Source organism: Pleuronectes platessa, chromosome 19 (assembly GCF_947347685.1).
Source record: "Pleuronectes platessa chromosome 19, fPlePla1.1, whole genome shotgun sequence".
NCBI lineage: Eukaryota > Metazoa > Chordata > Actinopteri > Pleuronectiformes > Pleuronectidae > Pleuronectes > Pleuronectes platessa.
The window spans coordinates 17,262,843-17,332,870 of record NC_070644.1 but is presented as its reverse complement, the minus strand read 5'-3'; the positions used below and the strand labels follow the sequence as shown (position 1 = coordinate 17,332,870).

General features: G+C 41.8%; 6 protein-coding genes across 7 annotated transcripts; 2 read left to right on the top strand and 4 right to left on the bottom strand.

Moving 5' to 3' along the window:
- Positions 1-13,173: 13,173 nt before the first annotated feature.
- On the bottom strand, positions 13,174-33,603 carry galt (galactose-1-phosphate uridylyltransferase). The gene is made up of 11 exons (XM_053411339.1): positions 33,466-33,603; positions 32,518-32,687; positions 32,313-32,388; positions 32,001-32,049; positions 29,926-30,055; positions 29,189-29,245; positions 25,304-25,426; positions 21,629-21,761; positions 20,099-20,182; positions 14,206-14,360; positions 13,174-13,737 (listed from the first exon to the last, which is right to left on the bottom strand). Exons 1-11 carry the CDS (start codon positions 33,500-33,502, stop codon positions 13,642-13,644), a joined length of 1,110 nt encoding a protein of 369 aa, XP_053267314.1. The 5' UTR covers positions 33,503-33,603; the 3' UTR covers positions 13,174-13,641.
- A 321-nt stretch (positions 33,604-33,924) lies between these two features.
- sigmar1 (sigma non-opioid intracellular receptor 1) lies at positions 33,925-37,229 on the top strand. Its single transcript, XM_053411338.1, has 5 exons — positions 33,925-34,191; positions 34,336-34,387; positions 35,060-35,208; positions 35,334-35,426; positions 35,536-37,229. Exons 1-5 carry the CDS (start codon positions 34,047-34,049, stop codon positions 35,763-35,765), a joined length of 669 nt encoding a protein of 222 aa, XP_053267313.1. The 5' UTR covers positions 33,925-34,046; the 3' UTR covers positions 35,766-37,229.
- A 1,234-nt stretch (positions 37,230-38,463) lies between these two features.
- On the top strand, positions 38,464-44,610 carry katnal2 (katanin p60 subunit A-like 2). The gene is made up of 15 exons (XM_053411783.1): positions 38,464-38,568; positions 39,370-39,440; positions 39,814-39,980; positions 40,127-40,163; positions 40,389-40,479; positions 40,587-40,697; positions 41,006-41,083; positions 41,536-41,634; positions 42,567-42,630; positions 42,727-42,845; positions 42,945-43,036; positions 43,228-43,338; positions 43,785-43,947; positions 44,050-44,152; positions 44,238-44,610. Exons 1-15 carry the CDS (start codon positions 38,518-38,520, stop codon positions 44,375-44,377), a joined length of 1,497 nt encoding a protein of 498 aa, XP_053267758.1. The 5' UTR covers positions 38,464-38,517; the 3' UTR covers positions 44,378-44,610.
- Positions 43,473-47,703, bottom strand: hdhd2 (haloacid dehalogenase-like hydrolase domain containing 2). Of its 2 annotated transcripts, XM_053411017.1 has the most exons (10): positions 47,646-47,703; positions 47,444-47,534; positions 46,413-46,520; positions 46,122-46,224; positions 45,870-45,975; positions 45,620-45,704; positions 45,325-45,490; positions 45,156-45,206; positions 44,955-45,018; positions 43,473-44,778 (listed from the first exon to the last, which is right to left on the bottom strand). In XM_053411017.1, the coding sequence occupies exons 3-10, from the start codon at positions 46,511-46,513 to the stop codon at positions 44,675-44,677; spliced, it is 780 nt and encodes a 259-aa protein (XP_053266992.1). In that variant the 5' UTR covers positions 46,514-46,520; positions 47,444-47,534; positions 47,646-47,703; the 3' UTR covers positions 43,473-44,674. The 2 variants fall into 2 exon arrangements, with proteins under 2 accessions (XP_053266992.1, XP_053266991.1); XM_053411016.1 differs by lacking the exon at positions 47,444-47,534 and having other exon boundaries at positions 46,413-46,518; positions 47,646-47,701.
- A 1,514-nt stretch (positions 47,704-49,217) lies between these two features.
- On the bottom strand, positions 49,218-51,374 carry ier3ip1 (immediate early response 3 interacting protein 1). Its single transcript, XM_053411115.1, has 3 exons — positions 51,234-51,374; positions 50,715-50,816; positions 49,218-50,116 (listed from the first exon to the last, which is right to left on the bottom strand). The coding sequence occupies exons 1-3, from the start codon at positions 51,322-51,324 to the stop codon at positions 50,061-50,063; spliced, it is 249 nt and encodes an 82-aa protein (XP_053267090.1). The 5' UTR covers positions 51,325-51,374; the 3' UTR covers positions 49,218-50,060.
- Positions 51,375-53,540: 2,166 nt separating this feature from the next.
- Positions 53,541-60,684, bottom strand: skor2 (SKI family transcriptional corepressor 2). Its single transcript, XM_053411579.1, has 7 exons — positions 58,705-60,684; positions 58,088-58,151; positions 57,307-57,384; positions 54,992-55,057; positions 54,732-54,830; positions 54,495-54,562; positions 53,541-53,597 (listed from the first exon to the last, which is right to left on the bottom strand). The coding sequence occupies exons 1-7, from the start codon at positions 60,673-60,675 to the stop codon at positions 53,541-53,543; spliced, it is 2,403 nt and encodes an 800-aa protein (XP_053267554.1). The 5' UTR covers positions 60,676-60,684.
- Between the last annotated feature and the right edge of the window lie 9,344 nt (positions 60,685-70,028).

Genomic DNA, 70,028 nt, shown 5'->3' with positions numbered 1-70,028 from the left:
GTCGGGGGGGGGGTGTAAGGGACGGTGATGGGAGGGCAATGAAGTGAGAGGACCTAGAAAGGAAAACTTGAACAACAGGATCTCCAGCTTTAATAGTGACTGTCTACAGATGGCCATTTGTTTTTTACTGTTCCTACTCAGCAGCTGCACAATGCATTGAAGTCTTAACACAAAAAAACAGGTTGAAGACTGTAAGAAAGAAAACACAATTTAAGAGTTGTGCATTTTGGAAATCACAAATCCAAGAACTTTGTATGTTGAAGTGGATTTCCTGTAATATTCTGTTTTAACACCTGAACACTGCTAAATGATATACAGCATATACTTTTGAACAGGAAGACACAGATTGAAGGACAGTGCAAGATAATAATGATCTATAATATTGTATTAATAATAATGATCTGAGCTTTGAAACAGAACCTCAGGTGATTTGGGATAAAATGTCGGTCTTGGTCATTTCTTGCAGCAGAAACATGACTCAGTATATTTCCTTTTTTTGGGGTGAAGACTCATTTTATTCACTTTGCATCTCGAGAAGTGAATAAAGATCTGAAATATCGATTCCAGACTTTCCAAGGTCCCAGTGTTGAACATTTTTCAGCTGAGTCATTTTTCTTGTCTGTGGAAAGTTTAACCTTGATTTGTCTTCAAACAGCCTGCAGGTAAATGTCTGCATTAGAGCGAGGGAATGCACATGACAAGCCTAACCACACACAACCACACACACACACACACACACACACACGCACACACACAAAATACTACAGAGACAGTTGGAAAGTCATCGAATTCTGAGAAACTATTTCATAATCTGGTTTAATCAAAAGTGATATTTACTTATCGCTCATGATTTGTATTTTTCATTCAAAACTTTAAAATGAAGGTTCTTTGAAATGACAAGCTTTGACACACACACACACAAAGACACACACACACAAGGTTTCAACTTGTGTAGATCAGTTAACATAAAACGACAATGGAAAGAAGTCTGGAACTGACTGCCGCACAAGCCACTAGAGGTAATTTCAGAATGCACCCGACATACTGAGCATTAATATAGAGTGTGGGTGTGTGCTTTGTGTGTACAACACTGTGTGTGTGTGTGTGTGTAGAGTGAACGGCCTCAGAGCCGCACTCCATTATCCCCAGTCCGCCTCTAACAAGCTTGGAGACCCTGCACAGCCCAGTAGCTGCCATTTACTGTCCTCTCAGCACTCACACACACACACAGTGTTGTACACACAAAGCACACACCCACACACTGTCACTGCAAACACACACTTAATGTTCCGACACACACCCATACATCTTGTTAGGAGCACACACACCGTTTCTGCTGACACTCTGAATACACAGCCCGGCCCACACACACACACACACACACTCACACACACACACACACACACTTTTCTGCAGTCATCTAAGTTGACAGCCTCATCAGTTTTTTAATCTGCTTTGTTCTTAGGACAGCAATTACTGTCCTTCCCTCTTGTCACATTGGCCAATAAGAATTGGTCACGCAGGGTGAAGAGCTTGTTATTGTGGTGATTATGTGCGGCCGTTATGATTCTCTGCTTGCCGCTCGTCTGCGCTCCCCGGCCAATGTTGTTTCTTCTTCTTCTTCTCCTTCTGTCTCCTCACGCCGCCTCGCTCTCTTATTACCTCCACCGAGGAGGTCGTGTGCTGCCCCCCCCCCCCCCCCCACCCCCCCCGTCGGTTTGTTTGTGCTCGTCAGCAGGAGAACGCGGTCGGGTTCTCACAGCGCTTCATGGTGGAAGGACGAGAGAAAGAGGAGGAGAGAAACACATTCGTTATTTTCTGCCATTGTTTTTCAGCTTCTTCTGTCTCTTATTCTGTTGTTATGGAGGATTTGTGATATATGTTGGGACCCCCTTCGAAAGCAACACGGTAGCCTGCGTCTCAAGGGGTTTATCCAAATCGATAAAACTGTTTCCCGGGAATTCATTGATGGATGTTGACGAGAAAGATCATTCGGTATTCAGTGGAATGTCTTTATCTATGATTTCAATGAGTGTATCTATGAGTCTGTGTGATTTTAGTGGGGCTTGATTGACCTTCAGGGGAGTGTTGGCCCTCGGATGAAGTCGGATGTGTCGTGTTTCCTTTGTTTTTTTGCCGTCCTCAGTTTTCCCCGGTCTGCCCATTACAGGCAAGTCTGGGTTTGTTTTCCAGTAAGCCAGCGGACAACGGCTGAGAACAACACAGTGCACCAACACTGCAGGTGTAGTGGCTGGTCAAAACCTTGATGGTGAATATATATAAAGAGGTAAAGCCAGTATGTGAAATCAGAGTTTCTCTTGTGTTTTCTTGTTGTAGCTGCACTGGAAAGGTTAAAAGAAAAAGCATTATCTATTAAAATCCCCTATATCATTCCATTTTCTATACAGCTGAGGTAGTGAGGTACATCAACGTATCCCAGGAATACACTCCACAGAGCAGGCGTACTCTAGATACATCAGTCCCCATAGGAAACCACATTTAAATTCCCCTTTAAATTCGCATTAATATCAGTCCCTTAAATACTTTTTTCATAAAGATCCATGAATTATAATCGTAGAAATCAAGAAAATTTTGAAAATGTTTTACAAACTGGCAAACAAATATAAAAAGTAACCTCCTTTGCCGATATAACAACCGTTCATGCTCAGAGTCGACTAGTTGAACCAGTTAAGCATCTCTGTTGAACCTTTCTGTGTTTGGACTCTGTGAGGAAGCTGGAGCTCATTCACACTGGGAGAGAATGCTAACTCGTCACAGAAAGGTCATGAACCCAGACCCTCCGTGCTGCGAGGCCACTAACCGCCGCTCCACCGCGCCGCCCCCGCTCAGCTCAGGTTTAAAGTGGAAAGCACGTCCGCTCAGATCACTTACAGTTACGGCTCTGTGTAACCAGAGGAGACGTTTTAACACCAGCTTTGACTTTGAGACGCAGGAACTGAATCCAGCTGCTTCTTAAAGACATCACAACTCAATTACCTACTCGTTAAACTCATCTGTCTTCTTGACTTTAACCAGGAGAACAGCTTAACCTCTCCCGTTATTACTGCTCAGACGCTCAGACTAACTGCGGAGGTGAAATGAAATCCAAAACTCTTAAGTGCCCACTTTATCAGAGATGTCACAGACGCTCTGGTCTGCGATTGAATTTTATTGTCAAAAAGAAAAATCTGACGAGGAGAGATTTACAGAGCGGCAGTATATCTGTGCAGCGGGGGGGGGGGGGGGGGGGGTTGTTATTGTAGGAGCTCGATGTCAAACCAGTGTCTCACCACGATGGGGACAAAAAGAAATCCAGCTGTCCAAAACATCCAGAGAAACCATTCTGTGTCTTGCAAAGTTTTTGCATCTCTAATTCATAATTTTGCAAAGTGAGAATATTAGTTTAAAAAAGGTTTAGCTGTAGATATAAGGGGAGATGGATGTTTGTATCAATCCATCAAACGTTAGTTGTATAACCCCTTTTATACAGGTTAATGTTCAATGAGTGACTTATGAGCCAAGAAATTTAAATTCTAACAATGAAACACCAGAGAATAGATTTTAAAAGCCAAAATAACAATAAAACATGTGTTCTAAAGTAACCTAAATAAATATAATGTAGAATTGTTTAAATAAAATGGGACAAAAACGCATGCTAATAACATTAACGGGCAAAAACGAAAACACAGGCGCAACAAAACAAAGCACAATCTAAATATTCTTGAATACGCAAGTACTGGATGAAGATGATGAAGATCCATTCCCTCATCTTCCTCCTGGACAGACACCCCATAACTCAGACCACCTGACCGCTGCAGCGTGCATCACCTCACACTCAGTCGGGTCGTCCTTGTGAAGCGTGGCCCGGCCGGCTCCCTGTGGGGCGGACAGATTGGCGGCGACCCGATAGCGTCTGGCCGGGCGCGCAGGAGGCCGCTGCTAACTGGCTGCTGGCGGCCGGTGTGGCCGGTGACCTGCAGCTGTCAGGCGGCGGGACGTGGACTGGCTGCTGGCACAGTGATCGACTGGTTCCAACCTTGAGGGATTCAAAATGGAGTCAGAGCTTTTGACCCTGAGAAACTTTGCCAGGGGTGTCTTTTCGCCAGAGACCTGGAATAAACATAGAATATGATTTTGTTTAGAATTGTTTGTGTTTTTCAACCTGGACCCTTCTCATTCTCATGTGACATGCCAACTTTGAACTGGTGAGACAACCCACTGGGACAAAGAGCACAAGCGTCCCACAGCTTTACACAGTGGACCTCGGCTCCACGCCACGTATTTCTTTGATTTACTGCTGTGAGTTTCCTTCGTGTGTTTTGTGAAACCGTTGCCTCCATATTTTCCTCTCTCAGATAATCACCCAGACAAACAGAACTCCGGTGGTTGAGCTGGGCCGCTGCCATTGTTGTGCAACTAAATTAACGACACAAAAAACCCCTGAGGAGAAACACATGAATTTATTCTATCATAACAATACAAACCGTGTGTGTCCTCCGATCTGTGTTTGTAGAGAAGATCGACACTGTTTTTCCATTTTCATTGTTTCAGACGCTGTTTTTGAATTTTCGTCAGCAATTTTCACCAAAATCCATCGAATTTACTGGATTCGTTTTCATTGCTGCTGCCAGAAACCACCAAGGGATGAACAGGCTGAATACTTCATGGTGAGAGAGGAAACCAGTGACCAGAATTTGATATTATCCCAGTATGGTTAACCCCTTGTGGACGAATGTCGCGAATTTGCCTCAAATGCCATTCCGGTCTTTATGCCGCAGAGGTGACGATTGTGCCTGATGGTGCAAATACTACACATACCAAGGGGGGTTAAAATGTGCTGAAATTGTTGCACTGATGCAAGAATATTAACAATAAAAATAAGAATATTCAGCATTAACATTGAAGAAGGAAAGGCTTTCAATCCAAATCAATCCAAATCACCACAGTGGTTGAAGACTGAAACGGTGCAACTCACCAGAATCTTTACCAGTAGAACAACAACTCACTAACCAGTACATATAGTCCTGGTGTTGCACAAGCACACACACAAGCTGTCACTGGGAGGCTTAAATCAAACAGAACGATTGTTAATGTTCGTAGAAACACGTGTGACTGTTGTATAAAGACATTTGATTTAAAAACCTTCCACAGTGATCATTCCTCTCGCTGATGTGTTGCTTGTGTGTTGAACATCACTCGGAGCAGAAATGTGCTTTTAAAAAACCACTCAGTGTTTTAACCACATGAAGCTGAATCCACGAGGACGTCTCCTCTCTCTCTCTCTCTGTCCCTGTGTGGCTCATCATTGATTCAGTATTGACTCGATGGCCGTCTCTTGTCAACACGTGTGCCTTTGTGTGTGTAAACTACTGTTATTGGACTTAAGGGAATACAAATAGATTTGTCTGTGCAAGCAACTGCTACAGAACCAGCTGTTAATCCAGGGGTTTGGGAAATGTGTGATCGGGAATAAGACAGCTCAGTGCCACGCGGGACAGTTCTGATTGGTTTGAAAAACAATAAATAGAAATAAACCAGAGCTTTTTTCTTTTCTTTAATAAAGATGTTTGGATCTGTGAAGCAGCACTGGTGGAGTCTCTCTGTTTCCCTCTATGGAGGGATAAGTTTGTCATCATGGGGTCAAACTTTACATTTTTTACATCCTGAAGTTTATAGTCAAACACATGCAGAACTAATGATGTCACCATTTGTCCTATAGATGTAGTTATTGCTAATGTGAGACTTTTATAATATTGAATATTCATATATTCATGATGTTTAACATTGTAAATTGTGAATTAACTTAACCAGCACAAAACCAATAATGACCAGTCACCGTCTTTGTTGCAGCTAGTTCCTCTTCTCTCCCTCCAGGTTTGTGGTTCCTCTTTTTTTGTGTTTTTTCATCCGTGTGTTGCTCTGCTTGTTTTCCTCCACACTCTCTGAAGCACAAAACATAAATGAAGCTTAAGCCTTTGTGTCTTTGTCTCTTTGCTTTTGTTCTGGTGTTGCTTTCCTGACTGTGAGTCTTTGTTGCGTGTAGAGACGAACATGTTGAGTTTGAAAGACGAAATCACAAATCACATTCACGTGGACTTCAGGGAACATTTCATATTTTGTATTTAAGTTAAAACAGATTTAAATGAGTTTTACAGCCCGACAGATATATTTTTATTAGGGACCGATGGGTATACCAGTATTGCGGACTCCTTTAATGTTTTTATCAAATCCTTGTGTCAAAGACATTTGACGCTTGATATTTTATAGATTACTGATCAACATAAGTACATAAAAATGTTCATATCTCACACGAATCTTCACAAAGAAAATTGGGCAAAGTAGAAGTATTCATTTTGGATTTTGCCAAACACAAATGCTGATACTGATATTTCTGTATTTCTAATATTATCATGTACTTGCAAAGCCACCCATCCACTTTATCTACAGCTTATCCTTTGTGGAGGGGATGAGTTTGTTCCATTTACTGTTCATGGCCCAGTTGTCTGCAGATTTGCATCTGCACCTGTGGTGTATATATATAGAGAGAGACGAGGTATAACACTGACAGGTCTTTATATAACTGTTTGTTAGCACAACACCAGGGTTTGACCTTTATCTCGGATCATCCCTCTGCTGTATCTTCATATTTCCCCTTCGCTCTCTCTCCTCTGTCACCTGTGTAGAAATATAAAGAAAATGAAATAACAGTTGAGATAACAACCGTCTGCTACACGATGAATTCCTCTCATGCATTACCGGTGAATATCGGTGCAGAAATTGTCAGCTCGCACAGAAGCTGCTCTTATTTGATTATAAGGGACTGACACTGAAACCTGACATTTACAGCCGCTGCTGCTGGAGGAGGCAGAAATATATCCTGCTGCCGAAAATCAATCGCGGCTAACTGGAGACATAATGTCACACGGTGTGCTCACTTGTTTTCCACGGGGGGAAGAAAATATCACCGATAAACAACAGCGTAAAATCTTTAAGGTGAATCTCCCTCCCCTGTCCACCCCTCCCCCCGGCCCTGCAGAGGATTGAGCTCTGAATCTTTTACATAATTCACGAGGAAATGAGAAATAATACCGAGCAAAGCGGAGATGGCAGCGGGTGAAGGTCACCTGATGCACAGGTGTGTTTGTCGCCACAGAGGAATATGTGTGTGTGTGTGTGTGTGTGTGTGTGTGTGTGTGTGTAACATCACCTCACAGCAGCGGAGTTTTAAAAGAGACTTCCTGGCAGAGGACGGTTTGTTTCTGAAGTCTGGCTCCTTCTTCTTCTTTTCAGCTGCTGCATTAAGATCAATAAACAGTTTTACATCCTCCTCTTCCTCTGCACATTCCTCACTTGGTTAATTACAGCCGAGCCATTGGCATTAATTTGAGGTTTAAAAGGATTTTGGCATGTTTGTGTGAGACAACTCTTCAGCTTCGGCGAGAGGGAACTTTGCTGCGTGTTTGGTTGCATCAAGTGAACATTTGCATGATTTCCTTATTGAGAATTTGTTGAGATTTCAAATTAACATACTGAGGAAAACACCCACCTTCTTGCCTTTAGTTTAATATGCTGTAAAAATGCCAATGTAAAAATTTTTGGCACGGAAAACAATTGCAAGTTTAAAACCTGATAATAACCTGAAATGTGGGCATCAAACAAGCTGTGGCCAAAAATTATTTAGTATCTTAAGTCAACCAAAGTGAGAAGAGCTTTGATGAGTTTAAATCTTAATCTCAAGCCATTTTGGAAGATATTCAACAGTTTGCAAACACTTTCTCTTCGCCGGCTAAGAGTGTTTTTGTTCTTGGTTTGGACAAATTTCAAACTTGCAGCATGTTTCATATCTTTGCCCACAGATGTGAGGTGATTTTCTTGTTAAGGGACTTTGATGGTGTTCCAATACTAGGAGTTCCAAACCGTCCCACGTGCGATAATCATATTTTTTCTAAGCTCAAAGGGAAAGAGAAGTAGCTGGACCTGAATAATGTGGAGGAGATGTTGATGATGTAAACGGGTCCGTGCAGAAAAGGTCCCGCTGTGATGTGCATGTGTGAACGGCAAAGTGCAGGTAGAGTCCAAACCCACAGGTCAGGTCTGAAAACAGCTTCAGTAACAGACACACAACAGCTTTTTTCTTATTGCTTGAAATCGAGGATGGAGTGATGATAATTTAGGTCAAAGGTCAAAGGTCAACATCAATATGACCTCACTAAAAACACATTCAGGACAATTTCCAATAACTCAGAAACAGAACAAACTTCAGACTGTGATCTTGATTCCTGCAACTTGACTGGTTTCAAAGATCCATAGTTTCCTGGAGCTCAGACACCTGGAGGCTGAATCCAGACGTCCCATCACTCAGTCTGTCCCATCTGGAAGGAACCAGAGCTGCAGGTTAGCACTCGCAGCCTCTCAGTGTTTGTGTGTTTGTGTGTTTGTGTTTTATTATCCGGCAATACAGCATTAGTGTCGGAGTTTTGAAAATATCTGATGCTGGAGGAAGACGTATCCTCCTCCTCTCCAGATCTGAGCGTTTCTCTCCCTCACTGAAATGATGTAGCTGCGTGTTTATCATCTCGCAGACACTAATAAATATTATAATCCAACAGCCCTTTCTGCAATTTTATGGAGACGAGTTAAGGGAGTCTGGGTCGGCGCTGAGCTACGGCAGCTAATATCAAGTTTCTGAAATCCATCTGCCAGCGAATTCTCGTGGTGGCTGTGAAACTCCTCCGTGGCCCTGTGGGGCAATCGATTATATCTGTTTCTCTTGTCACTGTTTAAAAAAAAAAAAACACGATAACACCAACAGCTGCTTAGTCAGCTCTTACACGGATAAATTATCTCGGAGGTGGTGGTGGAGGGGGGGGAGGGGGGGGGGGGGGCATTAGAGGAGGAAGAGGGGAATGAGAAAGAGGATGAGGGAGGGAGGGGGAATATGGAGGGGGGGATGTAGAATTGAGATAAGGAATGTAGATAGGAGTAAAGAGAAGGGGGGCGTGGGGTTGAAGACAGGAGGGGAAATGAAGATGGAGGAGTAACGGAACAAAAAGTCAGGAAGAGGAGGTGGGAAGCTTGTGTTTGATTTTTGCAACAACAAACATTATAGTAGGAAACATATAAAACTGAATAATGTATGCATGTGATAGAAAATACTTCTAGAAAAAACACAGGCTATTCCAGAAATTGATGCAAAACATTTTCCTGGTTTTGTAAAACTTGCTTGGGCCCAAACTTCAAATGTTATCACAGACAAAGAAAGATATTATTATTATTATATGAGTCCAGTGTCTGTTCTAGACCTGCATGTTTGGAAATGGCTGTTTTCTTGGCTTGTGGTGATGCTGGTTGCAGTTTTCTTTCTGAAACTGTAAAAGTGACTTCTATTCTAAGTCTACGCTGCACTTCCTCGGGCCGTTAACGAATCACGTTCCAATTGTGAAGACGATAAAATGAACGGTTCTTGAAAAAAAGCCATATTTTTACACTGATGCAATAGTTTCTACCACTTATAAATTCAGAGGTTTATTCGGTACTTGAATACAGCGTCGTTCATTCATGCTTTTTTCCCTTGTCAGCATTTCAGCTGCAGAAGCCTGATAGCTAACGGAGGAATTCATTTCAGACAAGCATGGGTTGTTTTTAAAGTGCATCTCTTTTTGGGGGGGGGGGGGTCACTGGAGAGTCGGCCCGTGCCATGGACACCATCGCTCTTTGTTCCTTCTCATTACACCAAACCCTGCACGACTCCGGGACCCCACTGTGAGAGTTCTCAGCCTCGTTTGAAGTCTGCTGCTCTAGAAGGAGCTCCGAGGCAGTTGACCGAAGAGAGTGAGTGATGCATGATGGGAAGTTTTGATCTCTACAAAGTTAATTTAGATATAGATAGATACCAGTACACACACGCAGGGTTCTTGCTGGGCTACAGAAAGCTTATGCGATGATATAAAGTGCTGTGTTGGTGTTCTAGTCGTTGTTTTGGTTGCATTTTAAATTCTGCTTTTTGTTCACTCCACAGAACAGCCCCCAGTGTGTGGCTACTGGGGCCAACGGGAAGTTTTCAGGTCTGGGAAATTTTAAAAAGATGCTCAAGGAAAAGCTCAATTTAAAGTTTCTGAAAGTTAAATCGTCTTTTCAGTCCGTCAGACGAAACCTTTGTATACGTTCTCATTTAAATAAAAAAATACTTATATTAGAGTTCTTCTCCGAAGCGTAGTAAAAGCATTCTGTTTCTGATGAGCTAACCCTCGCTCAGCCACATTGTTCTTAAAGACGTTCACTCAACCCGAGGTCGCAGCCTGGAGAAGAAAAAAAAAAACACAAACAGAAGGAAAGAGAAAACATGTAGTCGAGTTTTAGAAACGTGAGACCAAACGAATGCTAATATGACTCCGGGTTCAGTAGAGAGCAACAAACACGAGAGCCGTAGCAGCTTCACAGGGCGCTAACATGGTGAGCATCTCATCGAGTGGGAGATCCTCGTAAAAGAGCCACTCGGGCAGTAAACTGGAGCAAACTGCAGGAGCTACAGTATAACACCACCCCTGAGACAAACAACCTTATAGAACATTAACGTTATTGTTGAGTTTGAGCCAGGAAGGCCAGGATCCAACTATGGTAATTTCTGAGGCTGGGCCTTGTGCAGGGTGGATGTTTTAAATCATTGTCTTTCAAAATTCAAATCCAGTCGCTCCGTGGCGTCCTCACACTCCACCACCGCACTCTTCTCTCCTCCATCTTCTGCTTCCTCTTCTCATTTTAGATTCTCCAGTGCCCAGCGAGGCAGATTAGCGGGAGATGGGCTCGCTCACGCCTTCCTCTAATTGGCGTCCACTGAGCCGTTAGCCCGGCCGGCATTTATCACACTGGTCAGTGGGAAGAGAAGAAGAAGGAGAGGAGAAGAAAAGAGATTATTATCTTTAAACTCATCTCATTGAACAGATGGGGCTGATGTTGTTGATGTGCAGGTACGGTTATAAAGGTTCTTCGAGGGCATGAACGGTGTGCGTGTGTGTGTGTGTGTGTGTGTGTGTGTGTGTGTGTGTGTGTGTGTGTGTGTGTGTGTGTGTGTGTGTGTTTGAGTGTGAGTGTGAGTGTGAGTGTGAGTGTGAGTGTGAGTGTGAGTGTGAGTGTGTGTTTGTGGGGCCCTTTTTATGTACTGTGACAGACCTCATGCATCCAGGTCAATATTTATCCATTTCTCTAGACTCACCATGGATCCTCTTCTCATCTATTCTAGCACTCCTTTGAGACTGTGTGTGGGATTGTGTGTGTGTGTGTGTGTGTGTGTGTGTGTGTGTGTGTGTGTGTGTGTGTTTTCCTCTCCACACAGGCAGGGGCATTGGAATGTTTTGTGTGTTTGTATGTAAACCCCTGTTTACTCCTTTGGCACATTCTTGTTGTTGTTGGTCTTTTCCAGGAGAGAAACTTCTTCTGCCAACTCAAATGTTGTTGACGCCAAATTTGCTTCATGAAATATCTCATTAGGAAAAACTTGCATGTTCACATTGTATTATACTGTGAAGTTTACAGAAGTTTAAAGATAATATTGCTTGCAGGGGGAGGGGGGGGGGGTGCTGTCCATCATCCATCTCTTCTATGTGCATGGTGGAAATTCAGCCCCCCCTTATAATAAAAGTTTGCTGTGCTTGCCTGTGGTGGTGGAGATGGAGGTGGTGGTGGAGCTGCTGGAGGGATCTATAGCCGCTGCCATCATATCAATAAAAAAAGGAAACAAAAGGCTCAGAGCAACGTACTGTATTTTTTCTCCCATGAAGAAATGAAACTGCTGGATCTGCCTCCGCTTCTCTCCCCTCTGTAAATACAGCAGTGATGAATCGCTGCCAAAACCTACAGTCTGTTCTCCAGCAGGACGCCGGGAAGCTGATGGATTAAAAAAATAACAGCCACCGCTCAGAACTGCTGCACAGTGTGCGTGAAACGGGAGGTAATTAATTAGAAATAATGATTGTGGGAATTATAAAACAGAATAAGGGCTGGAGTTGGGGGGGGGGGGGCGGCAAAGAAATCCACTTGTGAGAATATTTAGTTTAGTCCTACAGTGGTAGTTTTAGTAGTTTTATTTCTAAGGCCCATGTCATACACTGAGGTGAAGAAAGTAAATTTAAATTCAAAACAGAGGAAAGAGATTAAAGGAGGAAACAACAAGAAACAAAGGTGAAATCTGTATAAAATATTTAGAAAATAAATAGAAAAATACATATAAAATTGATGTGTAAAAATAATAACATTTAATTATAATAAAAGACAATGATGGTGCGAGTTTGTAAAATAGTTTGGTTAGAAGCACTGGTGAATATAAATCCACTGAGTCCCCTGCGATGTGTGCGGCACAATGAGATCGATGGAAAAGGCAGAGAACTGTGAATGACAGTAAAATCCAATATGTTGATGTTGCAGAAATATGAATGAGAGCAAAAATGCTTGATAAATACTCAAGGATGCAAATCACTTGTGAAATCTTCGAGTGATAGATTCCTACACTCACATTAACACAGAACACACAGCGCTGTGGGTTTTTCTGAGAGGTGTCGTTTGACCTTGAAGGGAGAAGAAGAAGAAGAAGGTGAGATCAGGTCTGATTATATTTGTGATAGAAGTGGAAGGTGGAGGCGGGATCGAGTAAAAGGTTCCTCTCCATCAGAGTTTAGCCTCGGGGGGGAGGGGGGAGGGGGGGGGGGGGTGAGGTCAGATGAAATGATGCAACTCTAAGAAACACGAAGCCACAATCACTTTAGCACACAATGCTGATCGTCGAGAGTTCACATGTCGTCTGAGCTGAGTTAGACACATCGACAATGGATAGAAAGAAAAATATGTTTTATTTGAGGGTTTTAATGTAGATTGAAGTTTGGTCAGATTCTAAATCCAGGTCATCTTCCTCACTTTATTAAGCAACACCGCCATCTGCTGTTGGGGGAGTGAGAGCACACCTCATTAAACATGTTTTCATTTCATTCTCTTAAGTTGCAAAACAACAAGTGTTCATCTCTACTCTTCCTTCATTCTGTCTTGATTATCCACCTTTATCCAACTGGCAGCACATGATTCATCATCATTTGCGTTACTATCAACAGGTGCAGTGTGGTGTTGTGTACAAGTTTTGGGTTTTGTGTCTATTGCAATTTAAAAAGCAATAATACAACCAGAAAATTCTCAACATGATAGAAATTTATTACAAATATGTTTTAAGCATTTCAAACCTCATCATGGCTTCTTTCAATGTTCAGAAAACCTGGGAGTGCATGAAATAGAACGTTCATTCAGGAAAACGCTCGATCCAACGTCTGTTTATTCATGTGGATTCTCAACAAAGCTAAGAATCACAAAGCTGTCACAGTTAAAAACAAAGACGCTCATTTGAATCACAGATTGCTTTGTTTACAATCAACAGATTGAAAAAGAAAAAAGGAAAAACGTTCACTCATTATCATCCCAAAAGATGGACGAAGGAATCCACGACATACTGAGTTTGAAATGTGCAGAGAGTGAGACAACTTTCCCACTAACCAGAGAGGGAAAGTTGTATGTGTGATTATGTTTAAGGCACTTTCAAATATCTCTGTTTACAGTTCTTTGATAACAAAAACAATACAAGAACGACAAGTTTCCCTTCGTCTTCTATTTCCCTCCGTCTTTTTCTTTTCCTCCTCCTTGTTCCTGGTTCTCTCTGGTTTTGTAGTGCTCCTCTGGAAGGTTCCTCAGCTTCTCAGCAGCCTGAAAACACAAGACAACATGGAACACTGAGTTTTTTAAACAGTTTTAAAGACAAATGCAGGGACATTTTCTGTAATCCTGGATTTCCATTAGAATTTACGTGCTGGAACGTCAACAGTTGGCCTCTCACCGAGTTATATGTTTCACCTGTTTGTCTGTTTATGTAAGTTATGTCTGTGTCAGTGAGCCGAACATCAAATCCTGTTAATTCGCTTTCTGATCATTTTAACTCCGACTCTTAAAGTTAACGGCGCCGTTGAACGTGTACAACTAACAACCATCTGTGTTGAGCAGCGTGTCTCTCAGCGCGTAACGAGCTTCTCGTGGTCGCTGCATCAATCTTTAGTGAGACTGTTGTTTATTTGTATTTTACTCTCATTTGATTGTATCCATCAGTGTCTTAAACATCTTTTATAAGCTGGTTTTTACTGCCCCTTTGTTAAAATGTCGAACGTGCACATTACTCACCTGTTCAGGGGTGAGGTCTCTCTGCTCCTGGGCGAGCATCTCATACCCGACCATGAACTTCTTCACAGAGGCCGAGCGCAGCAGGGGGGGGTAGTAGTGAGCGTGCAGCTGCCAGTGGGAGTTATCTTCCTTTAAGTGGGGGCCAGTCGGGGCTCCTGGATAAAGAGAGTGGGGAGGGAGAAGGGACTGGTTTTACTCTCAGTTCAATCTAAACTGTTAATGTGTGTGATACCCTGCCCTTCCTTAATCAGACAGTTTGAGGATATTTAAAAGAGTAAAAATTCAAAATCCTTTATTATCAGATTCGTTTTCTTTAAATGTTTCTAAAGTTTTGCTCAGGAATCTGTATTGGTTTAATATCTTGCTCAAGGACACCGGGATTGTGTCAGGGAACAGATCTGAGGAAGACAAATCTCAGCTCATCCGCCATCATCTGACAATGAATTAGCCTCCGGGGGCCACAGACAGAATCCTGGAGCTTCTGGTGTAGACATCAGAAATCAGAGACTAGTGTCTTTCATCACTCGAGTTAAGTTTCTCCAAACAAAACACAAACAGAGATACTTCTTGTAGATGTTTAAGGCCCAGACGACACTTTAAAAACTCTATTATCTGTGTCTGCAGGCAACCAACGACTGCTCAAACGTGATTGGTCAAACCAGAACTCAAAACCATGAGTGTCGAACTGGTTTGAGATCTGGCGGCTGTGAAGGCCTCAGTATCCATCCAGAAAGTCCTTGTCCCCTCAATGGAAGCATCTGCTGTCAACCGCCTTCCCTCTGCCACTATCTGCATGTGTAGCTTCACAAAACACTGCATGAAAAATTGCATTATTGTCTCAAGAGGGTCATTAACTGAAGATCCCTCTTCTGACTGGTAACTTTATTTATCATTTAAATCTCCTCTTTAAAGCCTGTTTTGTTTCCTGGTCTCCGTGGGAGGTAAAGAGGTAATGAGGCGACCAGGGAACAACAAACATATCCTCAAAAGATTAAATAAATAACTACATTCAAAAAATAGATTCCTGGATAAACTGTGTTCACCGTTTCTCTTAGGGCTGGTTTCCAAATGAAGAGGTCTGATCAGACACAGAGAGAGACGACAGGAGGGCGACACATCGGAAAGAGAAACAGCCATGAAGACCAATGAGTCCAGATAAGGACCGAACAGAGACGGATGCTCCTATTACCAGACAATTATGTCTTTTTAAAACTACACGGTGAGTTTGTTCTGCAAGTGTGTGGCCTCGCGAGCGTGTGCATGATTTACCATTTCGCATTATAGTTACAGATATCTTCGTAGATAGGAGTCGACCTATCGTAACAGTTGCTGGTTCCGAGAGACAAATCGTAATATGTATTAAGCAGCTAGCTTTATCTAATCCATGATTTCCCCGGCGACTCGAACGCCATCCGTCCACTTCTCCCTCTCCGCTCCGCCGCTAATAAGCCTGGTGCAAAACAAAAAAAGAGTCAGGCTGCATCTAAATGTGCCAAAATAAAGCAGAGCCACAGATGGCAAGATAAAGCAGCTCATTATGCCAGCCAGGTCTGCCTGTGTGTGTGTGTGGATGGGAATGCATGTTCCAAATTAGGTGGTCAGCTTGTGCAGTTTGCCTGTGTGTGTTTGTGGTTTGTGTGTGTGTGTGTGTGTGTGTGTGTGTGTGTGTGTCGGTGCTCAGCGGCACAGTTCCTTTCCCCTTAATCCCCACTGATAAGGTTCAAATAACACCATTATTTTGGGAGTTGAATGTTCTCCTAGCAAGTGGTAGAACACTGAGAAAAGAATCCATTGTCAGATGCAACAAGAGAAAGGGATTTTACTTATTTAGTTCCACGTTGCCAGAGGATCATGAAACAGCTTTAGGTGGTAAATATTTGGTCTATTTGTTGCCACAGTGGGACATAATTTCATTTTAATGAGAACTTCTAACTCTTATTAACACAGCAGATGGCATATTACAGTAATTGATCCGTCGGAGCTGTAGTGGTGCAGTTTATTCCGAAAAATCTCTTTCCTGCTCTCATGGCTGACTCAACACAGCATCGTGTCACCAACACATTGGATGCACTCAGACGGATGGGTGGTTAGCTGGTTAACTAAGGCTCTTATGTTTTGATGACCATTTTCAGTCCTAACGATAATCATTGCCGTTCAATTATTCAGTCCTAAAATGGCACCAAATATTTGTCACCAAATATCAACTCTGCTGCTCTTCACCTTCTTTCTTGGTATGTGTCTCGCTTAAAAATAGCTAATAAAATAAACTGAATATTTGTAATAACAATATGTTTCTTGTTTGTGTTTGTTAACTACAATGCTCCACTACTACTCCTCCAACAGCTCTATGTAAAGAATGAGGGGAATCAGCTGAATACCGACATATGACCTTGAAAACATTGCTGAACACAACCTACGAGTTCAATGTCTCAGAAATAAAAACGGACCAGAAGATTAAAGCAGAAAACGTAGCAGGAGATCTGCACGAGACTTCACTAGAGGCAACTTCAGACTGAGATTTGAGTTCAAAGATTTGATATGTGAAAAAAATTAAAGTGTGTCCTCTCGTGCCCTCTGTTCTTTTCTCCACACGACGGTTCAGGATGGGAATGTTTCATCTCTCCTTTTATAAACTGTTCTTCATGCTGCAAGGCTCTGAGCTTGAGGAAGGAAGCAGCAGACTGACAGCGGCAGGTCAGCGACCCTAGTAAAAAAAAAAAAACTAAAAAAAGATTTGGATTCTCAGAATAGATGAGGGAAGAAAATCATGGCTTGAAAACTGTCTCTTCAACATCTTATATTTCCACGAGTACCTTCTTGATTGTGGAGCTGTGGACAAAATGAATTCAGTTCAACCTCATGGTTAGTTCCTATTGGTCAGAGTGTGTGTGCAAGTCACTGGCCTGAGTAAACCTATCGAAAGTTAAACGGATTAGAAGAAGTCAATAGTTTTTTATTAATTTGGAGAAGGAGAAAACCTGTTAAAGATTACCAAATATCTCAAAGTGATAAATGTTTTGTGGAAAATACGTATTTTACTACAAAATGAGCAGGTCTACACTGGTTTGTTAAACATGGATTTTTCCGAAGTCGATGAAAACCACTTTCTACTGCAGAATCATTTGACTCGGTATTGATGCCAATTGTCTCCATTCCCATTGAAGACAAAATACAGATGTCAGCAGGTGTCAGTGGGTTTTTGACAAGTGGAAAACAGGTCAAAAGACTTGAGGCATCCCTGTTTCTGTATCATGTATTCAAGTTATCTTCAATGTGCATTTACTTCCACTCTCTAGTGTTTATATTTCCAGAGTCAGTCTTATTATGAGCAGTGAAGTCTCCCCAGCCCTGTGTCAGGGATTGAACTCACAGATGTACAGCTTCTACAGGAGGATCACTGCGGCCGCTCAGCCATGATGACACCGCTCTCTGTCACATATCGGATCACAGCTCTCTGCTCTCCTCTAGAACGCTGTAGAGTGTTTCTCTCACATCGCCTCACTGTCTCAGTGCAGGTAAAACTCATTGAGTACCTGTGCTGCACTTCAGATTAACCGAGGAACAGACGGCTGGATGGCAAACTCCTTTCTGAACGAAGCTTGGCCAATTAAAAATGTATTCGGGCATCAGTGAAAGAAAATTCACACACTTTGACTGTCGTGTTATTAATCTATTTCAAGGGAAATGTGTTTATCACTCTGCTGAAAAGGTGACTCAGCTCTTATTGTGAAGGTTACTGGCACCAATCACTCCCCAGCATTTCTTTAATAATTGCTTGCTCCTCCTCTGACCTGTGGTGTTTAGCTGCGACAGGAAACCGAGCGCAGGATCAAGATACCTGACGCTAAATTGGAAATGAGATCAAATTGAAAATGTTCAGGATGAGAAACTGAAGTTTAGCTACTAAATAGAATGAAATTCATGTTTCCGTTTGTAAAAGCGTCTCCCCTGACACTGAATCCGCAGTAAATCTCAGTATACCATCTTTTTTTTCTTGCCCTTTAAGATCATAACTCCTCTGCGAAATGCTGCGGCTTCAAAAGATGCTGACAAAGGAAATACTCGTACAAATCCCCATGATATGTGGGGATCTCATTCCAACCACCATATAACGTTTCTATCTCTCGCTCTTGTGTCTTTGAAGCACTGAGATCCAGGGTATCTGTGATTTCTTGTTCTATTGACAGATGAAAGCTGATTGTTCACTCGATACCGGAATGTTAACCTCCCGGAGACACACACACACACAAGCTGGAATGAGTGATTTGGAAGCAAAGATGTGAGTGTGTGTGAAAGAAAAGCTAAGCTTGAAAATGGCCAAAATCACAAAATAACAAGTGACCACTTTCTATGACAGAGTATTAAGTCCACTAAAGGGGGAGAACAAATATTTAGATATTATTCTTCTGAATTACGACTTTATTTCTATAATATTACGACATTATTCTCAAAATATCAATGTCTCTTTCTTTAAAGTGATATATTTCTTGAAACCCTTTGTGAGTTTTCTCATCTGAAACACGAGCATTGTGCAGTGTGTTCTGTCTCCTCATTCTACTTTAAGAAACCTGGAATTACACGACGCCCGCTCTTTACCTGTGAAATCTTTACGTAAGAGACAAGAGGTTGAGTATCGGGACGTGTCCCCGTGTGAGCTGAGGCGAGTGGGAGGCATCACAGCCGAGCGTCTGTCGTTTGTCAGTTTATTGCAGCAGAGGTGACGCAAAGGCAGCAAAAAAGTGATCTAACCTGTCGACTACAGAGATTCCAGCCCCTTTAACTTCCACGCATCTTTCCCGTGTCATAAGAGAGTCAATATTCACAAGTAATATTAATGCCATGTTGCTGCATGATGGGAGCTAATGTAAAATTACATCAAAGAGAAAAGAGCACACTGACGGAGGGGAGAAGCAGTGGGTGGGAGATGTGAGGAGAGCCCCTCTGCATGTAGAATGATATTGATCACACGCTGGCAGCAGTGAAAATTGACTTTGAGGAGAAAGGGACAGAAGAATAGCAATGAAGTGAAAGAGAGGATAAAGGAGAGGAGGTGTCTGAAGAGAGATGGCAGATGAAACAGGGACTGGAGAGGCTGAAGGTATTTAGTGTATTCAAATCCTGAGTGTGAAAAGACTCAGCGTCACCTATTTCAACACTGACTCCGGCAGATTAGTAACATGCACTCGCCTCAGACTTCTGTCAGAGGAGCTCAGTGAATTGACTGCATCAGGTTAGAGGCGGCCTGATGCGTCTGCAACTTCGGCTCCAATCCCTGTCTTGACCTTTGACCTTTCCGTTCATCTGCTCCTCGCTCTGTCCGTCACTCGACAGGACTTTAAACCTGTCGCCACGTTTGAGGCAAAACTTTTTGACTCATTCCCTGACCCCTGCTCTCTGTGGAGGGGTGGAGAGGTTTGTGTGGTGCAGCTCATCTGCAAAAGAAAAGCTTTCGGACACCACCCGGTACAAAATCTCTTCAACAGTCATTGGGTAACTGTCGCAGGGTGATGACGTATGACAACAACAACGTCAGCTGGTTTAAAAATCTCATATTACATTTAAAATATTTATACTCTGGTAAAAAGCCTGTTGAATGACTTGAATGTGTAAATGTAGAAATATACTTTCTCCTGCTTCCTCTCCTCTCCACTATACTCGATGCTGCAAGCGCAATGCATGATGGTATATATTGCTCGGTCAGTGAAAATTGGGTTTTACGTGTGTCACTATGCATTGTGAGAAACAATGAGTCTACGATATAGGGTATTACAAAAATCATTAAACATTCAGACAGAACAAAATGGAAAAATCAATATATAGTGGAATATATAGGGGTTTTGGAAACAGCCTTTCTTTCTGAACACTGCTTCCCTCCCACTTGTTGTTGTCTTACCGTGCCAGCCCATGGAGTAAGGGAAGGAGATCTCAAACAGGTTGTCGTACTTGGTCAGCAGACGCTTCATGATGTCAGCCAGACCTGACGAAAGCAGAGAGACAGACAGAGATAAAGTGATAAAAAAAAAACAAAGACAGATAGCAAGTTGTGTTATTGAATATTGTTGATAATGAACGACATGAGGAAGAGGAGCTGGAGGAAGGCATGCAAGAGTGAAAAATGAAATGAGAAACGACCATACAGCAAAAAAAAAAGAGGCTGTGAATAGAAAAAGAAAATGAAACTTTTATTCATCAGGGGGGCTGGGTGGAATATAAAAGAAACACCTGAATACATGATGGAGAAGTCAGAAGCTAAAAAATTAAGTGCACATGCAGATACGTTGAGTATGAAGCATCAATCATCCACCACAAAGAATAAATGAGTATTACAAATTATGAAAAGTAAAATTTCTTGCAAAAACAACTGTGTATTATATATTAGGGTAACTGTATATTTGAATAATGAACTGAATACACAGTGAGGCATTGTGCGATATTGTGTAATAAATTGTATAACATGTGTCGTTTCATATTTTCATCGATCATTTATTTCCTTGGGCCACAAATCACTCTTTAAGTCAGGTGACCTAAAACATAAAAAAATAACAACTAGTACCTGAGAAAGGGACAGACTCCATCTCATGGATGTAGTTCAGGGATGGAGTCTGATTTGTAAATGATGCTACACACTGCTCCTCTTAATTGTCATTAACTAGCCAGAGCATCAATCTGTTGTTTAAGTGGTTGCAGGCAAACCACAGGTATAAAAAATGTGAATTAACAGCTTGATTTGACTTCAGGCATTGAATCATAAATTGGTTCCGACTCGCATCCTCCTCCCTTGAATCTGCTGAGTGCAGGAGCTGATGTTGGTTTGTTGTTCTGTGTCGATACCTCTCTCGTGTTCATTAAGACAAAGTGGCGGAGCACTGACCCATATCTTATTTATCCCAAGCAGTCCCGAACCTCTACGAGAACGACAGAATCTGCGAGAGGGATCTAAAAATCCATAAAGTTATGACGGGAGGGAGCTGAGTTACGATTTTACCGTTTTCATCCCAATTGGCAGAATGTTTTGCAGTGGGGACAGACTGGTCCCACAACATCATCAATTAACAATGTGGCCTACGTCTGTGTATTTAGACTCTGATAAATCTTTTAAGAAGGTGATGGTGGTGATTTTAGGTGTTATTATCCCTTTTGAAATCAGCAGCTCACGGATGTTCTGAAAGAAAATGTTTCCTCTTGTGGGAAGCTTGAGCATGCTGTGAAAGAACACACACACACACACACACACACACACACACACGGACACACACACACACGGACACGGTCACAAACAAACACACACACACACACACTGACACACACACTGACACACATACACACACTGCAGGCTCCCCGCTGAGATGCTGAGTCTAGACTGCTCCAAATTGTCTCATTGTTCTCCCAGTCACTCGCCCGACTCACTCGCTCGCTCACTCACCCCCCCTCTCGGATGTTGTCAGGTCGCCGATTCGGAGGACGTGTCTCCGTGGTAGCAGCAGTGTCTGGTAGGGCCACGTTGCCCAATAGGGGACCACGGCCAGCCAATCGGAACTCTCCACCACCACACGCTCCTTAAAGAGGAGACACACATTTACAATGTCTTTGAATGTCAGGTGATTGAATACTTTATAAGTATGTTTTATTATTAACTGTGAGTTTAAAAACTCGAGCCGAAGTGAAACTAGAACTTAAGAGTTCGTTTTGTACAGAGTTGTTTTTTTAACATCAATCAAACTGCAGAAATCCAGTCTTTTAACTGTAAATGAAGGACTTCCATGTTTTGAGTTAATTGCATGATTCTGAATTATTTGGTGTAAGACCACAGACGTGTAAATCACCAGCAGGCACGAGCAGGCTAACACGCTAAGATTATTAGCCTGTACACGGTAAATATTATACACACTACACATCAGCGTGTTAGCAATATTACTGCCACTTAGAGCAACACAACATAGAGTGAAGAGGTTGCTGGTTCCAGTGGCGTCTACCAGAACCCAGTTAATCCAGTTATTTGATCACAACTCAACCTGCAGAGGTAACATCTGGAACCACCTGTGCAGCTGTGCATGGCCAGATGTTTTCAGACCGAAGATGCTGTCATCCCTCACTTGTTAATCCTCGGGATCACGTTTCCACCTTTCTAACGCTTCATTTGTGGATCCTGACATCCCAGTGCATCATGAACAGAAGTAAATGAACTGGGAATTGCTCTGCGGTCACTCTTCACCTGGTTTTATGGCCTCAGAACTGGAATCCTTCCAAAAAAATCCATTTGCACATTTTTCCAGGTGTTTTTTTTTTTTAATGTTGTTTCATTATCAGATGTCACACACACACACTGTGTCAACCAGGCTCTGTGCTGCTGAATGATGATCTGAGAGATTCTCAGTCTTTGTTTCTCAGATAACTCTGCATGCACGTGATTCATTATCTAGACTGTGGCCGCCCTCTTCATTCTCATTTCTCCTGCTACTGTTTCATAAAGAACCCAAAAGAATGTAGACTACTCATTATGACATTAGAGATCTCTGAGTGAATGTTTTGCTCAGTTGCTGTCTGCAGTGTTATTTGCCTCATGCCTTCTTGGTCACTCACTCTCTGATCTCTGCACATTTCACTGGGAATCTGTCGCACATGAGAGAACTGTGTGAATGTGGAGCTGCATTCACGCGACATATTTATATATCATCTGTGTGGGTGGATGAATATTCGTGTCAGTGGGTTTTCTTTCATTCCTTCTTCTCTCTTTCTTTCTTTCATTGCATTTTTCCACTTATACAGTGCGTCAGACAATTATATCAAAGATCAGCCTGTGCTGTTCTGTGAGAATGTCATGCTCACGCGTTTTAAAAATGTTCTTATCAGTTATCAGACAAAGCAGAGACCGCTGGGGGGCTGTGAATCTCCCAGAGGTTTGAACAAACGTGTCCAGCCAGGCATTAGTGCATCATTAGGGATCTATGAGGAATACTGTGGTGTTTAATGAGTGTGGATGAAATCACAGAGCTGTAGAAACAGATTCCCAGAGTTTTCATTCTCTTAATGAACTGTACTTGCCATAAAGGATTCTAATTAGTGCCCTCAGTGCAATAACAAATATTTTGAGGACGAAAATGAGCCGGGGATAAAAAGGAGGGAACTGTGTGAATATTATGTGTAACTGCAAAGTATGTCCATTATTGATTTAATCCATTAGATCAACTTGACGTATTGTACTTCCTATGTCTAACTTCTACGTCTATTTTCTTCTGGTGAAGATTTACTCTTCGTCCCCCACAGGCTTGAACAGGATTATAAAGGAGGAGAGAGAAGATGAATAAGAGATAACCAGGATGGAGAGGAAACATTGAGGAGGAGGAGAGGAAGTCCATAAAACATACAGCTGCACACACGGCCGATCCGATCCAATTTTATTCAATTAGCTCGGAAAGTTTTTGTTTCAAAGTCAAGTGCGTCACCTGGGAGCCGAGCCCCGACTCCGACTCCTCCAGACGCCGCAGTGTGCCAATTTACGGTCCTAACCTCAGGTCAAACAGACACAGGCAAAAAGAGTTACACACAAACACACACACACACACACACACACCAGTGGACGAGAAGAAGAGCTCCAAGTCATTCTTGCGAACACACACGTCTGCTTCCACTTTGATTTTATAAAAATCCCCATGAGCAGCTGTCGAGGAGAAGTTTCTACTCTGCTCCTCTGAAAACTTTAATGCCAATCCTTCTCTCTCAGACACACACACATACACGGACACACACGCGCACGGACCCACAAAGCTCATCCCCTGAATGAATCAGTGGCTGTCTGACTTCTTTTTTGCCTTTTCCCTGACTTTGTGTATTTTACTCTTCTGCTCCTTCGATTGTTTTTTATCCTCTTCGTCTAACTTCGCACTTAAAACTCTTCATTTCATTTTGAACTTGCTCATCAAGCCAACTCCCGCTGTCTTAGTACTCTTGAAGAGGACTGACATACTTTCTTCTCCAAATAATCAGATTCAATTCAAAAGAGAAAGAATAAACAATAGCCCTCCTCTTGAGATCGACCCAGAGCTTTGCTTGTGAAGAGTCTAATCAACACAAATCATTTTTAGTTAACAAAGATTCACTGAAGTTCTTCTTCGTCTTTCTTTGTCAAGACGTTTGAGATGTGATTTTGATTGGTATTTCAAAAATCCTTAAATTGTTATGATGTAACAACATGGATTTTTGATTCTGCATATCAAATATAAGATGACATTCTAGATGAATTTTGAGGCACTAGGGCCTTCGCTGGATTCTAGAAGGGTTGTAGCTTTGAATATAACCTGAGATTAAGTAAAGTAAATAATGAAGCAGCATACACGTCTTCAGGTAGAGAGAGAAAAACAATTACTGCTCTGTCAAGTTCAATCCTCCTGCAGAGAGTTGGTTCAGTTTCTAATAAGCTGTGTCTGCTTACTAATAAGACGTTTGCCAGCACGCTGACTGTGGTCAGAGCCTCTCTGCTTTACACTCGACTGTTTCCTTCACACAGGTTGGAGATGTTTGCGGCAGCACTATGCTAATGAGCGTCCCTGCTGCCCAATCACACGGTTCGCTGAGTGAACGACAGGCAGAGGATGCTGATGGGTAAGGAGTGAGAAAGAGAGAGACAGAAAGAGAGAGAGAGAAACATGGCCGGAGAGCGTGGAGATAGATGGAAGATGGGTTAGAGGTGATGAGAAATTATGTATTTACAGATATTTTAATTTGATATCAGTCCTCTAATCCAAAAACCAATAAAATCTAATTGTTAAAATGGCTTTTGCTGCCTTTACCGGGAAAGAGTTTACTCGTGTTCATAATTCCAAATTTCTAAAAGGTAATTCAAACCAAGTACTTTATTATGCCCACCTTTATGGCATATTTAAATATTTCACTACTCTGTATTTATCGTATTACCGCTAGACAAAGAACTTATTACAGCATTACTTAAATTCCCTGACACCAATAATAAGCTGCTCACCTCACATTGTCTGGGCGGCTATAAGTTTTTCTGGGAAAGATGCAACTTTCTAATGGTAAAAATAAACTTTAAATGATATGAATTATGATCTGCCCTTTTGTTTTATACGTGTATTTGCTGCACCTTCTTCTCAGCCTCTCGCCGGGCGTACTGCAGCAGCATCGGCTCTCCGTGTTTCTGGTAGTACGCTCTCTGACAGCGGTCCGCCAGCTCCGGCTCATTGGGCAGGAAGTTGCTGGCCCACACCTGTGAATGTGACAGGAAACAGTTAAGAAGGAGGAGGAGGAAGATGATGATGAGACAACTAAATAAAAAAAATCAATATGTGTTAGCAGGACACTCTATTTAGAAAATTAAAAACACTCTGATTCCAAACGAACACAATCTATCTGTGACTTGTGGTAATCAACACCTCTCAGTTAACAAATGTCTCACTAGTGCTAGGTTTGAAATCTCTCTTTCCTCATTTCTTTCTTTCAGGCTTTTTGAACTGACGAATCAGTTGTTTCCCTCACAGCCAACACTTTCATTTATTTCAGAACAGTGTGAAAATCAACTTGCAGTCACTATCATGTGACAGAGGAAAGTAATTCATCCCAGTGAACGACACGACCCGAGTCTCTGTGGTTCTCAATCAGTTCATCTCCATGTGAGTCAGGGTGCTAGAGTTCATGAACACAAAATGATCTGTCAGAGGTGGAACTTACTTCACATGAGACTGTTCCTGTGTTTTGTGTTTTGTCTGTGCTCAGGTCTCTGGTCTGAATCAGGAGTCATGACATTCACCTCAGTGCCTCCGTCGCATTGGAATGAAATTTACTTTCCGGGGCTGTTTGCTTATTTCGCCAGGTCTCTGTCAATCTAACTGCATCTCGAGCAGCTTCAGAGTAAAGACTTCAAAATCATAATAATAATATATATAAATAATGTTTTGGAATGTGCTTCTACAGTATTTCAGAAAGCTTTTCACGGCTCGTCACACATCTCTACAGGCAATCAAATAATTTATGTTTGCACTTTATGATGTTTTAATGGATGTAGAATCAGGCGGCGACGGCCAAATGACTCCCACAGTCAAGACTCAGCTCTGCAGGATAAATCAGTGTTTAAGATAACAGTTACTCAGGGTCTGACTTGTGGGTATTTACTTGACTAAATTAGCTTCCCCAGGGTAAAAACATGCAATGCATATATTATATCCATGCTCTTCTTTCTTTTTTATTATTTGTGCATGTTGTCCAGGCTATAGAACTACGAGTAAACTGATGTGTTTCAATTTCCAGATACATTTTCATGCCTTTCACACTATAGTTTTACCGACAGTGAATAATTTATGCCATCGTGAGTCACTTTCTTCCAATTATATTCCATCTCATCACGAACAGAGAAATAATCAGAGGCACTCGCTGCCGCTTTTAGCAGCGACGCTTCAGGCTGCATGCTAAATTGTTTTCTGATTAAACACCCAGAATTCAGTGCAGGAATCACAGTGTCATCGACTCCAGTAATAACAAGTGGGAGGAAAAAATAAGCTCCAATGACTTCACTGAGAAATACAACGAGATTCCACCTAATGATCAGCAGTTAGGGTTAGGGTTATATTTTCCAGCAGTTGACGAGTGTCCTGCATGGCCTCAACTCTAGGGCACATGTCACAGAGTCGTATCATCCCAGGTTTAGACTCATTAATAATATTCAGTACGTAATGAAGCTAATTTAATAGAGTGGGAATTGTTGCCCTGAGCCATGGTTAGATTATTCACACAAATACAGTGATGACAGTAGAAACCAGATTAGTGTAATGTTAAAAGAAATGAACATAGGAGGGTTTAGTGATGTGGAGCGATGAGGATGCACATTTAGATATAGACGACTCAGTCTAATGTGGTGAAACAGAGTAATTTCTAGATTCATGTGATTATACCCAATAAAAAACATGATTATAAATATTATATTCCATTTCTGACAATAGATATCTCTGGGTCCCAAACACTAGACCTTTAGTATTAATGGCTAATTGGCTAAAGGCCGTACCATGGTTATGATCATGATCCTAGAGGTACAGATTGTGTTAATGTGTATATTTATTCCAGCCATGTTTAATAGTGTATGGGTATTTGTGCATGCCAGTCAAACTCTGTGGCCAGGAGTCTATTTGTACACAGTTTTTTCTTGAATATTCTTCTTCGTTTCCAGCAGCAGATTCTCAGAGAGACGTAGAAGAAAGTAAAATTAAACCACTAGAGAGGAAAAGTGTATACAGTGAATTCCTACTAGACCGAAGTCCTGAACGCTCTTACTCTGAAAAGCTATTATGACAACGTCCCTCCTCTTAAATTCAGCTGCCAGTGTGGCTTTTAAACAGCAAAAAGACCTACTTGGGGATGTAAGAGTGAACTCAATAACCATCCACTCCTGAGAGGTGGCATGCATGCTTTTCAAAAGCACTCTGAACACTGTTCAAAACTGTATAGACCTTGGGCTACTTACATTTAAAAAGAAAAAGGATGGCTCTATTCCAGAGGCGTCAGTATTGCACAAAAAATACGTACACAGCTCGGATCCTGTGAGACCAAATAAGAAGCTACGCTGCCTCAAGACCGTGATTAACATTTTCTGTTCGTTAGTCTTCAAAGTTTTAATTCCGTGCCTCTTAGGTTTAATTTGGCCTGGAGGGGTTGTGTTGTTGTTGTACTTACAGACACGCACACATGATCACTGATATTAACACTCTGTCGTTCTTGGACACTTTCACAAGACAGGGGGAATGTGGACTGCAGGAAACAAAACTCCTATAACTTTCATAAAAGCTCCATCAAAGCCTGGATCCAGGTTATTTTTTTAACTGTTTTCACACAAATGAAAACAATATGCACATTAATAACCATGTAAATATTAATTATAGCCATTTTAAACCAAGCTTCTCCCTTTACAGAGGCTGTATCTTCCTTTTCTTGGTTATAAACTCATGAGACTAATACACGACAGCCCTCAGGGAAACAGATGTGTCATTGAACATCTGTGACACAGTGTTAAACCCCTATTACTCTGAGGTCATACACTGCCCTCTGCTGTTTGTATTAGAGTTTTAAAAACAACTGGAAACACAAATCCAAGAAAAAAGCCTTTAGGCGTCCGAGGAAAGATTTATTTTACTCCAAATACCTGAGGTTGTAAAGACATAGTCTCAAACTACAGCAGTGGATAGTCAAGGAACTATCAAAAGAGCAGATCAACATTATTGGTGAGTTTTAGAGGTCCCGATAGTTACATCCTCCAGGTTGGTTTCATCCAACCTACTACTTATACAGTTTGGTACATTGCTTCATTCAGACTGGCTTCTACAACCAGTCTTGACTTGTCTTCCATGCTGCGCGGATAGTAAACAAATAATTTTGACATCAAAGACGATATTGCCCCTAAAAAATTCAACACATGTCTTTATCGGTTCCTGTCCGCTCTTGTTTTTCTCCCTCCTGATCGTGCTCTTGCTCACCAGCTCACTGAGAGGTGACAGTCTGACAGGAAGCGTCTCCGTCTCTCTGAGCTGTTAGTCTTTCTTGAATTACCTCAGTAAACAGACAAACATGAAAAGACAAGAAAGCGCCCGGGCAGTTCTCCAGGTGTGACTTTGTGTAAAAAGAAGCAGTAACGGAGTAAATAACAGATACTAAAATAAATGTGACATATATACACAGTCAAGAGTGGGTTGACAGCTTCTATGTTGAGACCTGTGAGTTCTTTCTAACATTCATCAACGGTATTGTCACAACGAATCTAAAAATCCGGCATCTCCAATGTGCAAAATAACAGCTTATGTTGTGCATTGGTTAGAAAAGCATTTATTTTGTGTTATATTGAGAGAAGGGGTTCGTGTTTGTGTGTTGATGGACGTGGTGAACTTCACGTTCTCTCTACGAGGACATTTTCTTGTGTCCATGCAGTTAAAATCCAGACATGACTGGAGTGACATAGGAAAGGAAAGGTGATGTTTGTGCGTTTTCCTACCTGACAGTGTGGATGTGGATTCGAACAACCCATCATGGCTCCTTTATTCTCAAATATCTGAAAACAGCGATGTAGGAAACATAAGTTAGCAACAGGGTTTATGACCTATACTGCAGCCAGCCACCAGGGGCTGATCAAGATATTTGGGCTTGTTGTCCATCTTCATACAATCTATGAATACAAATTACCGGCTAGCAATCTTTTTAGTTTTTCTCATCGCTAATGATATGACACTGACAATTTGACGATGTTGAAATAGGCACAATCAAATAAAATGTGGTTTTGGATCAGTTCAGCAACTATAGTGCAATGATTTGTTAATTATTGCCCAGACTGATTTATTTAGATTTGATGTGGATCTTAACCCGCTGAGCTGATGTAATATTCCTGCCCTCAGTTTGCAGATCCTTCTACCACATACCTGCTGATACACGTCTACCAGCTTGTAACCTCAAAATCAGCCTCTCGATATCGGAAAAACATGCAAATGCTGCTCTTGTAAACTTTGATTATCTCATCCATATCCTCCTCTTCTCTGCTGCAGTTTGAATTTGAGAGTGTGCCACGAGGCCTCATTAAAATTCCATCTCATCAGAAACAAGACACGTTAAATTAAAACATTGGAAAGAGCAGAGAACTGGACGATCTGTGACGTTCGCTCAGGAGGTGAAAAGTTGATTTAACAAGTATCCAGTCAGGGAAAGTTTTTATCAATAATGTGTGAGTGTAGTTCATACCTGAACCCAAGGGTAGGTGGCGCCGAGCTCTTCAACAAGCTCCGTCCACTTGTCTATCACCTTGACAACCTCCTCTTTCTTCATGAGAGGGAGGGTGACGTCAGACCAGGGATGGAAACACATGACCTTACTGAAAAACACACAAAGAGGACAAAAGAGAGGAAGAATTACAGTTGATGCTGTCTGTGCACCAAATCTGCTGTAGTGCAGCTGGTAGTCGCGGTGCTGAGGCATAACAAGTAACGACAAACACACAGAAACACAGAAATGAGGAGGAATAAAGTTAACCTACTAATTACATTTTCCCAATTTAAAGAAAGGTCACAGGAGACCTGCATCACTGGGAGGGGCTGACATTAGAAACGCTGGGTTTATGTGGTCAGAGCTTTAAATTGTGTTATTCATGATAAAATATGAACAAAAAACGGTTTCAGGCTGAGAATGAGGTTGTTACACCTCAGTGTGTGTTTCTCCTCAGCCTTACCTCCAGCACCAAAGGACACGGAGTCACATATATAGATGAGATTTCGAGCAGCCATCTCTTCCCTCAGGGCCGGAGCAGCTTCGTGGTTGATACTTAGACAAGTGTTTGCGCTCGGAGCAAAACTGAAAGGCTGTATTTATGAATTGCACGTGTGTATATTACTGCGTGGGCTCTGACGGTGTGCGTGAACCACACCTGCAACTTCAACCCTTGTGAGACACAGAACCCACGACTGGACAAGGACCATTTGTTGAAGTTTTCATTATGAGTAGATTCGTCCAGCTTGATAACAAAAGGGATTTTTCACCTCTTTATAACCCCATCTCTCATTTTGTGTCCAATGAACCCAGACGCTCCAAATCCCCCCCGCTCTGTTGTCCCTCTAATTGGCTCTTTGAATGTGGCTGCAGGGCAACGACCTTTGCATGGTTCACTTTGCAACTTCCTCTCCCTCTGACACGGCCTCAGTGCAACGGGTCCATCAGTGAGATTTTCTGTGCTTCATTACTGTCTGTGGCAAGACATGACTCACAGGCTTTATGTAACACGTGGGATTCAAACACGCCAGGTTAAGCTTTTCGACCCACACATGCATCACAATGTGATTTAATTTATTATTCAGCTGTTGGGTGAGTTTGCTGCGGGATCGTTCAGGAATGTCTTTAAAAAATAAAACATCTACACCAGAGGCTGACAGTTATGTAAAAACATTTGCTCAGCTCTGCGGGGGACGTCATGATTATACACTGATGTGCATCGAGCATGTAACAAAGCTCCAGCTCTCCTGATTCTCCTCCAACAGTAATACAACTGTCAATACCTTTAGCTGAAGTGAAACTTTTCACACTCGCGACTGAATACTATTCACCCCCAGGAATACAGGTATGTGAGACTTGGCCTGTTGGTGAAGCTTTTATTCCCTGATCACCGATAAAAACAAATATCACTGGATTGTCTTTCATGCATCGGTACTATTGAGTAAAGTGTGTAAACATCCCCATCTGCTGGGGATATATTGGAAACACACGTCTTAATGTACTGTGTGGTGTAGTGTTTAATTTTTTGTGTAACTCATGTAATGTGTTGATTAACAAAATGAGCTTCGCCCAACAGTTGATTATGATGATGATGATGATGATCACTAATGAATGAATGTTGCCTCACTTTTCTGATTGCTCTCATCAGTTCTGAGTTAATTGTCACAAATTTGAATGTTTTTTCAAAAGGAGTTGATTAAGAAGCAACCCTCAATCAATTATAATCTTCGAGTCAAGTTTTAATTATATTTTGCGTTCGTTAAATATACAGCCCATAATAACAACTTTATTATTTGAGTCTATTGGTAAAGGCACAATATCAAACTTGTGCACTATCAATCAAAGATTTTAGAACACTGTTTTTTTCCAGCTGTTACTGAAATTTACTTTGTGTAATGTTTCTGTGTATTCTGAACTAACATATAAATCAATTTGGTGACATAACTAAGGCAGACATAAATACATATCAAATATTTACACCTTAAGACTGTTTACATGAAATGTGCCTGACTGTGCCTTAGGTGCCTGACTGTGACATCAAGCTTTATTCTTACCAGACACCCCTCGCAGCTTTAGACTGGAACAACGGGTCTTGACACGAACCTGAAGAAGAAAATAGCTAAATTAAGTTTAATGTGGCTTGAAGTTATCTCAAAATAAAATATTTTGTACCAAGATAACACAGGATTACATCCAAGCAGAAACAGGCTCTGCACATGCATGAATAGGTATAACAGCTATAACTGAAAATTCTATCTTTGTATATTTCACACAGCTTTATTGGTTTTTGTTTTACAGAAATATTGCAACTATTCATTTATTTTTCTATTACGTGAACCAATAACTTATTGTAAGATGACACTGACCTGGATCTGGGGCATTTGGCTGCAGAGCAGGGAAATCGTTTTCAAAAGCAAAAGTGCTCTCATAGTCTGGATTTACCTGGAGAGACAGAAACAGACACAACAGATTCTAAATTGATTTTGGAATGTAAAAAAAGGCAAGATGGGTTTGTTCAGTAGCTGCAGGTCTCCGTGTGATTTAGTCCTGAGTTGATTTAAAGTATCTTACCTCTCCATTTGCACGTGTGTTCCCAGGACACAGCGGGTTGTGGGGGTCATGTCTGGGTATGTGCTCCTCAGAGGGTTTTTCCACCTGTCCCGCCCAGGGTCTCTTCATGCGGTGGGCCGACACCAGAACCCAGTTGTCCCGCAGAGGGTTATAACGCAGGTGCTGGTGGTCTGAGGTGAACCAGAGCGGTAATGAAGACAAGGAGATAGAATCAAACAAACATGAGGACAACTAGAGGGAATTGATTTGATTTGCTATTTGCAAGTTAACACAGGGTGAACAGTACAAAGAAAGGTGAAGGATGAGAAGTAACAGGAATAATAATTTAATTGATTGCTGATTGGTTAATTGATAAAACAAGTCAATCAGATGTCAGAACTTTACGTCTAATGCACTTGTTAACATTGAAATGCGTCTACTCAGGATTTGATGAGTAAAGTGTTGATGAGAATGTTTGCTGTTCCATCATTAACAGGAACTCAGGTCACAAGACTGCACCGCTGGTTGTGGTTGAACCAGACTCCATCGAATATTGTGTGGATTTTACCCTCATTCTCGTAACTAACAACTCTGCTTCAGACTACAATAAAACCAAAGGTGAGTTTAAGAATCACTCTGACCTAGTGGTTAATTCGTCTGATTATAATGAATCCACGGTGCATTGCTGTGGTTCGAAATATCATTCACTTTTAATCATCTGTTTTAATTCCGAAAGTTCTATAGATTTTGATTCCAGCAGCTATCGATATGGATTAAAGAAATGAAAGTTCAACAGTGTATCCTGATTATCTGTTAAAAGTCTCAATGACAAAGTGAAGTACAACAGACAGATGTTAATGTCTGGAATCACAACCACAGCACAGACAGTGAACTCTCCTCTGCAGCAGTTACCGACCTCCCAATGAATGAAACGAGCTTTTCAAATGGACAAGTTGAGTGAATACGAACCTTTGGGATCGAAACCCACTTCTTCTCTGTCGCTCATGTTGACAGAGGTTTTTTAAAGAGCTGACACTTCTCTGGTAAATCCCTCAAGTCTTTGCTGACTCGAGTTAGCTGCTGTCAACTACCACCTTCTTCCTGTTGTTGGACAAGTGGAAGGGAAAGTGCTGTTTGGGGCATATTTACGTATGAAGGGAGACCCTCAAAAACACAACAATTAAGAGCTAAAACGACCAATTAAGAGTAGCACATGATATTAAATGCTTTTTAAAGATACAAATATGAAAATAAATCTGTGTGTTGTTTTGTAGCGTTGAAAAGAGGCGAGTTAGCGTAAAAACACCAAAAGGGTTTTTTACTCAGTGCTGGCAACCTTGGAGGAGAGGGAGCCTGCGCGAGAATCTCGGCCTCTGATTGGCCAGCAGTGACGTCCCGCCCACCCACCTGAGCCGGAAGAAGCCTGGACATGGGACACGCCCCCCCAGGAAGCGACCTGACCTGCACATGTAGTCTAATCTATCTCTCTCTCTCTGTGTGTGTGTCTGTGAGCGCCCGCGTGTGTGTGTGTGTGTGTGTGTGTGTCCGCCATGTCCGCACTCAGAAGCTGTTTGCGGCTGCTCGTGCTCGCCGCAGTCTCCGTCCTGGTCGTGCTGCTGCTGCGACACTGGATCGCCACCAAACAACACGTGTTCGACAGGGAGGAGATCGCCAAATTGGCCAAACAATACTCAGGTGAGTGTGGTACCAGAACCCCCACCCCCCCCCCCCCCCCCTCCACATTAAAGTCAAACATGTGAGTTTTTTCTGTTTTCCTCCCTGGAACCTGGATAGTAACTGCATATGTGTTTTTGTTTTTGTTGTTGTTGTTGTTCTCAGGACAGGATCATGAGCAGGCCTTCTCCAAAGTGGTGGTGGAGCTCAGGAAGAGGTAACTGCTCTGCATAGATGTTGCATGAATGTTATGTAAGCAGCCTACAGCAAGACATGAAAATCAGTCATGGAACTTTTGATTGACCCACATTATGTAAGTTGAATAAGGAAGTTATAAATGTGTTGAGCTGTAACTGGATAGTTTCTGTGCTGTGTTCTGCTCTAAATCCATGACACACGTAGTTACAGGACAGATAAGTGTGTAGTTGTCAATATAAAGACCTGTGGGGAATGTTCTGGAAATGAACTCATCTCAAAAGTCCCTGACGTGTATCGCAAAATGTGTGATGTCATCACTTTGCATGTAGAAGTCACCAGTAAGAAGTATCAGGTTCAGTGGTAATGTAGAGACGTGCTTGCTCAGCAGATTCACAGGCTCCAATGTCACTGTGATCCTCCTGAATTTAAATCCAATAGATCCGGATGTTATTTGGATCTGCACCAAATTGCAAACGCGTAGAAATTTCACGACCCCTAATATGAATGTTGTTCAAATGTTGAAAAACACCATATCTTGCAATGTAAAAATTGGGCATCCTCCTAACAAACAGCAAAGAAAACAAAACCTTGACAGAGATATTTAAGCTTGTTTGTCATCACTAATCTATATAATGTTAATATGTATATGTGTGAATATTTATGAGAGTCTAATAAGTTGTGACTGAACCAGGTATCCTGGCCACATCCTGCCGGACGAGGACCTGCAGTGGGTGTTTGTGAACGCTGGCGGTTGGATGGGCTCCATGTGTCTGCTCCACGCTTCACTCACAGAGTACCTGCTCCTGTTTGGTACCGCGGTCGACACAGGAGGACACTCAGGTGAGGAAGAGTGGGTTTAACTGTGAGTTGTGGAGAAAGCTTTGGACAGGGTGGTGTCTACACACCTGGGTTTTTAATTTAATGTATCAAATATTAACTCCATGTCCACTTTGTGTTTTCATCAGGTCGTTACTGGGCAGAGATTTCTGACACCATCATCTCCGGCAACTTCAGACAATGGAAGGAGGGGACAACCAAGAGTGAAATGTACTACCCGGGTAATACAATTAAAATATTTTATTGCTTTATATTATTATAAATGTATCTTGACAGGAACAGCCGTTGCATTTCTTCTTTTCTGTTAATTCCAAATCCTTTATCCCACAGGTGACACCATCGTTCACGAGGTCGGCGAGGCCACGTCAGTCCAGTGGGGCGCCGGGACGTGGATGGTGGAATACGGCCGAGGCTTCATCCCGTCCACGCTGGGATTCGCTCTGGCTGACACGCTGTTCAGCACCCAGGACTTCCTCACAATGTTCTACACTGTCCGTGTCTATGCCAAGGGTTTGCTGCTGGAGGCCAGTACGCTACTTACAGAGGCAGGAGTTTTCTAAGAGAGGAACCCCACAGGGACAACTCCTAAAGATCACTGTGTCAAGCTGCTCTGTAGACAACCTACGAAATTGTAGACAATCCAAAGTCGCTGCAGCACAAATGATTCCGTCGTCCTTCTCCCCTCTTGAAGGAAGAGAAGGTCTTTTGTCTAAACATTAGCACTGTGACGTCAAACTTCTCTAAAAAGGTAATTCTAAATCTAATCTGTCACATAGAATCCCTTAGTGATCGACATTATCTTCCTCTGCACGACAAACATTCCCCTGAGAGCTCAAACTGCCGACATACTTGGTAAAGTCCTAATACCCATTAAAAATACATTATTTTAGAATCTGACGTCAGGATTTAAAGCCTTAACAACTTAGACAATGTATGTAACCATGTTTCTGAGCAACATGTAGAAGAAACTAAATATCTGTAACTGTTGTTCATCTTTGCCCATTTAGGCCCCAAATACTCACATGCAATAATTAATTTGGCTTTTAAAACAAATGCAAAACACATGATGCAAAGCCAAAGACACTATTTTCTTAGTAAATACCTGTTTCATGTTTATATGCAAAAGGATTCTCAGTAAATGGTGAACTTTTGTGATTCTAGTTGTATTAGGATCATATCCTGATTTTCTGCTGATCTGTTAGTACCATATATTCACTATTTCAGAGTCTCCACTGCGCAGCAATAGATTTATAATATTTGTCCTTTTCTCACAATCTCAGCCAAAAACTTGTAATTTGTAACTGTAATGCACTACATTCACATCACATATTATTCATACTATGTCGTACAGTTAGAAACATACATGTTCTAGAGCCCTTTAAAATGTTAACGTGGTTCTTTGTCTGAAAATATTGAGAAACAAACAAAGTATTCTAGAGCTTCTGTGGAATATGTAATTCATTCACAAAGTGGTTTTATGAGTTTAAATAGACTATAACTGTGGAGACCAAGTTCATTCAATGTTTTGTTAGATAGAGACAAAGCACTTAAAGAATCCTGAAAAAGAGAAGGGTTAGGATAGATGATTTCCTGTCCCCCATTTATCCAATCGTCTGATTCATAACATCTGTGAAACATGTCAAGTGCAGTCAACTCTCTCCCCAGTCATCAGGAGCCTGGTCCTAATAACCAGATTTAACAAATGGCTGCCGATTAACGACTTAGCTTGAATGAGTCTCAGTTTCTGACCGAGCTTCAAGGGGAGGTCTGGAATTTTGCAACTTGCCCAAGAGGGGGTAGAAAAACAAAACACTAATCACAGCCTCTTCACTAATCTCCACTTTTTAATATTACAATGAGCAGGAATGGAAATCTAAAATGTATATTATACTTAACTGGAGTCAACAAGTAAGATTTTCCTAAAACCTCTTTGTACCTGACATGCTGACGACCGGATGTGCAATTCACTGTTAAGATGGAAACTGACTGTGGCAGATGAAATAAATATTTCTGGAGGAAAACAACATCCCTGTTTTATGTTTTATTACATTTATATTTAGTCAAGATCAATCTAAAAGAGCTCACTTGTGCTGAAACGTAGCTGTGGTGGCTGCACCCCTGGTATTAAGAGGTTGACCTCTCCCGGGGAAACATCATGTAATTATAATAGTATGCTGGTTTCAGGGTTTCCTTATATAGCATAAGAGCTAACAATCATAGTAGGAATTATTTTACATGTGCCTATAATAAATAAAGCACTACAACACAGCATGTAATCATCTAATCCTGTCCTGCAAAACAGATAAACACAAACATGAGTGGTTATTGTTAAAGCAGAATGTGATTGAAATCACAAAACTCTCCTAATATGTTCTGGATGGTCAATGAAAGTATGGATGAGGTGGAGGGACGGCCGACAGACCAGAAGACAAACACATCGTCCTCATCTCAGTCTGTACTTCCTATTTATTTACATATTCCACTATGCAAAATACTCTACACTTTTACTGCCTTTTTTTGCAATCCTTTTTTTGCACTTCTGGTTAGATGCTAAACTGCATTTTGTTGTATATGTACTTGTACTGTGCAATGACAATAAAGTTGAATCTAATCCAATCTAATCTAAATGTCAAGATAATGCAGAAAACCTGATGTGTGCTTTTAAGGTCTTGGAGATGAGAGAAGTGTGTGTATCTACCACTCTGCCTTCCAATGCATCTCTCTCTCTGTGTGTGTGTGTGTGTGTGTGCTGCCACATTACGCCACATATAGATTTAATGTCATCTTAACAAACTTGCCTGACCCCAGCCACCCTGCTTCTGTAAAGGAGATGTATTCAGAATGGACGACGGGCTCCCCTTGAAGAATCACTTGACTCCTGATGTGTTTAACTCCTGTTGTCGACTTGTGACGTGTTCAAATATAGAAAGAAACTAAAACCAACACTGTGTGTGTTAATCAGAGCCATGAATCCTGTATCTACATTCAGAAAGACACACACAAGTGGACGTCACTGTACTTGTTCTATTTATTCACAAGATTTACAATATGTATAATATTTACATGTGTACAAATGGGGGAGGGGGGGGGGTGTTTTGAGGATGAGGAAAAGATGACACAGGACTCATTAAGCAAAGACAGTCTGTTGTCAGTATACTTCGATGTCACATGGTCAGTGGTCATAAAAAAAATGGTTCAGTCCGTTGTGAGTCCTGCCGACTGACGTCATCAATGTTTACAAACTCTAACCCGGAAACAACAGACGTGAAGACGCCACAGGAATAACCACAGACGTGAACGTGTGCACTCGCGATGGAGATGTCGTGTCAGTCCATGAAGATCGCGCATCAAGCTCGAGAGGCGGTGAGTGGATACAAGTTTGGTTTTGTTTCCTCTCGAGCAAGTGAGCTAACAACTTTTAACCAACTAGCGATGCTAACTAGCTACTTGGGGTAACGCGTCACGGACTTTAGTTCTTTATGAATATATGAATGAACTGTTAACGCCGCACAGATCATAACATGTGTCCTGGTTTCTTGTCAGCGTGTTTTACACATTGTGTTGCTTAGCTAAAGCGTCACAGCTCAACAGTTAGCATTTAGCATTTGAGCTAATTCCATTCATCCACTGTCAGCGTCCACTGGTTGCCTAGATACCAGGTCAGGTCCTGTGTGGCCATTGGGCGCCCTCTACTGGCAGCACGTGGTACATACTTGGTTCCTCTATGCATGTTCTTCACGTTTATATATAATATATATTTAAAGAAATACACAAACTGTGGGTTAAATATCAAGGCAGGAATACTAGAGTAGTTACAGTATTACTGTAATAGAATCAGAAAGAGGTTTTATTTCCAGGTAGATTTACAAAAGCAATTTGTTGTGGTTTGTTTGTCATGAGCATAAATATAAAAATATAGAATAATAAATTAGAAACCTTAGAAAATGATGTGTATCATATGAACATTAAATATGTGAAGTTTACATTTATTCAATGATGGCGTCCCGGGTCTTATTGATGTCACATTATTGTTTACATTTTTCATGTGATTTTCCTACATTGAGGAATTAAAATACCAAATATTATGACAAGAGCAGTTGTTTTTACCGGTTTTCCTCCACACACTTTTTAAACCAAACTTTAAAATGCTGCCGTCTCAAACAGGAAGACCTACGGACGACGCTGAGGAGGAAGAGTCTTCTCATCCTCATCTACCACCACCTGCTGGGGCAAGGGTTAGTACCACGTACACAACAAACAGCAGCTTGTGAAAGAACTTAAATGCAGGAATAAGAGGGAAACATCATTAATCTCCATTATACACATAAACACGGAAAAAGGTTTGTGAGTAACATCAACATAGAGCCTGTGCCTGTGTGTATCTATCTTTAGAAAGTATAGAAATATGCTTTTCATGGACAAAACCAAATGAATCATGTTGGATTCCTGAGGCGTGTGTGTGTGTGTGTGTGTGTGTGTGTGTGTGTGTGTGTGTGTGTGTGTGTGTGTGTGTGTGTGTGTGTGTGTGTGTGTGTGTGTGTGTGTGTGTGTGTGTGTGTGTGTGTGTGTGTGTGTGTGTGTGTGTGTGTGTGTGTGTGTGTTCTCCAGCTACATGGAAGCAGCAGCGGCCTTGGACCAAGAGACGAATGGAGATACGAGGAAGTTCGAGGTCTGTGACAACATCGATCTGGAGATGGTGCTGATGGAGTACGAGAGTTATCACTATGTCAAGTTCCAGAAAAATCCAAAACTTATCAGAAGAACAGCCGAGCCAGGTGTGTGACCACTGCCAGCGACACACTGAGAGACACACTGAGCAACACACTGAGCGACAACACACTGAATACTAAGCTGCTACGTTCTGAAGAGATTCTCATGATTCCTTAACTAAGTCTGTATTTTCTGTTTGTTTTTGTTCAAGTTGAAAACAGATTTCTGAAAAGTGGTGGAGTAAAGAGGTGAGATTCTGCAGCTCTCACATCATTCTTATAGAAATAAAGTAGAACATGCAACAAAATCTTATAATTTATTACAGAAGCATGAGACTGATGTGACCAAGATGTTGATGAATAAAGTCTGCTGTGTTTGAATGTGTAAATATCTCAGGGAATTTGTTTGAGCCAATAAAAATATCCTGATTCCCTCTGTTGATCGATACCTTTACATCTATTCTTGTCCCTCAGGGGTCCGTGTTCAGCTGGGAAGCGTCTTCCCAAAATCAACCCATCCCAGAGACCCCAGTCTGGAAACGGAGCCAAGAAGGCAACCACCAGTGTAAGTACACACACACACACACATTATGAAAACTACAAAAATAGTACTTTACATTAAAAGAAACTATATCTTACAGTAGCTTACCTAATGCCTGTTTGATTTCCCAGCAGAATGGCTCCTCTGTTCCTCCAGAGACTTCAGACTTTGGTCTCAATGTGTCGTCCATCAGAAGTGGACCAGCGGGGGACGTATCAGGGGACGGAGCCACGAACCGAAAGGTATTTATTTATCTCCTTTATTTTTTGTTAATGCTGGGATTTTTCAGCAGTGAGCTCCATCAAAAAAATAATCTTTGCTTCTTTCCACTTTCAATTTGAAACTTTGGTCTGTTTTTAGTCTAATGTCATCTATGTCCACAAACACATATCCAAAAAGTAATGACTAAGTTGTAATAACTTCGGATCATCTTGAAAACAAATATAGCAAAAATCCTCATGATGAGCAGTTGATCCAAGTTCTGTAAAAAAAAAAAAGAATTGGGATTTTTGTTTGTTGTTGTTTTTGATGATTTCGTGTTGTGTTTCAGGAACGGCTGCTGAAGCCGCTCAGTGGCTTCTCAGGAATGAACAGAGAGATGTCTGACCTGGCTGAAGTCATCAGCAGGGTACTGACTACACACACCTACATACTTAGTCATATGCACTGACTGAGAAAGACACAAACAAACATGTGAAAAATATCATTCAGGTGTTTTTATTTGTGATACCAAATATATCCACTTGAGGGCAGTGACAGTCTTGGTGTGACTGAATTGATCCGTTGTATTAATGAAGGCCCAGGTTCTATCTATTTCCCTTATGGGATGTTTCATTCTAAAGGACACCTCTTTACGACGACCTAATCGCACCCAAAGGTTTGTGTGTGCGTGTCCATTTCATGCTGATACCACATGCATCCCTCAATCTCTGTTTGTTTGTGTGTGTGTGTGTGTGTGTGTGTGTGTGTGTGTGTGTGTGTGTGTGTGTGTGTGTGTGTGTGTGTGTGTGTGTGTGTGTGTGTGTGTGTGTGTGTGTGTGTGTGTGTGTGTGTGTGTGTGTGTGCGTGTCCCCCCTAAAGGACATCTATTTGCACAGCCCCAACGTGCGCTGGGAGGACATCATCGGCCTGGAGGATGCCAAGCGATTAGTCAAAGAGGCCGTCGTCTATCCCATTAAGGTGCGGCCGCTGCCCGAGCACGCTGGTATTTCAGCACCGGTCACTCGTCTTCGATTCTGAATACATCTCCTTTAAAGGGCTTAAAGAGAAGGAGGGCGCCGGGGTCAGGCCAGTTTGTTAGGCTGACACTAAATCCATATCTGGGATAATATGGCAGTGCACATACACAGATGGATAGATGGGCAGGGAGCGCACACGTGGAAATGCCGAGAAACAATTCATACATAGCATCACATTAACACAATTTTTACCTGTGTGTACATAAATTTCACACTACAAATGAGAGCTGGTACATAAACACAACATTATACACACAGACACACACACAATTTTCTATCATCAGCACCACCCAGACCTTTCTCATGGATATGATGACAACAAATCAGGTTGTCTGCATCCTCTTGACATTTACCGACGGAGATGAGGACTGATGTGTCCTATCTTCTATTCCGCTGCTCCGTCTTATTGAATAACACCGCCCCCCCTTTCTCCACCGTCCCACAATCCCCAACTTCTGTCTCCATTATTATTCATTCTGTGGGATATAAGGTCAGTTTGGTGATTTGATTCTGCCCCCCCCTCCCTCCCTCCCACCGTGTGTTTGCCACCTAAAAACATTCCGACTGATTTGTGGGGGGTGGTATTTGCAGCACTCCACGTCGGGCAGATCCACTCCCTTTGCACACAGATCACTTTCTTCTTAGTTGGCAAGAAAATGGAACCGCGTGTTTACGTTGCTGCAAGGTGATAATAAGTTCATATCTCTAAATTATTTTCATGCTGAGATATAAAGCGATTTTCTAAAAGGTTAGTTTTCTTTTCATTTTTTTACTCCTCTTTTTCTGTCATATCTGCACTTTTATTTTCTGTCCTTTACTAATTGTATTCTTCTTTCTGTCACTTGCTTTTCTCCCACTCCTTTGTCTTTACAGTACCCTGAACTATTCACAGGCATCCTGTCCCCGTGGAAGGGCTTGCTGCTGTACGGCCCCCCAGGTAAGACCTCAGGAGACCTCTCTTTTTATTCGTGACCTCGTCGTCCTTCAATTTGTGATTCTCCCTGACCTGTATTCTTGTGACCACCTGACTCAGGTACCGGTAAGACCCTGCTGGCCAAGGCCGTGGCCACAGAGTGCAAGACCACCTTCTTCAACATCTCAGCCTCCAGCATCGTCAGCAAGTGGAGGGGAGACTCTGAGAAACTGGTCAGGGTACGTTCCCATAAAACAAATGTGAATAAAGTTCACTAATGTCGTTTATATTTTTAAAGTTTAGATGTGTGTAATATATAAGTATGCTTATTCCTGCAGGTCCTGTTTCTGCTGGCCAGGTACCACGCCCCCTCCACCATCTTCCTGGACGAGCTGGAGTCGGTGATGGGGCAGAGAGGAGCCAGCAATGGGTGAGCCCAACTGACCTTCTAATTGTAGATGTGGATGTTTTACCTGTGTTGAAAGTTATGAGCCCTCCTGAGTGTTCTCAGTGTTTCACCCACAGGTTTGATCCCATAGTTAACATGTATTTGTGCCACTAAGAGCTTTAAACGACTGACGTAGATGCCGAGGTGAGTAAAAAGCTGATTTGTGTTTTCAGAGGAGAGCATGAGAGCAGCAGCAGGATGAAGACGGAGCTGCTGGTGCAGATGGACGGACTGGTGAGGTCAGAGGAGCTGGTGTTCGTACTGGCTGCCTCCAACCTACCTTGGTAGATCTCAGCATGAACACAAAGCACTCACATTTATTTGTTATCATCATAATGACAACAAATTACTGTGTTGCCATTACATCTCTAAAGGAAGACAGATATAAGTGTGACACACAAATACAACACAAGACACATTTTCTGTTTTACTTCCTTCTGATTTATTTCCCTTTCTTGCACATGCAGTAATTTCCTAAAACAATAACAGACGCCATTATCATCTCAACATCTTCACTTTACTACGATTCAACGCCAGTTTTCAATTTGGAGTCACAGAGAATCTACATTAAAAATAAAATGCATGAAGAATCAGGTTGATAACGACTATTCCACTTTCTGGAATCCGAGAACAGACACTTAATTTTTACAATGTAAAAAATGAGAATGGTAAAGAAGACGTGAAAAGAATAAAGTGCAGTTTGTGACGGGTGGTGCTGCTCGTCTCTCAGGGACCTGGACCACGCCGTGCTGAGGAGGTTGGAGAAGAGGATTCACGTGGGTCTTCCCTCATCAGCAGCTCGCCAGGCCATGACCTCTCATTGGCTGCCACCTCTCACCTCCACGAGGGGGGTGGAGCTACGCACTGAGCTGGACTACGAAACCCTGGCGAAGGTGTGTTACAGAGAATTGTGTATCTGTTGCAGAGGAAACAACCGTCTCAGTTTGACCTCATCTTTGTGTGTGTGTGTGTGTGTGTGTGTGTGTCTGTGTCAGGACATGGAGGGCTACTCAGGCTCTGATATCAGATTGGTGTGTAAGGAAGCTGCCATGAGACCAGTTCGCAAGATCTTTGATGTTCTGGAGGCACATCAGCATGGTACACCAACACATCAACACATCATGTTGTCTGTCGGGCGTCTCTGAATAAAACGCTGTAACCTCTTTTTCACTTTCCTCCACAGAAGACGCCCCCATGCCCGCCATCAAGCTGGAGACCGTGACCACGGCTGACTTCTTAGAAGTCATCGCACACTCCAAACCCTCAGCCCGGAACCTGACGGGCAGATACACAGCCTGGGAGAGAGAGTACGAGTCTCTCTGACGCCCTAACAACCGGAACTGCTGCAAGAGACGGTTGGTGCTTTTACTTTTACTCTTCAACACTGTGGAGCTGAAGAGGGAATGTTTAAAGTTATGAATGTTGTATGAATGTTGGTTATTTTCCACTTAACGAAGGAGGAGAATACTTTCAGGTCTTAAGGATGATGATAGCTTCTTTCTCTCCAGTGTTAAAGACAACTAGCCTCCTACAGTTGTTGCAGGCGGCTCCAGTGTTTCCTGTGCAAGTAGAAGTTCATATAATAAAATTAAGCTCTAGAGTTCTGCTGCTGCTTGTAGCTCAGAGCAGGTTCTTCAGGATGTGTTCCACAGCGTCTGGGAAGCTGTCACACGTCAGGTGGGGAGGAGGCTGGATCTTATTCTCATCCCCGTCTCTGTATTTACCTGAAAGAGGACAGAGGAGAAGGTGGACTGATAGAAATGAACAATATGCTCATCACATCAGACAGTAAAGACATGACGATGGAAGATGACGACCACAATTTCTGGTCGCTGTGCACTAGTCATGAAGATGAAACTGAGAATAAATTAGAGGAAAAAGTAGATTTTCATTTTCTTACCAGTTCTGACTAGAATACCCAGCATGCCTGCGTTCTGAGCCCCTCCCACATCATCCCTTGCATCCTGTCGGAAACATCAGAGATACAAACCACTGTAGACTTATACACAATAATACACAATATAATGTACAGCTGCTACCAAACTCTCTCAGCTAAATATTTTAAATGAACTTAATTTACCAAATTTGACAATATACTTACATCTCCTATCATGACAGCTTCATCGGGGCTACAGCCTAAATCATGCAGAGCCTGTTTGAACAAAACAACCAGAGAAGGAAGCTTAGTTTATTTTTAGTTATTAAAAAGTTAAATCTGAATCCAAATCAGAAAATTTCAAGGTGAAACGGTTAATCTGCACGTTTCTAACCTGTGTGAAAAAAGTCTTCTCTGGTTTTCCCACCACAGTAGCTTTGCAGTCTGTTGCGTACTCCAGTCCCGTCACAAAGGCCCCGGGGCCGAGGGCCAAACCATCCTTCTGTTTGTAGTACCGAGCCTTGTGGATGGCAATGAGAGGAGCTCCATCCAGAATCATGCTGTGGAGGAATGAAGGTGCTTAACAGACCGAGATGACTGTACGGAAGTCATATTCAAGGAAATAAAACATTCACAAAATGGGTTAATTATCTAACTTGACAAACGCGTCTTATTGATCAGTTTCTCACCTGAAAGCCTTGTTGAGTGTTTGGTAGTTGAAGTGATCAGGAGCGAGGCCAACGACAACAGCATTTGGTTCTGACGTGTCGATTCCTGTAAAGAGAGGGACAAACAGTGAGAGTCAATGAATCAATTTGAAAGTTCTATCAGTGACAGCTTCACCAAAGCAAAGAGCTGCTGTCCGTCTGCGTTTGATTTCATATTTTAAGGGTCTTTCCACTTCTCCACTGTTAATCTCAAGCCCTCTCTCTCTCTTACCAGTGAAGTCCTCCAGTGCGCTGTCCTCCACCAGCAGCAGTGGTCGGTGTTGTTTCTGCTCCAGCAGTCTCCTCGCTGCACTCAGAGAAGTAAAGATTTCCTTTTCCTGCAGAGTTTCAAATGTTTAAGGGAAAGAAAAGTCAGAATCAGCAAAGAAACAACAACTACTGTGAACAAACTTATTTCCTCTGAATTTCTTGATCATTACAGTAAAAGCATCTCCACTAAATCGAATCACTTTGGTTGATTCACCTGAAGGTTGAAGTTGAGGCGGTGCAATCGTTCCAGTAAGCTCCTCTTACTCTCCTTAGTGGTGTTGGTCACAAACTTCACAGCTACACACGCCTGACGTAACCTGACGCCACAAACACACAAACCAATGACCAATCTAATACAACAAAATAACACTGGAGAATTTGTGATATTCAAATGAGACAGAAAACACTCTCAGTGGTTTTAAGTCCCTGATCTTAAGGACCCAGATTTGGTTTCCATTCATGCAGCAACATTCAAGCAGTCGCTGGTCTGGAGTCTGTTTCTTGCCTGTTCAGTGCTTCCTGTGCCCCAGGAACCGCTGTGTCCTCGATGTGCAGAGTTCCACTCAGGTCAATGAGCACGGCCTTCAGAGCTCGTCTCCCCGACATGTTTCCTGCAGGAAAAACGTTGTGTTTCATGCTTTTCACCTGTATTTGCTCTGGTTCTGGACTTTAGTTCAACCAACCACGAAGAAGGACATTTCCACCAGGTGCCTGCCGCCTCACCTGCTCAGGCTGTTTTCAATGAGAGCAGCTTCCACTGCAGTCTCTGATTATGATTTCATAAAACCCCCTAAATATGTCCAAGATCAGCTGTGAATGGAGCTTTACTCCGTTTAAAAAAAAGCTTATTCTCTCAAAAATAATGTGTCATTTCAGAGATTATGCATTCCTAATCATAATTTTGCATCGGTAGTGGCCGAACTGATCAGATTATTGCGTTATTCAAACCTGCATCGGGACGAACTGAGAGGATTATCGACCGGTTTGTCTCAAGTATTTATGATTTCCTGCCTAGAATACAGATTGTCGGATTGTGTTTAATTGGAATGTGATTTCAGACTTTGATCCCCTTTTATTTAGACATGCTTGGATTTCTGTTATGTAGTTATCAATGGAAGGGTACAATTAATGCTCTTAATGCCCCCCCCACCCCCAGCACAGCTTAAACACACACACACGTTTCTATTACTTGTATTTAGCTGAGCTGATAACAGGAAACGCAGTGAATTATGATCAGAGGATGACAACTGTTGGAAAACCTGCAAAGAAAATTGATGTTTGAAATAGATTTCCGAGCTTTTAGAAAGAAAATTATGAATCCCAAATATTGAATATATATTGATAAGGTTTAGTAGGATATCTTTATCACAGCATCATAACAAATGAAAGAGGATGGCTCCCTTTCATTCAAGTGTTATTTAGCTCCGGCCCTGGATCATGCAGCCATTGCTAAAGTTATGACTCTATGCTGGAGGTCAAATATCTGCTCTTAATATTAAAGCACAATAATCACGGTATTAATATTCATATTTTCCTCATTCACTGGATCTAGACTCAGGTGTATTTGCTGTTTTCATCCATGTGTTTTTATCACCATCTTCATTTCTACAGCATCTCTGTTACATTCCTGTAAAAAAAAACTTGTAAATAACCTCTCTCTTGAACAACCTGGTGTCACGTGGCTTTTAATCTATAAACTTTGGCTCGAAAATGAATGAACTTGTAAATATTTACAAACCTTGAACTTCTGCAGCTGCTTCCCTCCGCGACTTCCTGTTGGCTTGTTCTTCTTCGTCGGTCAAATTGTGGAATGTTGAGCTCCATGCTGCCCCCTGCGGCTCAAACATGTTAGCGTCCTCTCTCAAATTCCTTTTGAAATGTGTATACTTTTTAATATTTTAATATTTTCTACAGGAAGAAATATTTTTAATATCACTTCATTTTTGTATAACTGCACCATGGTCTCTCTTTTATTTTTATATTTAAAACGATTTTTCCAATGTATATTTTACAAGCAGATAAGAGGTTTATCCTTAATCACTCATTAGAATAAAAAACATATGTATCCCATCCCGTTAACAAACTAACAGCCAACAGATGTAGCACATTAGTGGGTCTTTCAGATTTAATGTGTTTTGGAATTATCAAACATTTAAAACCTCGTCTCTGCGTGATGCCAGACAGCTCTGTGGTCAAATCCTCTTTCCCTGCTTCCTCCACATCGTGAATAACACTGCTGTTTTTTTTTAAGTGAGCAATTTTTCGGCATAAATATTTTGTAGCTCGGTTTTGAAAAACATCATGTCGGTGAGATGGTTTCTTTGTTTGGAGAAAAACATCCCAAACCAACTTGGAATTAAAAATAAGTGTTTTGAGGTTTTGGATTTGTCAAATTTATTTATCACCCTATTTATTAATCTGTTTATTTTCCCACTGACCTTTTTTGTATTTATTTGTTTTCATGCTTACATTTTCCTTCGTTATTGTTGGGAGCAAAATAAATTTAGTTTTGAGTTGATTCGCAGTATTATCACACATTTCTATGTTAGTTAAAATTACATAAAAATTACTTGAAACATCATGTTTTTATTTGCACATAAAAATATAATTTAGCAACCTGTTTTTTAATTATTCCTGTTCTCAAATAGGTTTATTCATACACTTATTACATTGTTACTGACGTATATATAAATAAATCAAATTGAGTGTCCCAGAATGTCAAAAGCTTTTTGGAATAAATCTTACAAGTTGCAAAAAAAACAAAAACAAAACACACATTCTCATGATTTTTTTTATGTCAACAAACCCAAAGAAGGCCATCCTGACCTGTGAGGAGCAGAAATGGATCCACGTCCGCTCGCCTGTGATCGCTTACAGATTTCACTGTGAACCTGCAGCTAAATTCCGACTAATCACAGATCAAAGTGGCTTTACTGTGAAAATCTCCCCGATAGACATATGCTTCTAATTCCAGCTGATCCCTGTTTTCCCCTCTCGCTCCCACTCCTGTGCTTTCAGGATCACATCTAATGTTAATAAAAATATCTGTGCAGCTTACAGCAGGGGGACGGACCGGTGATAATTCACAACATATGTGGATTATTAATGAAGTGGAGCAGTGAGACAAACACTCTGAGGGACAACTGGGTACACATTGAAGAAGTTTATTATTGGTATTTGTTTCTATTAAAGTGTAAAAAATTCATAATAAAAGATAATAAACATGTTTTTTACTCCATAATTAGTTTTTTCAGATGTTCTATTATTCCCCTGCTGCCACTCACACACAGAAAAAAACTAAGACACTGAATTACAGTAAATAATCATTTTAATATTTCAAGATACCATCTCAGATACCATGTCTGTGACATTGGGACGGTACTTATGTGTAAACAGTACAGAAGGTATAATGTTTGTGTTCGGTTTGGCTGTATTGCTTCAAGATCACATGACAAATATTCAATCAAACACTGAGCTTTCAGCTCTTATCCAGCAAAGTTCTGCAGGACCAAGAGACTTTCCTCCTGTCTGTTACAGATGTCTATGTGTTCAAGTGACAAATATTACAGGTAGAAATTTGGGCAGCAGCATAATTTAAGATCTCCAAACATCATCTTAAAGCACCTTTAGCTGGTTGAAAGCAGATCTGAACACTGATATCTGCTATGTTACAGAGTCCATCTCATCAATGTAGTGTGTGTGTGTGTGTGTGTGTGGTGAAACAGGAAATACTGCTGCTGACATTTGTCATATCTATAAAAAAGGTAACAGGCTCTTCCTTTATAACTCTAAAATAAAACATGACTTATATTATCATGAAATCACTAAAACAGATTCACTTCAATGTGTTTGTGAAGAAACATGTAAAACACACATTACTTTCAGATCTGTTCCATGAGGCGTCTCGCTGACAACAGGCAGGTCAGCGGCTGATACACGGTGTATTGTTAACTCTGAATCCTTTAATGTTTCAGCTCTGAACATGTTTGTCTCTGCTTCTTCTTTTCCTCTGTTCCGCTGAAAACCGTGAAAACATTGTCCGCGCTGCTGAAGAGCAGCGACGGCAGAAGTCTCTAGATGACACACATTTTAGTGTGCGTCTGTGTGTAGTTGTTCGTTGACTCATGTCCGGTCCACAGATTTGGTGCTGGTGTTAACCAAACAGCAACAAGAGGACAATGCAGCCAGAATTCACGATTATTAACGGCACTGTTGAAAAACAAAAGAGCACAAAGACAAATAAATAAAAAAGACAATTTTGTGAGCTTCAGTTACAACATCCTTTAGATTCTCATAGAGCTGGACATCATGTATCAGATACTTCTGGGTATAAAAGTTAGTCAGTAGAGTCTGTGGGGATAAAGCCTGTGAGGTGCTGAAACCTTAGGAGTCAGTTATTAGAAAGATGAATTACTCCCGTCTCCATATTCTGAATAACAGATGCGTGTTAATATTTTAAGGACGATGATTCTGTGATGCGCTCTGGAGCCACTTCAGAATTCTTCCTTGTCATTAGTGAGTCCTCCTCAAACACTTCTATGATCTGTCACTCTGTTATTGTTTGTCCTCTGGACGTTGTGTGCAGAGCTTTTCATAAACATTCTACAGAGGGAAATTAGAAAAATGTTGTGTTCATCCTACCTGGTTCATCTGCAATGAACATTTAATGATTCGAATAAAATGAATTTGCTTTATTACTGTTCACATGTATATACAAGTTTGAATGACAGGCAGACTTAGTGGAATTAGTAGCTTGATTATTAATATTATTATTAATATTTATAATAATACAGCAGCTTCCTCTCACCTCTCATGATCGTTCTGACTGAGCGGATGAGATTGAGGATCTGGGCTTTGACTCCTGGATCGTCCCCGAACCCTCCGACTCCATGGTCCACGCCCCAGCCCACTGAAGGAGGGAGAACAACAAGCTTTATATCAAATACACAAAATGCATGCTATAGTTATAGTTGTAATTGTATGCAAATGTAAACAACCATCCCCCCACCCCAGATAAACATAAGAGAGAGAAGCAGGCAGAGGGTTTTGAATGTCTGGAAGATAAACAAAGGTGAAAATGTTTGAAAACTACTTTTAAATTCCCCTAAAGTCGCTTTAAAGCTGTATAAATAATTTAATTCAACACTAAGAATTTGAATCTACTCGTTTTCTTCCTTAAATCTCAACCTGAGAGTTTAGCAGCTAGCTAACAGAGCAGAGCTATCGAACAGAGCAGAGTTAGCTAGCTGCCTTTAGCGCGAAAACAACGTGTTTATCTGGTTAAAATGCGCAAAGTACGTCATCTACAACATGTGGAGAAACTCACTCTTGCTGAGAAACCGCTCCTCGTGCAGCACAGCGATGGCGTTAACGCAGAGAATCAGGGTCTGGATGAGAGAGTACAGAGTGAACGCCATGTTGGCACTTTCTTCTTCGTCTCCTTCTGCCAACACGCCCAGTCAGAGGCGGCTGCCGTAAAACCAGCGGCAAGTGTCGTGAACTTCAGAGTGTTCACTTCAAAGTGTTCTTCTTTCCCTCAGAGATCTCTACCTCCTAATATCCCCGAAGAAGAAGGAAGTTCACTTTAAAATGATCAGTGGGATTTATTGTTTATTCTTTTAATGACTGGTTGTGTCAAAAGTTTTATTTCCATTCAAATATTTGTACTTTCTGGCATTCCAACATTGAAACAACATATTTTGTGTATTTTCTTGAAACTACTTTTGGTTTTTCAACAGCGTTTAATCATCAAAACTTTTCTCCTGTTAAAATAGAAAATATGAGGTTTTCATTTTCACAAACAACAAATAAGTCTTCATCGTGAAACCACTTTCTGGTTATTGTATAGACTTTTAATTTACACATAAATAGTAGAGAAACTACAGGAACATATTTAAATACATCTGCATTGACAGTTTATAATAACATTTCTTTTCTCAGTAAATGACAACTGGATCCATTCAGTCATTTCATTCGGTGAAGAAGATGAGGGCGAGTTCTCCTTTTTTATTCACATCATCATCATCACTGTGTCTCTTTCTTTTTAACACTGTAATAAATTATATTTTTCATAATCAAGGTCTGATACTCAAATAAATAAACAAACACATAGACAGACGTGACAGTTTATACAGTTAATGAAATAATTCACAGGCAGATCTACAACACTGACAGACGTTGCTCCTCGTGGCCCCGACTTTCCTTTGGAGAGCAAATAAATACACGGAGTTGGCCTTTAATTATCTGTCCGTCATCTGCCGACTCCCCGAACACATTTCAAAGGCCAAGTTAGCAGCTGATGGAGGCGATTAAAATGTTCAAACTTTGGGTGGAGGTGACGCTGACGGGCGGAGGTTGAAAAGAACCTTCAGGATTCTCCACGTAGAGGCGAACAGCACACGACTGTATTTTAACTTCACACCTTAGATGTGACAGGATGTTGATTTCAAAGTAAAATGCATAATCTAGCAACACCTGTTTTCAACATAATACTGTAGTTTTTTTTTTTTATACATTCAGAAATTACTCCCAAATACAAAAACCGTTCAGCCAGGTTACAGTTTAAATATGTGCTACCACCCTGTATTAGTACTGGTGGAACAACACTGCTACTTCCTGTGCTCTCATCCCTTTATTTTGTTCTTCTTCTGGCATCGTGAAGTTTACGAACTCAAAAAACGAGCTTATTTAAATAAAATCACCACCGATGTTTTCCCTTCAGTGATTATCGACCGGGTTGGTCAACTGGTTTGTTTTCGATCAATAAACAAAACTGGGACGTGATGAGGAGAATTTCCCTTTGGGATCTAATGTTGACAATAAATAAGTGTTGGTGTCTTTAGTCCACATTTCAACAACGACAATGACAACAGCAAAATAAATAGAACCTTGAGAAGTCCACTTCCCCAGTCTGGTGTGTGCACTGTACAACTGGGCCGGCAGCGGGCCGAGCCACAGACGTTCCACCTGCAGTCATACAAGTCTCATTTTTTTAGAGAACATGGAAAAGTTCAGAGGTTCTGTTTTTTGAAGAAGAAGAAGTAAAAGTTCATAACTGCCTTCCTGGTGGTCTTCAAACGCCCTCAAAAAGGTTCAAGGGGCGAAGAAAGGCCGTGGTTGCTTTGGTCCTGTTTGGGTAAAGCTTCGAGTTTGACTGCCTGAGCAGCGACGAGGAGAAAACCTGTGTCCCTCCTTTTCAGTTCAGTCGGTCCGGGGAAGTGAACCCGACGCACACGGCAGCAAGAGCTGGTCCATGTGAGTTCACCGAGTTTATAAGTGCTGGGCTATTAACAGAGATGGAGCTGAAGAAGAAGACGAGTCATTCTTCCCCAAAGATAAGAAATGTACAAAGTCTGAGACCGGTCCCCCTCAGAAGGGGATGGAAAAGGGTCAATGGTCCCGGCTGTGTTCTGTATTTATATATTTACTTTGAGTCTATTTACTTTGGAACATTCCCAGAAATCCAAGCAGCTTCTTCCTCTTAGACGAGAGTTTCTCGACTCTGCCTGTAAAGACAATAAAGAAAATTAAAATCAGACATTAGTGTCAAGTACTGCGGCTAAATGTGGTTTAATTGAAATAAATAAATACTGATAAAAAGGTGCTAAGTAAAAATCATTTACCTTTGTTTGAGCTACTTGTTGAGATGGGAGCTGATCTTTTCTTTTCTGATGATGTTTGCGTAGGGAATCTGAAAGACAGAAGGTTTAATACATGGTTAAGATGGATCAACCTTGACTTTTATCTGCACTCAGCCTAAAAATAATATGAGATAATAATATGTGAGGATTAACAAATTGATTTGTCTCAAAATTAATATCTAATGCTATTTTTGAAAAGACACAAGTGAAACAAAATCCGGATAAAGATTTTAATGAAAATATAGATCAAGAAATATTCTGCAGCAACGTAACTGAAAATGATGAATTAATTTGAACGTCTGTGTGAAATGAATGTGTCTTTACTCTCAGTCGGTTCCATCTGCTTTGTCTTGACCCATTTGTCAATTTTGAACATCTTAGCACGTGCACGTTCACAAGCGAGCTTGAATGCACGTTCACTCGTTTGACTTTGTGGTTACACGAATGCAGCGCCCCCTTTTCTGTGTGTTTTTTTTTTTAAAGCGGTCGTGTGCACACAAGCGTGCCCAGTTGTTGCGTGAGTCAGAAAGCAAAGACAAACAGCGTCTGTCAGCGTGTCTGCCAGCTGCTCGGGTGATTGATGTGGACGGAAACAATCAGACGGCCGCAGAGGAACTTCTCACCCATGAAAGACAAACTAGATGATTGCTTCTGCCTTCGATGGACAAATAAGCAACAGCGCGAGTTGAGTCCTGCTGATTTGTCTTTGTTTCGTCTTCATTTAATCTCTCTATTAGAAGACAGGGCTTCAGATTTATTATTTAATGTCTGTCTAAAATCTACTTCTTCTATTTCCTGATCCTGATTCTAAATTTCTTCTTGAAAACTGTATTGTATTGAGACAGGATTTATTCTTCCTCTCAAATCAGTTTTAAATTAAACAATCTATATTATGGCATTTATTTAGTGTCAGGGTTGAGCACTGATTGGATCATTAGTCGTCTTACCATCTGTAGCTGCTGGACCATCTCCTCTCTGTAGGCGAGCTCTCGCTTCATCTGGTCTTGAAAATTATCTGAAATCGAAGTAAAACAAAATTATGATCAGCCACTAATTTGAGTTGAAGTGATGGAGTTAAAAGATAAAAGGAAAGATGTGTTTAAAAAAAGAAAAAGAAACGTACAATGAGGAGAAATAAGCCTTGAATTGTGTGATAGAGCAGCGAGGAAGAAGAGGTGACTTACGGAAGACAGGAAACGGCGAGGTGCCCTTCAGGGCGTGGAACTCCTGCTCCAGTCTCCTCCTGAAGTCGATCTGCTCCAGCAAAACCTTCTGAAGCTCTTCTGAACGAGAGAAGAAGAACAGAGAGATGAAAATACTGAAATACACACAGTAAAACACAGCCTAGTCCTGGATGGTGTGTGTGTGTGTGTGTGTGTTTGATATGATTCCTCTTTTCAATATCTAGCAATGGAGAGGTAATTCACAAATAGAAGAAAATTACCTTTCTCCATGTTCTCAACGTCCTTCTTTAGTGGAACGGGAGACGATGCACCTTGTCGCTGATCGCCTGAAAACATGAAGAGAATTAAACTGTGAGTTTTATTACACATTACAGTCAGAGGTAGTTACAGGAAATTACAGTTAAAGAGTATGATCCATTTTTAGATCCATCAATATATTCTCGTCCTTCTTGATTCTATTTCTGCATTAATGGTATGAACTCCTCTCTACGTCCTAATGCTCTCTGTCCAGTGAGCATGCTGAAATCCCCGCTTTGTCCTCTAGGTGTCAGTATAAGCTTTTTCTAATGGAGACATTTACTGCGTATTCTTGTTATCAGATAAACAGAAAATATATTTTATTTAAAAAAAAAAAGGAGGAAAACAATAAGAGCGTTCAGCAAATGAAATGAACACAAATGGATTTTCTAACTCTGAAAGATGTGAAGTCTGAGATGATGAGTAAAGGTTTAATTGGACTTTCCAAAGCTTATTTCTCAAAAAGAAAAGAACTCACGAGTTATCAACCTCGACAATTATTGCGTTATAATGTCAAACCTTTTATTTGTTGTCTATAAAGCTGCATTATAATTTAATAACAACATTAGTATTTTGTTATATAGTATATTGTATGATATATGTTTTGTTTTTACTGACGTGATCTTACTTGTTGCTTGAAAACTTCAACATCATCATCACTCGTTCTTTTCAAATTGAAAAGTGTGTGTGTGTGTGTGTTGTTTTCTGTGTGTCTGTGTGTGTGTGTGTGTGTGTGTTTTGTGCGGACGTCTGAATTGGTATTGAACGCCGTAAATGAAGCAATCCAGTGCCCTCGATGTGTTTATCCTCCTCCTTGATTTCATATCTTCGCTCGCTCCTTAAGCCTGTGCTTCTCTGTGTCTCTCTCTCATTCATCACAGAGAGAGAGAGAGAGCTCTCCTCACCCATCTCGCTCTCTCTCTCTCTCTCTCTCCTCCTCTCCTCTCCTCCCCTCTCCTCTCTCTGTCTCATTTGACAAGCAAATTTGCAGACAGTGCCCGAGGATAACAACCTCGTTTGACAGTCAATTAACCGTGAATAGTCAAAGCCAAGGCGGTTTGCATTACATAAATGGAAAATTAGATTATTTTTTCTCCCTAGAAACAGAGGGAGAGTTTAAAGACAGTGGAGGGGGGGGGGGGGGGGGGGGGGTGACGGCGGTGGTGGGACTCGGAGGAATCAGGCCTTCTAATCACGTAGAGCTTCCCACCGCCCAGGGAGACGTTTGGCAATCAGGGGAAAGGTGGTCTCATTTAATTTGTTTCGTGTAATTTTTCGAAATACATTATACATTATGCGCAGGGATCATTACGGTGTGTGTGTGTGTGTGTGTGTGCAGGGGTTGAGGGAGTGGGGGGTAGATATAAATGTTGGCACAGATGTCATAAAGCACTTTTAATGTCTTCCTGACAGATATAAAAAGGCAATAAGCTGTGATCTTTTCTCGAACAGGAAAGGGTTGTGTGTTTTTTTTTGCGCTGAGGAAGGGGAAAAAAAGGCAATTATGTCGGCAGCAATATGGGTCTAGAATGAAGATTGCCAGCACGGCTGCTTATCTCTGAGCTGATGTTTTCTTGTTGAACTATAACGGCCCCCCTAAGAGTAACAGCCCCGGCGACAGCGCTGCTAAAGAGAGCAGCTGTGGTGGAGCGGCTTTCTGCTGCTGTTTCATCCGTGTGTGTGTGTGTGTGTGTGTGTGTGTGTGTGTGTGTTTGTGTTATTATTACAAACGCCTTCACTCAGCGTCTGATATTAGAAGGAGACTGAGGTGGATGGAGCTGTTATTTGACTGCTTTGAATACTGAGTCTCATTTTTCTGATGAGAGGAAACGTCGCTGTAATTTTTATCAGTTTTATTTTCTCTGTCTACAATAATCTGCACTGTGTTCGCTGAGGGAAATGCAAAGTGTATCTTTTGATGCCATTTAAAACACATTTTATTCATTTGTTTTACTTTTGATTATCGTTTTAATGTTGATATAATTTCACGTCAGACTGCAGATTTATTAAATTCCTGCCCAGACAATAAGTTATGAAATATTTTAGCTCTGATTTGCAAACTTATAATAGCAGTCACTTATTATTTTAGAGGTGTTTTCATTTAACGTCACTGACCTCAGTAGCTCCAAGATTTGAGATTCAAATTACTGAGGAGTCACAACTTAAATCGACCTCTAAATCCTAATAATTCTCCTTTGGCCATTTTTTAAATTCTGCTGTTGGTTCTTTTGTTGTTTTCCATCTTCACTCAGAAAAGAAAAAAGAAATGAAATAATACCTGAGCTCTCTCTCCAGTAGTCCGGTGCTGACGTCTCGCTCTCTGGTGCAAAGAAACTATTCTGCTCTTTGTTTTCGTCTGAGAGAAAATGAAGGAGAGGAGACAGGAGGAGAAATTCACTAAGGGCCATTGGCTGAGCTGGTTATCCGGACACATGGAGATAACTAAGTGTGGGCACGGTGTGTGTCGCCTCTGTGTGTATGCATATATACACCATGCGTGTGTGTGTGTGTGTGTTTTGCGACGCCTCAACATAACATACACACAAGACATTTTCCAAAAGGGTCAGAGTGGGAGATGAGAGGAGCAAATGAAACGTCACGATAATATGAGCCTCGCAGGGACAGAGAAGCTCTATATAACCACTCACTCAGACAATAAATGAAAGATGCTATAACACAACCGACTCGGACGTCTGATGGAACAGAGAGCGTGGAACAGTTTGCCGAAATAAACTGCGTGATGCTATTTGATGAAACGGCGTAAAAAACGTTCAAACGTTTGGTGAAACTGAGACGTTGTGAAAACGAGAGTGAAAGAAGTAAAACCCACACAAAATATCTGAATGCAGAGAAACTGTAGTTTAGTTTTACAGAAGCTAAATAAAGCAAATGTAGTTTCTAAAGGATTTCTATTTTTGCACTGAATTGCACAAATTAATTTGACTACATTTCATTTGTGTTTTCTCTCTTACGTCTGGTGTCTTCAGGATTTTTTAAAACTTAAAGTGAGAGACCTCACAAACGTTTGAAAGCAACAGATTTAAAATGTCCATGCTCACCGGAGATGCTGGAGTTGTCTTTGGTGGCGTACGCAGGAAGTCCCTCATCTCTGTTTTTGTGGATCTGGAAAAAACACAGAGAGTCCGTCAGCATCTCTTACTTCTCTTTATGTTGTACAATTAAAAGACAGTAAAATTCTAACTCATCACACGATGCATGTTATCAAAAAGACGTTTTATCAGTAAATGATAGAATTCTGTTGTGATGATCTAAACTGTTTTTTTCTCCCTCTCATCAGATGTATTTGCAGAACGCTGCTCGGTGAATCATTTAACTTGCACCAGTTTAAAATGCTCATAACTGTGTGTGTGTGTCGCTCCCTCCTCCTCCTCCTCCTCCTCCTCCTCTGTCTCTCAAAGGCCTGGTTAATGTGGGAGTCGACAGGTTAAAGATTAGAGTTGCCCTAACAGGCTGGGGTGACAGAGGGAGAACAAACACGCCATGGACATTAAACAATCCACGCCTGGGCCTATTAGCCGGGATCAGAGTGGGGTGACTGTTTCAATTCCTACAGGGAGAAACCAGCCTATCAATCTGCTTATGCAGATCACATCACTGCCTGACTGCAGCACCATTTAAATAATAATTAGCTAAAGTGGCCTGCGGGGATATTTACGTTTTTGTAAGCGGGGTCCTCCCGGTGAGGTGGGTTGGAGCTGGAGAGTGGCAGGCTGGCTGGAGGGGACGCAGGCAAGCTGGGGGACTCCTGCTGGATGGGGTCCGAGGAGGAGGGAGGGGAGGCGCTGGGGTACACGGCGCCTCCCCCTCTCTCCTTCCCCCTCTCCTCTCCGGCGCTGTCGCTCAGCACGGGGAGGTACAGGTTGGTTTGAGTCTGTGGTGGCTTTCTCGTGAAACTCCCTTCCTCCTCCTCCTCGTCCTGCTTCGACGACTCCACGTCCACCTCCCCCTCCTCCTCACTGTCGCCCACATCGGCTTCGCCCTCGCCCCCGCTTTCGCTTCCGTAACTACAGCTGCTGGTGGGCGAGAGCCGCTGGTGGCGCTCCGACCCGGCCACCACGACCCCAAAGTCCTCTTCCGCCGCCCCGGTGACTCCTCCACCAGTGCTGTGAAGTTTGGCAATGCTCTCTGCATCTTTGATGACGGGGCGGAAGGCAGAGCCATAGCTCGGCTTCCTGGTTTGGAGGGTCGGGGTGTCGAGAAGCTTGAGCCAGCCCTCTGAGGTCACCGGGCGAAGGTCAGAGGTTACCGTCGTGCAGTCTGGGTCAAACAGGCCCGTCCGTGGTGCGGCGGTCCCACTGCCAGAGGCCAGGGTGGCACCGATGCCATTCCCACCGCCGGCTACAGCTCCGGGCTCACTGTGATCTGAGAGATCCAGGAAGGCCTGTCTCAGAGAGGGGTTGTCTGCTAAGGAGGAGAGGGCGCTGGGCTGAGGCTGGAGATAGGTGGGGACGGGGATTCCTCCGGCGGCTCTCGGGGGCCAGAACATGCAGAAAGGAGGATAGAAAGTGTCTTTGCGGCCGGGCCATAACAGACCAGACAACCCTGCTGCTTTCTGCCCGGCGGAGACGTCACTGTCGTCTTTTTTCTGCTGGCAGAGGCCAAACGCTGGGAAGGGGTAAGGCGAGGGGAAGAGCGACGTGGGAGGGAACTTCTGCAGCATGCCGAAGTTTTTGCTGGGGACGGGGATGACGGGGTAGCTGCGCTGCGTCTTCCGAGGAGACAGGTCTCCGTCCAGGTCGTCCTCGTCTTCGAAGCGGCCTCGTTTCTGACCCATGTCGGGCCCCATCATGTGAGGCCCCATCGAGCCTTGGAGAGACTTCATTGACCCCATGGAGGAGCAATGGGATGAAGAGGGAAGCGCTCTCTTCCGGCTGCCCCCATTGAACATGGCTTTAACGTCTTCCCAGGCGAAGACCAACTCATCGAGCGGCACCTTGTCAGAGAGCTTGAGGTGTCGCCTCCAGGAGTTGAAGTTGGCAGCGTCGGGTTGGGTGTACTTGGCGTCGGGCGTGCGGTGGGAATGGAAGATGAACTTATTCGGGGAGAAGTACATGTTGCAGAAGGAGCACTTGATGCATTTGGCCCTGGAGCTGTTGTAGCGTGCCGGGATGAAGTTGCCCCGACAGCCCCAGGCGCATTCATGTGACACGTCGAAGGCGAAGTTGTCCGGCAGCTTGGGCGGGGCGTTCTCTCCCAGGAAGGACTTGCACAGGCGCTCGGCCTCGCGCTTGGTGATCATGCCACAGCGGCGCGAGGAGATGGGCATGGCACCGGCCCGGCGGAGGATCTCCAGCTGGACCGGCGTGCACTGGACGCAGGTGATGCCCAGCGCCACGCGGCGATTGTGAATCTCATTGTAGCTGTAGTTCTTGAGGAGCGTGTTGGAAATCTGCGCCAGGCAAAGTCTCTCGTTGTTGTCGATGACCAGTGACACGATGGGGACGCCGTACAGGGTGACCTGGCCGACCTGGTTGGGCTTCATGGGCGGGGAGGAAGAGGAGGGCGAGGACGAGGATGAGGAGTGGTGGTGGGCGGGTCTGGGTGGAGTCAGGGGTTCCTGCTGGTAGGCGCCTGTTGAGCTTGTCATGATGATGTCATTAGAGCTGGAAAGACGGGCTTTGTCCATTCTTGGTGAAAAACTGTAGAACGACCTGAGAAAGAAAGAAAGAAAGAAAGAAAGAAAGAAAGAAAGAAAGAAAGAAAGAAAGAACAATGATTTATTCTGTTGAAATTCCACAACAACAGAATTAGTTTACATAATTCTCTGTATTAAATATAAAGAGAAATAGCCGATGAATCCGGATGTGACACAATTACAATTACAAATATGTTCATCATGAGTTTAAAGAATGTGTATATTAAAATGTATTAATATTTAAAATCACAAACATCTAAACTGAATCTATTTCATTATCAATCTACAGCCAAGCACCACACTGCTTTTATTTCATATATGTAACAAATAAGTCAAGTGTGTAATCTGAACCCAAAAAATTCTCGAGAAATACTATATTTAATAGTTATGATGTTGTTATTTAAATATGAAATACAAGTTAAATATGTTGCCTTTTTTAATAGAAAATGCAAAGGCTCATTTGTATGTCAGATTGCTGTATTTATCACTGTGTGTGTTTTCTCAAACGTCCTGCAGTTCAGTTAATTATTTTAAATATCAAGTGTCTGTAGGATTTTAAACAAATAAATAACATTCCTGGTGGTGTTTGTCTGCCTTCAAAAATAAAGCAGGAAGATAACACAAAAAGCAGATAAAGAAAGGGAAGAATATGTTGTTTAATACGTAAAAAATAAATAAAATGATGTGTTGGTGAATAGCAACTTTTTATCATAGCTTCAATTATTATTTCAACAAATTAGGCTGCGTTTTTTGGGGGTTTGTGCAATACAATATATTTACAATATTTTGTTTAACTTTATTGTTAACATCTGCTTAGAGAATAAATATTAAAATTCTATATATGTAGGCTTAAATATCAGAATTTACCAATAACACACCTAAACTATTTTTGTTAACAGAGGAATTACTCTCAGTTTCTTCCCCCAAGGAAATGTTTGTTCTAACAAATAAACTACATTTAATACCAATTATTCACAGATTATATTCAAGGCAGCAGCACAGTAATAACACGGAATAATAAGGTGGTGATTTGAAACGAACTACACAATGAAACAAATCGAAAAAAGGGATTTTTAAATTAATTTTTCAACAATTAATTCCAGTGGACTGAGCTGGTTTAATTGCGTGAGCTGAGCAACGTCAATAACTCCATTAAACAAATCAAGCACTTAAAGAGAAACAATTTAACAACAGATCTGAGGTCACTGTGCAAACGTTATGTTGAAAGAGGCTGTTTGATATTGTGATGGGAATCTGTAAAATACAAGAGGCTGGAAAGGATCAACACAGAGAGTCACAGGGATCTCAGAGTGAAGATGAGGAGCAGTCAAATGTAACGATCTTATACAGGAGAACTAAGGCTGTCTCTCTGAGTTTTACACGTTTCCTTTGGAGATAGAGCAGATATACATTAAACTCTTTTGAGAGTAAATAAGTCATAAAAAGGCTCTTAAAGTTTCCAGGTCGCACACAGTTCAGATCATAAACAGTTCAGGTCATAAACGTCGCTAGACAGGTCTGGAAAAACTTACTTTTCAACTACAAAACAGGTTCCAACCACACGTAGGTATTTTTCCACTACAATAATTTTAGATATTTACTTGAGAGCGAGTGACACTGAAGGCAGAGGAGCGTGCAGGCCTGCGTCAATCAGACATCCGGAATAACTTCACCTTAGTAATCGCTCTTTGTTTTTCGTGACTCAAATTAACTAATAATATAATACAATAATAATAATAATAATAATAATAAAAGTAATAATAAAAACACGACATTAGAAAAGCAATAGCCTCAATTGAAGGTAGAGTTAGAAATGCAATAAAACGCGCGCTATTCACAGACATCATTACGTTAACACGCGCACGCTCATTTTTATCACATTTCACTGAACTTCAGCGGAAACACTTCTTACCTGTGAATCCCGGGAATAATCCCGAATACGTCAAAATGTAAAAAGAAAAAAGAAGCCCGTCACGAGAGGAATCGACTGATCCGACCTACTTTTAACAAACTCATTTTTATGACGCGAACGAACCGGTTTCACTCGGTTAGATCCGATAAAACGTGGAGTTCGGAACCGATGGAGCAGCGCGTGAGGTGTGAGTAAACTGCGACCGCTCGCGCCGGCTTTATTCGCTTCTCAGAGGCAGCACGCGCCGTCCTAATCTCTCTCTCTCTCTCTCTCCACCTCTCTCTCCCTCCCTCTCTCTCGCTCTCTCGTTTGATTGGCGTGTTGCGCGAGCTCAGCCCACCATTCACTGAACACACACACACACACACACACACACACACACACGCACACACACACGCACATACACACACGCACGCACACACGCACATGCACATGCACACGCACACAGGCTTTACTTGTCGTCTTGCTGGAGCTGCCACTCAAACGCTGCAAAAGTCAAAGCAACGGGCACGAGCCTGAACTGCTGCACGCCACATTGTCGCGTGCATGAAATGACCCCTTCAGAATTAAATGACCCCCACAACCATAACATAAGCTAAAATAATGTTGGCCTCTTTAGTGACTTAATTCATTTCAAATTGAACATGAATTTTCAAAAAGCACACCAACCACCAGCCAGCCGCCTGTACTCCCCATCACACCAGGAAATAGGCTTCGACAACACAGTGATGTGACTGTTCACACACACAGAGTCAAAGAGGTTCATATAGTTTCCAACAATGTAAGAGAAGCAGCAGCACTGACAGCACACACACATGCAGCAGATGAAAATGTGCCTTTCAAACACAGACACAGTGGAGAACAGCGGCTCGGACCACAGGGGCCTGCAGGAGTAGGAGGAGGAGGAGAGAGAGAAAAGGCTGAGGCAGCATCAGACAGACAGTCTGGGGGATCAGGGTAATGTCTGTCAGTACAGCTGATACCACCGCTCAGCGTCCGAGGAGGCCGTTTGGAAACACGACTCTGGATACATGTGCAGGTGGCTCCCAGGAGACGGGAGGCAGAGCAGGAAGCCTATACACCGTCTGGTGTGAGTGAGGGTCAGAGGAGCTCCCAGTGAACAACATGTGCTATAAAGGCCAGTGACTATTCACCTGGAGAGGGCCCTGGAAGTGGCAGGGTAGGAGTCTTTAATATATCAGAATGTGGGGGTATTGTCTTCAAACCTACATGATGCTCCATCATTCCTTCAACAGGCAAAACATGAAATCTAGATATTAGCTCCCTCATAGGAAGTATTTAAAGGAAGCGAGCAGGGGCTGTTGTTCAGCTCTGAGTGAAGTGTCCCACATCCTGATTGTCCCTGTTAATTAAATCAGCTTAATGAAGTTTCTTTTTTTACAGGACAAAATGATTTCACGGAGGAGAACTTAGTGCCACAGGTAACAGACGCTGGCTGTTCATGAGGGACACAAGTGCACACGTGTCTAAAATAACATATGGACATGAGATCATTGCTTTTCAAACCAAAACTGGTGCTTCTTATTACTAAGTTTAAGTTGAAGTCTATATTGTTACTTTAACTTGTGTAAAATACTTTTACACTTGCATTTTAAGCTCATCTGCACTCAGTTGTATATTGATTTAAAAAAAAAAAACTATATATATTCAAATAATACTCAATCCATTGTGTTTATTTCCACACATCAGTCAATCTGGTTAACACGGATGTGAGACATTGACACTGGCTGTAATTTATTCTCAACCAATCTCTTCTCTTATAGTCGCGTCTCGATAAAGGCTCAGTCCCTTCAATGCTGTGCACGTGTGCGCGAGCGGGACGGGGGAGAGCGCGAGCCCCATCTGCTCCAACTCGAGCCAATTTAGGGCTGGTGTCACACGCACGCGCACTTTTTGTTTCTCGCGGGGTGGGGAGGGAGGGAGAGAGAGAGAGAGAGAGAGAGAGAGAGAGAGAGAGAGAGGGTGCACACGTGAGCTGCAGCTGACGTCACAATAGAGAGATGAGAGGATATAATAGAAAATCAGGTGAATTTCAAAAATAATGTAATTTACATATAACTTATTCTAAATATTGTACTTAATATAATACAAATGTTCAATGTTTTATTATACTACTGTTGTTTTCCAACAATATAGGCTCTTTACCATCTAGGAACCAAATCTATGTTTCATTAAGCTTAAAGATACATATCTTATCAAGGTTATTTTATGAAGTTCTTAATTGATTGGTTTTATTTTACTTGCTGACAGGCCTGGGTTTCTTTCCTTGAACCATATGTGGGATTTCTATTATAACGCGAACTAAATGAAGCTGAGGTTTTGACACGTGAAAACCACGCGTGGAGAATTCCCTGTTTTTAAACGACACTAATCTAAAGAGCTTAAACGACACACAACGTAAAGAAACAAGACGCGTGTGACATGTTATCAGAAGCGGAGCATATCTAAACCCTGTGAAGCGGGAGGAGAAAGGCTCTTATTGGAATACAATAGCGCTATTAGCCCCTTTGGAATACATTTCACTTTCTTTCTTTCTCCATCGCGCATTAGCCGGGTCGCCCTACTGAGAAATTAATCATGCGTTTAAAAAAAGAATTGGCTGCGTGACCTGGCGGGGTCACAGCGGAGAGGAGGAGGAGGAGGAGGAGGAAGAGGGGGAGGAGGAGGAGGAGGAGGAGGGAGCTGCTGCTGCAAACATAACAAATTAAGAGCTACAACACTAAGTGAGCTTGAGACATTTAACATCAAATCTGTCAATAAACGAAACGTGGCCCCGGGTGAGCGATTATCATCCTGAGATCCATCGCCTCCTCTTGCAGGACGCACTGGATCAAGCCTCAATCAGCCGAGCTTTACCTATAAACACGCATTTATAAAGATGTGTTATATTGCCTATAACACACAAACGGGGTATTAGCACGAGGCAGCAGCTGCACCAGTGCTCATATTTGTGGGTTTAAAGGCGGATGGAGACAATATGCTGCACAGTCGCCCTGCATACGTGCCCCACTTTAAATCCTTACTTAACGCTGCACGTCTTTTACCGAATGAGACTCTTCTGCAGAGAAGATTTAGCGCAGCACTACAATTAACACGCATCTTAATCACCCGGCAGGAAAAACACCAAACAATTACTCTGATTATTTGCGTTTTATTGTTTTTTGTAATTCTTTATCCGCGCTTTCTCCTTGATGGGGAGGGGGGGCATTGGGTGCGCACGAGGGAGTGTGTCGTGCACGCATGCCCGCGCGCTCTGCTGTGTCACCATGCACGTGTCATTAATCTCTGCTGTTGTGTGTTTTAATTGCGGTATAAATAAACTTGTAAAAGCACTTACAATATGATTGCTGCATTATTAATAACAGCAATAATAATTATAATATTAACATTTACGCATTAGTCATTTGACAGCCTGTTATTGGGCTACACTGACATCTGAAAGCGATGCATAAAATCTAAACTTTCGAATTCTGATCCCTTTCGTTTACTTTACCTCACTTCAGTGAATGTCAATAGCACAAACAACATATACGAAATATTAATAGACCGAGTAAAGGTGGGTATATATAGTCATCTGTTGTAATTTACCTTTTTCCCGTCGTGCACGTGAACGATGCACTCCTCAGTCTGCTGGATGGGAGCTGGCCTGAGGCGCTTGTACCAATTAGCGCAGCGCAGCCTCCACTAAAGATCCTCATATTTCACCACAGATCTGCAACATTAGTCAGAGTGAATTATTAAGAAATGATTATTTCACTAAATGCATATGATGTTCACAGAACCTGAGTGTGTGTTTTTAATCAGATGCCTTAAATCGTTTATAATTGAATGTATATATATATATTTATAGGCCCCACAGGAGTTTAGTTATTTCTGTTTTTATTATTCAAGAAAAAGTAATGAGTGTTTTCCTCAGGTCTCTGCGTCATAATTAATTTGACCATAATGTAATGAAGGTAACCTATATGTTATAGAAAGGGTGAAGATTATTGTTTTTTTTTCTAATTCATCTAATGACTTAAAAATCCATCTGATTTATTTTGTCTGTGGGCTACAGAGCTTTGTGTGTGTGTGTTGTAATGTGTCCTCTCCAACCAGCTATTACCAAATGAAAAGAGATAAAAGAAGTAAATAAAAAAAAGACGTAAAAAGCTGATATAATAATAATAATAATAATAAAACTCAAAATGAGAAAGTAGTGATCTCACTGTCATTGGAGCAAACAGTTAAAAAAGATAATTACTGTTAATAAGCATTTATATCCACATATTATATGTTTTATTATAAGCATTTAATGAGACAAAGAGCACATGCATTGAAACAGAATTCGGAAGTCTTATATATAAATATCTATTTAAATTGATGAGTTTATAGATACTGATGATGGCTTTAACTTTGCTGTTGTTATTGAGATTTAAAGTGTCTGTGTTGTAGTCAATAGTGAGTTTACACTGACCTTATAATATGTTTTAATGTCTCGTCAGGATTATTCCTCCGTGATCAACTTCAATTTCCCTGTGACCTTTGGATCTTTGCAGCATTTACTTGGGGATCACCACGGCTGTGCTTCATGAGCACTCTCAGTTTTTGCAAGGGAGTGGGTCGGGGATGCAACGCACTGCAGACCTGCAGGGAGATGCAACTTTACTTACTGAATGATCCGGCTTTGTAATTAAAGGCTTGCTTGACTTTTAATGACCCCGGCACACAAGCAAAGTTGTGCAAGTTATTATTATGAGTGGAATGAGTAATGAGACGTTAACGGTGAACACTGAGCTGCAGCCAATTAGCTCCGGTGCAGGCAGACTGCTGGGCGCTACAGTGCTCTTTAAAGGCAAGCAGAGAGCCTACAGGGTCAGGGGGGGGCAGGGTAGAGTGAGAGAGAGAGTGTGTGCGTGTGTTTGTGTGTGTGTGTCCATGTTTACAGTAGATTAGTTGTCTCTTTAGTGTAAGAAAGCAAAAAAAGCAGATGACAGCATCTTATTCAATGAGGAGTTAGGGGACTAATGTTGATTGACATGGGAGTTCCATTCCAGATGAATTTGGTTTGATAACACTTTCTACATCCTCTAAGTTACAAAGCTCCGTTATCAATCTAAGCCTTGAAATCTATTACAAATAATAAAACTAACACGCTATAGAGAACTACGGGCAGTAATGTATACAATACAATTTGAGGTTAATGGGCTAAATCATGCATCACCACTGATATGGCTCTTTGAATCTGTTATTATCTCAATATAGATGTGTGGGGTTTGTAATCAGGATTTCTTATAACATTTAAGAAGGATTTTGCTGTGTAAGTTTGTATATTTTATGTATTTATCTGATATCAAACTGGTAAATACATAAAAAGTCACTGGGGGCTCAGTGTTCATCTGTTCAATCTGATAATAGTTCATCTGCTGTGGGAGCGGTTTGGTTAAAGTTACTGTAGCGCTCATATTTACAGTATTAGTCTTTTGTTTCAACCTTTGTCTTCAACAGCATCTTACAACACAAACAGAGAACTTCATTTTCAGGATCAGGTTCGAAAAGACAAGAAAAAGGCAGAGAGTGTGTGTGTTTGTGTGTTTGTGAGTGTGAGGTATCTTAGACAAGCAACACACAGCATAAGACTATTATCCCTCGTCCAGGAGAATCATTCAGTTCTCCGCGGGGTGTCAAAGCGACACATCTCGGCGGGGAGAAGATAACTAACTGAGATGATCTCACAGTATTTCAGCTTAATTTTCTTTACTGGGGAATATGCGGCGGTAATGTAACTTAAATAGGCCATTGTGGAGCTAACTGCATCGTTTTATATGGGACATAAAATCATGGAAACTCACCAAAAAGGAAGATTGGCACTTAGGCCCGCTCAATGTGTTAGAATGGATTCTGAATGAATTACCACAAATGTTGTCCCATAAGGCCTCTACTCTCTAGCTGCTCGAGGTGTGTATGTGTGAGACATTTTTTTATTTTACCCAAATAAAAAACCTCAGTTTCTCATTGTTATTAACCTTGTACTCATTGTGGAAAGTTCTCCTGTTTTTAAAGCACTCGTATCATAATAAACGCACAAAACACCGGTGGGTTGAGGATTCATTTATTAAAACACCTCATCAGCGCTTCTTCATGTCTAAAATATCTCAAATATGAAATGAACGCCGCCATCTTCCCCATTTGAGCCAGAGTCAGAGCCATAGTGATCAGGGAATGGAGCCGCGTGATTGAGGCTCTACCCAAAACATGCTCTCGACCAATCGGGAGTCAGTCTCAGCCGTCAACCATAATGTTTCACTCTGTTTTTATTCCAAAAAGCAAAGCCAAATACCTCCAGCCTCCTCCATGTTAGCTGATGGGACAAGGACCAAACTGGATGAATGAATGAATTCTGTCATTTTAGGTAGTTCTCATCACTGATTTATGTTCAAGCGTTAGAACGTTTGATTTCACTTAATAATTTGATGCTATAAAAACCTGTCAAACCTTGTGACTGAGACTGACTCACGATTGGTCAAGGCCTTGTTTTGTTAGAGGTCCATCCACTGATTGCTACCGAGCAGTCTCCAAATCTTCAAGATGGAAGTCGTCATATCTGTGAATATTCTGGCTTTATATCCGGACAGTGGGAGGAAGTGGAGACTCGTTGAGCAGGAGACATTCTTGCAACTGCTGCGACTCAGAGCAACAAGAGCAGCAGCTTGGATCCGATCCATGTATTGTGCAACATGTGGATGGATAGTGTGTGGAAACCCCTTTTGCATTTAGTACTTTTGTTCTGAGAGTCCTGAGCTGAACCTTATCCAACAGAGTTCCTGCAGATCGGCTCCAAAATACTCTAGGACCTCTCCCAGAGGACTTGGGACTGACAGACACTTAGTTTGGCCACATAGTTTATATGCAGATAAATTATTTTATGAGGCTTATGTGTCCTGTCGTTCCACTTGTCCATGTTTCTGACTCGTCCGTCCGTCTCCAGAACTCAAGAGCTATGTTAATGTGAACGTTAAGGGCTCTATTAGTGCTGCAGACAGGAAGTGGACAAACCAGGGCTTTTTCTATTCGTCCATTATTAATGAGGACTGGAGGTTAATCCACCTCTTAATCACCAGGCAACATAGAGAGTGATGCAGGGGATGGAGGGACGGGTGGAGGGGGGGGGGGGAGTTTTTCTACAGAAATTAAACAGAGGAAGCCATCAGTGATGATGACCTCATCATCTATCAATCAGCAACGACTTTGGATGTGTTAAAAAAATATCTCTCTGGTTTAAACATGAGATCATCCATTAGTGCACAGTGGAGTAAATGTTGTCTCACCTCAGTTCAAACAGTCGGGAAATCACACAACAAGTGTTGTGTGTTTGATTTAAAAAACTGGAATCTCTTTTCAGAAATACCTTTTTTTAGAATGCTAATTTTAA

Bases quoted from the DNA above. Each gene is read 5' to 3' on its own strand.
- galt (XM_053411339.1), bottom strand. From the start codon at position 33,502: ATGAGCGACAGAGAAGAAGTGGGTTTCGATCCCAAAG. The intron at 32,389-32,517 runs GTAAGATACTTT...CTGTCTCTCCAG, and splicing joins ACACACGTGCAAATGGAGAG to GTAAATCCAGACTATGAGAG. The intron at 25,427-29,188 runs GTAGGAAAACGC...TCACATTCACAG, and splicing joins ATCCACATCCACACTGTCAG to GTGTGGGCCAGCAACTTCCT.
- sigmar1 (XM_053411338.1), top strand. From the start codon at position 34,047: ATGTCCGCACTCAGAAGCTGTTTGCGGCTGCTCGTGCTCGCCGCAGTC. The intron at 34,192-34,335 runs GTGAGTGTGGTA...TGTTGTTCTCAG, and splicing joins ATTGGCCAAACAATACTCAG to GACAGGATCATGAGCAGGCC. The intron at 35,209-35,333 runs GTGAGGAAGAGT...TGTTTTCATCAG, and splicing joins CGACACAGGAGGACACTCAG to GTCGTTACTGGGCAGAGATT.
- katnal2 (XM_053411783.1), top strand. From the start codon at position 38,518: ATGGAGATGTCGTGTCAGTCCATGAAGATCGCGCATCAAGCTCGAGAG. The intron at 41,635-42,566 runs GTGCGGCCGCTG...TTGTCTTTACAG, and splicing joins CCGTCGTCTATCCCATTAAG to TACCCTGAACTATTCACAGG. The intron at 43,037-43,227 runs GTGAGCCCAACT...TTGTGTTTTCAG, and splicing joins CAGAGAGGAGCCAGCAATGG to AGGAGAGCATGAGAGCAGCA.
- hdhd2 (XM_053411017.1), bottom strand. From the start codon at position 46,513: ATGTCGGGGAGACGAGCTCTGAAGGCCGTGCTCATTGACCTGAGTGGA. The intron at 45,976-46,121 runs GTGAATCAACCA...GAAACTCTGCAG, and splicing joins GCCTCAACTTCAACCTTCAG to GAAAAGGAAATCTTTACTTC. The intron at 45,491-45,619 runs GTGAGAAACTGA...ATTCCTCCACAG, and splicing joins ACACTCAACAAGGCTTTCAG to CATGATTCTGGATGGAGCTC.
- ier3ip1 (XM_053411115.1), bottom strand. From the start codon at position 51,324: ATGGCGTTCACTCTGTACTCTCTCATCCAGACCCTGATTCTCTGCGTT. The intron at 50,817-51,233 runs GTGAGTTTCTCC...TCCCTCCTTCAG, and splicing joins GGAGCGGTTTCTCAGCAAGA to TGGGCTGGGGCGTGGACCAT. The intron at 50,117-50,714 runs GTGAGAGGAAGC...GTTTTTCAACAG, and splicing joins AGTCAGAACGATCATGAGAG to TGCCGTTAATAATCGTGAAT.
- skor2 (XM_053411579.1), bottom strand. From the start codon at position 60,675: ATGGACAAAGCCCGTCTTTCCAGCTCTAATGACATCATCATGACAAGC. The intron at 55,058-57,306 runs GTATTATTTCAT...TCATGTTTTCAG, and splicing joins CTACTGGAGAGAGAGCTCAG to GCGATCAGCGACAAGGTGCA. The intron at 54,831-54,991 runs GTAATTTTCTTC...TCTCTCGTTCAG, and splicing joins CGTTGAGAACATGGAGAAAG to AAGAGCTTCAGAAGGTTTTG.